This window comes from Lycium barbarum, chromosome 8 (genome assembly GCF_019175385.1).
Source record: "Lycium barbarum isolate Lr01 chromosome 8, ASM1917538v2, whole genome shotgun sequence".
NCBI classification, from domain to species: Eukaryota; Viridiplantae; Streptophyta; class Magnoliopsida; order Solanales; family Solanaceae; genus Lycium; species Lycium barbarum.
In genome coordinates this window covers 14,686,710-14,758,798 of record NC_083344.1, presented here as the reverse complement: position 1 = coordinate 14,758,798, position 72,089 = coordinate 14,686,710, and the positions used below count along the sequence as shown (strand labels likewise).

At 36.9% G+C, this 72,089-nt stretch overlaps 2 protein-coding genes and 1 non-coding gene across 6 annotated transcripts; 1 reads left to right on the top strand and 2 right to left on the bottom strand.

Annotated features, from left to right (window-relative positions):
- Nucleotides 1–12,998: 12,998 nt before the first annotated feature.
- Nucleotides 12,999–16,169, bottom strand: LOC132605969 (aquaporin PIP2-4-like). Its single transcript, XM_060319260.1, has 3 exons — nucleotides 15,733–16,169; nucleotides 14,222–14,517; nucleotides 12,999–13,478 (listed from the first exon to the last, which is right to left on the bottom strand). Exons 1-3 carry the CDS (start codon nucleotides 16,043–16,045, stop codon nucleotides 13,224–13,226), a joined length of 864 nt encoding a protein of 287 aa, XP_060175243.1. The 5' UTR covers nucleotides 16,046–16,169; the 3' UTR covers nucleotides 12,999–13,223.
- A 21,469-nt stretch (nucleotides 16,170–37,638) lies between these two features.
- LOC132605967 (protein fluG-like) lies at nucleotides 37,639–65,810 on the bottom strand. Of its 4 annotated transcripts, XM_060319258.1 has the most exons (19): nucleotides 63,143–63,188; nucleotides 62,918–63,046; nucleotides 61,931–62,197; nucleotides 60,409–60,472; nucleotides 60,186–60,302; nucleotides 60,006–60,111; nucleotides 59,643–59,799; nucleotides 59,372–59,467; nucleotides 59,190–59,238; nucleotides 57,431–57,789; nucleotides 55,405–55,577; nucleotides 54,526–54,646; nucleotides 54,405–54,457; nucleotides 54,161–54,290; nucleotides 52,184–52,329; nucleotides 50,559–50,747; nucleotides 48,079–48,305; nucleotides 45,742–45,887; nucleotides 37,672–38,141 (listed from the first exon to the last, which is right to left on the bottom strand). In XM_060319258.1, the coding sequence occupies exons 3-19, from the start codon at nucleotides 62,018–62,020 to the stop codon at nucleotides 38,079–38,081; spliced, it is 2,286 nt and encodes a 761-aa protein (XP_060175241.1). In that variant the 5' UTR covers nucleotides 62,021–62,197; nucleotides 62,918–63,046; nucleotides 63,143–63,188; the 3' UTR covers nucleotides 37,672–38,078. The 4 variants fall into 4 exon arrangements, with proteins under 4 accessions (XP_060175239.1, XP_060175241.1, XP_060175242.1 ...); XM_060319256.1 differs by lacking the exons at nucleotides 62,918–63,046; nucleotides 63,143–63,188 and adding an exon at nucleotides 65,590–65,810 and having other exon boundaries at nucleotides 37,639–38,141; XM_060319259.1 differs by lacking the exon at nucleotides 62,918–63,046 and having other exon boundaries at nucleotides 63,143–63,225.
- On the top strand, nucleotides 51,137–51,294 carry LOC132608588 (U1 spliceosomal RNA). Its single transcript, XR_009570470.1, has one exon. It is a non-coding gene; the product is annotated as a U1 spliceosomal RNA (small nuclear RNA).
- Nucleotides 65,811–72,089: the final 6,279 nt, after the last annotated feature.

Genomic DNA, 72,089 nt, shown 5'->3' with positions numbered 1-72,089 from the left:
AGAAAATTTATGTCCGATGACGCTTAACATTCTCTCGTAGTACGTGGGATCTTTTAGAGATTGTACGAAAAGCATCGTCATCTCACTCTCTGCCATTGGAGGCTGGACTTTTGCGGCTTCCGCTCTCCAACGCATAGCGTATTCTCGGAAGGTTTCTGTTGATTTTCTCTCCAGCTTCATAAAAAAAAAATCAGTCCGGGACAGTCTCGGTGTTGAACCGGAACCTGTCCATGAATTCCTGGGCCATCTCTCCCCAACTGTGCCATCTCTGCGGGTCTTGGTATATGTACCAATCAAGTGCCTCTCCCGTTAGACTTCTTATAAATAGTTTCATTCTGATAGCTTGGTCTTTACCCACTCCGACAAGCTTATCGCAATATGATCTCAAATGAGCCCGAGGGTTTCCCTTCCCATCAAACATGTCAAACTTCGGTACTTTATATCCGACAGGTAACTCGATGTCAGGATGAATGCACAGATCTTCATACTCAAGTCCTTCACATCCTTTGTTGGTTTGGATATTTCTGACTGCTTCCCTCAGACTGCGAAGCTCTTTTGCCACATCCTCGTCCGCTCTTGCCCTGGCTTCCCTTTCCAACTCCTCATAAGGGTCAACCTCTGGATGCTGCAAGTTCTGTACCTGGGTAGTGAAAGGCTGAGCTTCTGGCACATACTGCGTGTTATGGCTAGCAATGTGTGCTAGTGGTGTGTGTTGAGCTGCTTGGTAGTTTTGAGTATATGGGTTAGTTTGGGTAACTGCAGGTTGAGGAATGTAGGGAGTAGTGAAAGGTTGCGAATTGGTTTGTTGAAAGTTAGTTTGCTGGAGATTGGCTTGTTGCGGGTCGTTTGGCTGTGAGGTAGTTTGTTGTATGTTGGTTTGTTGCGGGGTGGTTTGCTGCTGGATGGTTTGTTGCGGGATGGTTGGTTGCGAGTAGATCTGGGGTGGAATGGCTTGTTGTGGGTTCGATTGTTGCGAGGTGGATTGTTGCTGGTTAGTTGGTTGGGGGTTGGTAGTATTTGGACGGACTGTGTAAAGTGGAGGGTTTGAGGGAGAGGGCTGAGGAGCGGGTATATCGACGGGTGAAAAGGATGGTGGAATTGTTGTGTTTGTTCTGTGTTCCGGGTGAGGAGCGTTCAGGGTGATGGACAGGTTGGTGAGATTTCGCAGTCGCTCAATTTCGGTTTGCATATTGGCCATTTGCTGCAACAATTGGGCAATGAGTTCATCATTTCCCCCTCCTGAAGCCTCAGGTTCGTCTCCTGGAAGGGCGACGAGTCCTAAGCCAGTTTGTTCGGATGCCCCTGAATCATTCATATCGCCGGATGCTCGTGCTTTTGATCTCATGAAGTATGGGTGGTCTGCCAGTTCGCAGTCAACACGAATCAACCTTGGGGAATAATAAAAGTAAAATAAAACCTTCAAAAAATGAAGAAAACTGCGTTAGTAGGGTGCGAATGATATGAACATTGAGCAAACAACGTTGAAAGAAACACGTATTGCATAGCAAACAAAACACATATTGCATAGTAAACAAATCACATAATACAGCGCGACCTATTATGCAAAGGACCTCTTTTGTGCCAGAGGTGGGCCTGACGCAGATTTGAAGGATAAAATATGCAATTATATGTTATCCCAATGTGCTATTAATTGAAGGCCCCAAGCATACAATGTTTAGAATTTAAAACCTCAATGTAAAAGAAATTATTACAATTACTTTCATAAACTAATTAAAATGAGGAAGGCACTTCGTTGCTCTTGAGCCTCTTGGTTGCCTGGATTGATTGATCGATCTTTCGGCGATTCTGGGCGAGGTATGACATAGCTAGAACTCCTCCCGTTTTGATGCCTTCTTTGATGCAAGTGTCCCCTTGCTCAGCTAGAAGTGTGTCCAATTCTTGCATGCTTTGCTCGTAACTAAGTGCCTGCTGCTTCCAATTCTCTGCCTCCCTTTCCTTTTCCTTAAGTCTCGCATGGTGCTCGGCTTCAGAGACAAGACTTTTCTTACGCAATTGCCGGAGTAAGATGCATGCTTCTGCTTCCCCATCCTTAATTCGTCCCCTCAGACTAACACCAGGTTTGATTGATCCTTCCAAGTTAGCGGTCAGCCACTCCAGATAGTTATCCTCGCATCCAGCTTGGTATCTATTCGGCTCAATTGAATCTGCTTTCATAGTTTCCCTCAATTTCCACATGCGGATAACCTCTTTTGCAAAAGGAATTTTTCCTTCCTTGTAGTCAGCTCGATAATGATTCATGTCTGCCACTAAAGGTATGTTTTGCTTTCTTCCAGATTGCCTTAAAGTTCTCAGTGGGGCGTAAGGTTGCAAGCCCCGAAGTCCCATCAAAACTAAGAATGGCACGATCTTCGTACGAAACACCAAACCCTCGGATGGAAACCAATCGAACATCCATTGAATTGAATCATCGTTCAAATGGCTGAGAAATCCTACCCACCCTTTTACACAATTTGGCTTTTCAAATGATCTACCCGTCAAGATAGCGCCTGGAACATGTCCCAGAATGTGATTTTCACCCGTCGGCTTTCGGAATGCTAGACCCCCGTCGACCTTTTGAAGATGTTCCATCAACCAAATCTGTAGAAGTAAGTTGCATCCCTCAAAATGCTTATACCTGTGCTTGCAACGTCCTAACGCTCGGTAGATATCTGCCACGATCATAGGGACCACAGTGTAGTGTTTCCCGTCGATGCCACCAAATAGAGCTTTAGTCACAGTAATGAGACGGGTGTGAATGTCTCTTGTGGTTCCTTTAAGGAATACCATAGTTCCTAAAAAACACACGGCGAAAGCGAAGCACCGTTTTTGTTTCCAAGAGTCATACGAGAAGAACTCGTCTTGATGATCGGTGAAACTTCGTTGATAACCAAACCTATGATACAAATACTCAAATGGTATCCTAGACCTTTGTAAACACTCTACACCTTTACCCTTTCTGAACCCGAAGCTGTCAACAAATTCTTTTGGTAAAGGTTCCTTTGGAATAATCATGCCACAGTTTTGCCATTTCTTCGGCTTATGTAGTAAAGCAACATTTTCTACATAGCCTCCTATTTTCTCTAACAACGGAGTCATCTCAATGTTGCCAAATCTAAACACGGCCCTTTTCTCATCCCAAAACACAGTTGCCACCTCGATGATGTCTCTACAGGGTTGGATATCCATCAAAGACGGTAAGTGCCCCAATGCTCCACATACAACCCGCTGTCCGTAATCCCCCAAATCAATCCACCATGTTTTTAGTTGGGGAGGGACGCTCAAAACCATGCTAAACCTCGGGTAGACATTATGCTGACTCATGGTTACCTGCATTCACAAATGGTTAGTTCTACCTAAATAGCACATGGTCCACATAACACACGTTCATCCTTCAAATCAATGCACATAGCGTGATAACCGTCGCTCGGGGTGGTAGACCAACTCGGACATTTGGCAGAGGTTGACTAATGGACTTAATACACCTTGGGTATTAAGCCTCATAGGTTCGTGCATGTCCTAAAAAGGGTTTTGGCTTAGCTCTATCTTAGGCTGACTAGGAGTTGTTGTCCTATGACACAAGGCTCCCCCAAGCGGACAACTTGGGAGTGGAAAGTCCGTGGCCGTCGAATGCACCGCCGATCGACTAAATCCACTAGACCAATCCAACTAGAGGGGTAATTTAGTAGTGTACGGGCGCGAACCGCGAAGCCGTTTTAAGTGTGTGAATATGTGTGAGTTTTCCAGGAGTGGAAGAAATATGAACGGAATGCCAGTTACAGAAAGCAGTAACATATTATTACATAGAAAATTTCACATAACAAAACAATCACTTAAAAGAACATAAGAGAAACAAATAAAGCAACAATAAAGGCAAAACAAAATGAAGAAAAACAACCAAACGTCCAACAAATTAATTAATAGCCTAAGTTTGTTATGGTTAGAACCTAAAGTCCCCAGCGGAGTCGCCAAGCTGTTATACCCCATTTTAACCGGGTTAAAGTAGAAGTACAACATATTGGAGATTCCTATTTTGCTTTGTTTTAAGGAGTCGCCACCTAATTTATTTTAAGGTGAATTAGGGCACCTAATTATTAACTAAGGTAAAGCTAACTAAACCTCCGTTAATAGTCTGCTTAACCAGTGTGATTCTAGGTAAGGGTTCGATATTATCCTAAAGGGAAGGGGTTAGGCATCCTTTGGAATCCGTTAACTTACGGTTATCCGTCCAAAACTTAGGTTAGTTAATTAAAGCTAAACAAGATGCTTCAGATTTTAAGAAAAGGGCCAAGTGTTACTAAGGTTTTAAGAAAATATAAGAATGTTACTTAAAATAAAATTTAGAAGAGTATGATAATTTGCATAAAAGAAGATTTTAAATGCTATTTAAAATAAGACTTATAAATATTGTTAGGATTTTACACGAAAAAATAAAATAAGGCTTGTAGATATAATAACTTGCATAAAGGAGATGTAAAAATGCTATTAAAATAAAAGCTTGTAAATGTTGCCAATGTTTCAAATAGAAGTATAGTAATGCTATTTAAAAATAAGATTTGCAAATATGATAATTTGCATATAAATAGAAGAACATGCGAGTTTATGCAATATTTTGACAAATATTTAAAACAACTCAAATGATGAGACATTAATTGATTTTGCCGTTTGGGAGTATATCAAAATAGCTAAGGTGAGTTTTCTTTATCCCTTTTATTATTATACTTTAAAATATGTGTGGGAATTATTTATAAAATGTATTTGAGCTTATGTTTGCGTGTTAGTGGTGTTATGAAATGTATATCATAGTAAGGATAAAATATGATTTCCTTTACTTGGAAATATAAAGCCATGCCACTTTGTAAATCAATTATTCTGAAATGAATATTTAGATAATTTAACATGAAAAAAAGATAGCAAAAATTTATGGCATTAATGTTAGTCTTCCTTAAGCTAACTACCCATTACTAAAGCTAACTCACTAAATTTTGCTAGAATTCATCTAAGCCAAGAAAATGAAACAAAGTAAAATGTTAGTCATACAAGGCAAATTAAATGCACAAGAGGAAAATAGAATAGAGGGATGAATATTGGAATGGGTCGGCCCATTTTCTAGGCCCAACTGCTGCGAACTATTCATGCTGTTGGGCTTTGGCCCAATAGATTTCCTTTATATATTGCTACGGATTAGACTGCTGTATGGGCTTCGGCCCAGAATCATTTTTATGTAGCTGATAGGGCTGACTCGAGAAGATTGCGTTGGGATTAGCCCAATAGCGAATGCAGGAGACAAACGAGTCCCTCGGACTCGTATGCGGTGATCATGCATAAGACGAAAGGAAAAGGATTAGTAACTGATCAACGAATGAGGTTAAACATGTAAAAATTAAACTCAAAACAGATCAATAGACGGTATATATACTGTATATATTTTGGTATATCTTATGTATATACATTCATAAGGATGCGTAGAAGGTCAATATTGAAATCCCAGGCATGACTAACAATTAGGCCTGCTGCCACAAAAGCAGTAATAACATACTTTCCACTGACATAGGACAAAACAATCAAGCAAAGGAACATAAAATCCAATATCAAAATTATAGGACAAACTAAATTAATAACAGGAGAATAAGCACGACATGATATGACTAAACTAGACAAGGGTAGGAGCATTATGATATAATCGAAAGATATACCATATATACGCTGGATATATAATTCATATATACCACGGGTATACAGAGCTCTGTACGCACCTGGTATATTTGATATACCTTTAGTATACGCAGTTTGCATCTCAGCAAAATAGGCATGTAAACTTACGAAGCATCTAGTTCTATCATTTAACACGTCATATATCATTATTAATTTACCTATTCATCATTGTACAAACTTACGTGAAACACATAAATACTAATAAAGACTGAAAATAACTGAACGGAATCTGGACATAAACAGACAGATTCTGTTTGCTGGAAACTAGAACATCAACATCTAGACATTCTGACCACTAAATGAGACAAATCAGAAAGCAATATGTAGGCAGAAAGCAGTACATGACCACTAAAATATTAAAAAGCAGTATATAGGCAGAATACAAATGAGCAGATTAGTAGACCTTGAGATCCCCTTTTGAACAAATGATACAGACATGCATTGCACACAATTGATGTAAGGTCCTTTCCAATAAAAGAACAGACAGATTTACATAAATGTTGCATGGTATATTTCGATCATACTTCAACCAAAATAAGACCCCCAACATGTGCAAGTTCCTCAGATTATCCAATGAAGTTCATGGATACCATGTTTCGCAATCGGAAGAAAACAAACTCTAAAAAAAACTCCATTTGCATTCTAAGACCCAGAATTCTGGACCAATTAGCAAGATTTATAGCACATACTGCACAGCCCAAAACAGAGTCACATAGAGGTCTTGGTAAAGTATTGTGTAATGACTGAATGCATGTGAAGAATTATTTCAGATGAAGTATTGTATAAATAGGCAAATAAGCATGAGCAGGCAAGCTAAGATGCAAGGAGGCAGGATCATACATGGAAGGACACAACTATATGCATATTCAGGATCAGACCATTGTCAACAAGGAGTAGAAATCAAGCAAGATTCAGAGAGCATTTAGAGATGTTTCCAGCCTCATTGTAACATAAAGAAAACAAGTCATGTAATTGAAATTACAGAACTTAGCAAAAGGACTGTCATGATTCAAGGACATATATTTTGGACACATCCAACAGCATTTGGAATTTTCAACAACTGCAAGCTCACACTTATAGACTCACTCTACACTCTATTCATGGCATAACATAAAGGACCGGCAATCATAGACACATGGTATAATCAACATGCTCAGTCTTCTCAGGTCTTACACATAAGCATAGTCAAGTTCAAAAGAAAATAAAAGGAAATATCTCCAGATCCCTTTCTCTTTTTTTTTTCTTTGCACAGAGAGAATGTACTAAAATCTAAACCCTTCCAACATGCAGACAACATAGAGATAATTATAGGCTAACCTAAAATGATTCAAGCATGGTTTTAGAACCCTTCCTATACATAACCAATAGAAGATTCTGAATCAGGGTCAAAAGACTATTATAAGATCATTTTCCTTATATCACAAATGAGGTAAAACAAAGAACAAACATTACATTTCACAGCTGCTGCAAGACAACAGACTCTTAATGCTAACACAGGATTCGAGTGAGACCTGCTTAGAGGTTTCTTAAAGAGGTGATGCTACATTAACAACCCTAAGTCAAGGTAAGTATACATGGATGGCAGAGAGGCAGGCCAGCAGTTTAGGAAATTTAAGCAAGATGGGGTGTGATAGAACTAAACTATCCACTACTCATTCCATATGAGTGCAAGCAAAATTAAATCAATCATTTCAGCATTTTAACCATGAGATGCCCAACCAGGTAGTTTACAAGCAACATAACAACAAAACTGCCTCGAAGGACCACATTAAGGCTAACTATCCAACTAATTCATATGCTGGACATAGATGAAACTTCATAATCCTAAACCAAGCAGAAACTATCATAATATCTATTAACACTAATAGCTACTAGACTAATCTAGCAGTTAACTAACAAGCATATAAAGCACATAGAACACATTTTGACACTGATGAGACAATAACACAGCACATTTTATTTAGCTAGCAAATCCTTTTGCCAAAAAAACAGATCTTAGGCTAGTCACATGATGGCTCAGTAGGCTAATGAAGTCAAGACATTGCATGGAGGGTACAAAACAGATGGGAAAGGTATCTAATATATATATGCAGTGAAGCAAAAGAAAGACATATATGTTAACCAATTGCACCCAGATCATGATGCAAGTGAGGTCATGCCATATGCAGATGAGTAGATGCTCATTGAGAGTAAGTTCTGATGAAGCAAGGTGCAGACAAAGGTATAAACAGGAAACATTTAAAGCTCAGATCCTTTAAACCAGAGACCCTATATATTTATACACTAATTGAAGTTGAGTTCATATCCTTATTGATCCTATTTAGACTTGTTGATATCATTTTAATCCTATTTTTTTTTATCATGCTGAAGAATATATGAACTAAAATAAGCTCAGGCCAACACCAAACCTTATCAAAATCAGCTTATAGCCTAGCATAGAGACATTAATGATATCCTATTAGTATAGTTCATACTGAACCATAACCAAACTACTAAACTGAAAAATGGTAGAATAAAATAAGATCAAGCAAAAAAACCTAATTAAACCAAAGATTTAGTCCACTCATATTCCGAAACTGGCATAAACTCATAATAGACAGCAATAAGATTAGGAGGAGCTAAATGCTGAAATAACGAGAGAAACAGGCAACATATGGAGCATGAGCTAAAATAGGCATAACGCTGATTTAAACTAATCATTTAACATGCTTAAATCAAGGACCTAAACTGATATTTAAATTTGCTCTTTAAACATGACTAAAATTAACAATTAGGACGACACAACCAAACAAGGCGAGCACTTAACAACATCTGCCTAATTTATGCTAACGATTGTCATAGCTAATCAACTTAACACATATAAACAAAATACAAATAAAAGGCCAAAATATGTTAAAGAGGGAAGCTGACTAACCTTCTTCGGGTGCAGCGAAGTGGGTACGGATCTTCGATCTACACTCGAACACTTCAAAACTCAATTCCTAGAAATAAAAAAGACTGATAAAACTCAAAATTTTTGCTTAGGGGATTTTTTGCGACAAAACGAAAAGCTTTCAATTTCTATGGAATTTTTTCAGGCAAAAGGACTCAAAATTTTTTAAGGGGATTTGGCGCGGCTCAGAACTTAGTTCTTGGGGAATTTCATGACTAAAAAAAAAACAGACCCCTCTAATGGATTCCGAAACTCCTGTTTATAGGGGAATTTCTAGGGTTTCTTGGGTTTCAAAATCTGAAACTTGGGTGGGATTTTGAATTATCTAAGTTTTCAAAAAATGAATAATAAAAAAAATGGATCCGTTGGAATCTCAACAGATCTTCAACGTGGAGGTGGCAGAGGCGTGGGGGACAGGAAGGAGTGGGGTGACAGAGGTATGGGCGTGAGGAGGGAGAAGAGAAGTGGGGGTAACGTGGGGGGAGAGAAGAGAGAGGGATAGGTGGGTGACGGCTGGAAGAGAAATGAAGAAGATGAAGGGAAAGGAAATGAAGGAGACCCTTAGGGTTTCCTTTGTTAAATGGAAAAACGGGTCGGGTCGGGTAATTTTGTGGGCTGGGTTATTTTAACATGTTGGGCTGATTGTTTAAAATGTTGGGCTGTGGTGAATTAAAATGTGGGCTGGGCATTAAAATAGGCTGATGAATAAAATGTAAGCTGAGTAGTGAATTAAATGTGGGTTGGTCTTGCGAATTAAGCCTTAGCCCAAATAATTTTAGGATTTAATTATGGACCGAATTAATATGGACTAAGTATGAAATATGTAATTATTAGTGCTCAGATGGTAAAATTATATGACATTGTAATAGCTGTGCAACGTTTAATTGTGCGAAATAAATGCGATGTGTATGCATAAGGGGGGTACAAATGTTGAAACGCAAATTATGATAATACTGGTAATAATAATAAATAAATAAATAAAATAATAATAATAACAATAAGAGTAATAATAATGGTAGTAGTGACGGTAGTAAAAGCTAATGACAGGATAATGAAATGCCGGTATTAGTAACAGCTAATAATTACAGTAAAAAAAAATGCCAATAATTATTTTTTAAAGTTGCCCCAATATTAGAAGCGAAAAATAGGTATTTCGGAGGAGAGGTGAGACAAAATTGGGTGTCAACACAAATTATATTTTAAATTCCTTAATTAAAATCACACCCTCATAATTGTTTAACAAAATAATGATACTTAATAGTTTTTCATCTATAGAAATAGAAGATTGGGTGTAACTCATATAACAAGTCGTAGTATTGGATATTTACTATTTGAGAACGTCGTGAGGGTGAATATCACTTAATTGTTTTAAAAAACAAACACATAGCGAAATTGTACATTTTCACTTGTCATTGGTCATGAGTCCTATGTATCAGAATTATCATATAATTTTATTTTTTGTTCATGAAGAAATTATGTTTTAATTGTAATATTGATAAATTTTATTGATTATTTGCTTATAGGGAGATAAAATGAATAGTATGATAGTAATAGTGTTTTAAGAAACTGTGTTTTTTTCCATGTTTGAAAGTTAAAATGTTAGAATTGTTTTGCATTTCATAATAGCTTTTATTTCATTGTATTGTTTATACTTGTAAAATTATGTTATATATAATTACAAGTTATAAGCGGTGTATAGTGGATTGCTTTGATCATTTTTTTGTGAGGATCAAGCGCGCGCGCGCGCGCACGCACACACACACACACACACACACACACACACACATATATATATATATATATATATATATATATATATATATATATATATATATATATATATATATATATATATATATATATATATATATATTTCATTTATTTACAGTTTTCTTTTATTTTTTTATGTAATTTTACCTATTTAAAAATATTTATTGTAATTATATTATTTTAAGAAATACTAAAAATTAAATACCCATGGGGCTTACGCCCCGTGCCTCGAGGCTTACGCCTCGTCGAGGCGTATGTAAAACGCCCCGCCTTTTAAAACACTGATTAAAACTAGCATAGCTGATACGATGTTTGGTAGCTTTTTGGTTGCTTTGTATAAAAATCAGTATACAATCTTACCTAAAATAATAAATCAGGAATAAGTTATGAGTTAACTTATATATTATTTTATGCATAATAAATGATTACATAACTAATTCTTGCATTACTAAAACCTATGTAACTCTAATTAATCAGCAAACCAAACCATCGATCCCTCAGGGAATCTATCTCTCTTTTGCTTATAACGTATCCAAAGAGCAAGAGCCAACGTTTAGCCCATGGTGCATTATCACCATCATCCATCTTCTTTCTTACTTCTTTAATAATTTTCCTACGCATCATCTAACCAAAGCTTAGACAAAAGCTAATAACTGGCCAACAAATGGAAAAAAGAAAACAAAGGCTATGGAGATATGGACAAGCCGACAGGGAATAAGCTACCACCCTTTATCAAAATTGACTATGGAATAGGAACATTATATCTTTAAAGAATTAAATAAAAAAGTTCATTTAAGCATTGTTTACCTAACATGTTTCTTGGCTGATTATTAAATTGGTAAAGGAGGATTACAAAATGTAAAACGTATCAATCATCATAGCATTTTCGAGAAGCATCACCAACAATAGCCAATTTAGCTGTCATAGTCCAATGAGTATTTTAACTCCAGTATTTGGTACTGCATTACTTCATGACAATTATTTAAGTGGTTTTGGATAAGGGTGGTGGAGGAAGGCCATAGGTTTAGGAACTTGTTATACATTTTTTTATCCTCATGACGATGACACCCACAGGAGATGGATGTAGACAAATGCATCCAAGAGATTCATAATTTCATATGTCATGTACTTAGGTGGTTAAAGGGATTCTATTTCTTGTAGACTACATGTAACATGTTAGAATGTCAAATCACAAAAAAAAAAAAAAAAATCACAAGAAAATTAACCCTTGTCTTGTCTATGGCAAGATCAAAGATTTGCTATGCGTTTGGACACTACTTGAATGAGTTTAACTTAAATATACAAATGTATAGAACTAAGGGATAATTGCCTTCCAGGGATTGGTCACTCTAAAAAATAATACCCCTTAAATGTATATATTTCGTATATTAAGTACTCCCTCCGTTTCAATTTATATGAACCCATTTGACTGGACACGACATTTAAGAAAGAGGGAAGACCTTTGAAACTTGTGGTTCAAAATAAGCCTTGAAAATTTGTGTGACTGTAAATCATTCATAAAGTGAATTTGTTTCCAAATTAGGAAAGAGGTCATGCATTTTGGCACGGACTAAAAAGGAAATAGGTTCAAACAAATTGAAACAGAGAGAGTATTATATATATATATATATATATATATATATATATGTGTGTGTGTGTGTGTGTGTTATATACATATTCTGTGTATATGTTTTGTATATTTTGACTAGCGTTCCTAATTAATTTCGGACCACGGGTCAAAAATGAAAAAAAAGCCTAGAATATATATTTTGCACTATAAGATTATTCAAAAAATATTCATAGCTAAACTTCTATAAAATGTGGGATTTGTAATTTAAAAGCAAGAAACATGTTACCTGCTGTAACAGATAAACGTAATTTGATGGTGTGAAATTCCTTATAATGACGGTATATATCACTTAAGCTCTTTTTGAATTGAAATTAAAAAAAAATAGTTAAAGTTGAATTTTTTTTTATAAAAAAATTGTATTTTGACATGAAGTTCACTTGGAAAAAATTGTAAAAATTAATGTTCATGAGAAGATTAGTATTTCAATATTCACAAATATTACTTGACCTGAACATTTGCAAACTTCACTATTTCAAGAGAAAACTAATCACTTGAAATAACTACGCGTCATCATTACTTATCTTTTGAATTTTCCTATTACTTATATTATTGCTTTGTCTCTAAGCCATTAGAGTTCAATCTTCATCAACCCTAATGATCATGTATGTTTATGCTTGGTGATATAAGAGAAAAGGTTCAGCTCAACTTAGGAGCGGTTTGGCCAGAAGAATTATTCACATTTTTCGGACTAACTTTTTATTTTATTTCAAAAGTAGTGTTTTGTTATAAAATTTTCAAATCCAACTCCAAATTCAATTTGGAATGGATTCAAAATTCGAAAAAGTGCTCCTTCCAACTCCATCTTACATAAATTTCAAATAAAATGCTTTCCTCTCTCCTTTGTAAAATGTATAACCAAACAAACTCTATCTATTTCCAACTTCATAAATTTTAAATAAAGCGAAAAATATTTGAAATCTATTGCTAAACGGCTACTTAAAAAGGAGAAAGTAATGGACAAAACATGAACTTTAATTGAGGAAGGAACAATAATTCAAAGATACAAGAAGAGGCTTGATGGAAAAACAAAAACAAATACAAGAAGAGGCTAGATGGAAAAACAAAAACAAAAATCAAATAGATTATAAATACACAAGAGAGGGAAATTCATAGGATCAAAACCAAACATTTTTTTTTTTTAATTATCTACAATTTTCTTTATTCATTGGAAAATTAATTTTAGGCGTTGCTCCTGAATGAACCTAGAGCTTTGATAGCACCTGCACGGAGTACAAACTGGTGGTAGAGGGCGGCGGCGAATGCTCCAATGAATGGGCCCACCCAGAAAATCCAGTGTTCATCCCATGCCTTGTCACCATTGTAAATAACAGCAGCACCAAAACTCCTAGCTGGATTAATGCCAGTTCCAGTAATTGGTATGGTGGCTAAGTGAACCATAAACACAGCAAATCCAATTGGAAGTGGTGCCAACACCTGTGAACATCAACATTACATAATTTATTACTGCTTGGATTTAACTTATATATATGGTCATTATTAAAAAAAAATTACATTATCAGTATTATTTATGACAAAATTACATGTATCGAATATTATGAATGTATGTAAGATATGTATCTTTCATATAAATATTTTTCTTAACTTGTTCGGTTTGGCGTAAACATGAAATGCTTTATCGTATATTAACTTTCTTTTTCTTTTTTAATATATTTTCAACAAGTTACCATTTACATGCCTCGTTTTTTTCAAATTGCTAATTTCAGGTCTTATGAAAAATGTATGTAATTATTTTATAGGTGACCTGACTTAATAGTGTACTTAAATTGAGAAATGGAAAAATTAATTAAGGTTGCCATACAGTAACTTTTTCTTTTTGGTAGAAGACTGTAGAGCTGATATTAACAATGACAGGTAAAGATAGGTGTATTTTAAAAGATGGTTTAGGTTACCTGCCTCTTTAATTACCTATATATAGCGGGGTTATAGCATTGCCTAATTAGCAACACAGACCTAACCCTATTCATTACTTTTTAAGTCAAATATTGATTTCCTTGGGATTTTTAAGTTATAAAACGTTATGCCATAAGTGTAATTTAATTAGTCATAACAAATTATTGCTCTAAATTACCACCTAAGTTTATTAACAATTAACTTAATTCGATAGTGATACATAACATGTACTGTTATTGCATAAAATTTGAACTCTGAATACTTACAGGGACATGAGAGTCTCTGGCACTCCTCTTGGGGTCAGTGGCAGAGAAGACAGTGTAGACCAAAACAAAGGTACCAATAATCTCCGCGCCCAATCCAACACCCTTGCTATGACCACCAGCCATAACATTAACACCACCATCATACCTATTGTAGTAAGCTGATTGGAAAGCCTTGACGAAACCCACACCACAAATTGCACCCAAACACTGGGCCACCATGTACAAAACTGCCCTGATTAGTGATACTTTCCTTGCCAAGAACAGCCCAAATGTCACTGCTGGGTTGATGTGTCCTCCTGTATTATGAACATATACATGTATTAATGCAAAGGTTGAGCCAAGATTTTAACTTATAGATTATGAATTTTACAACGATAACTTCAAGTAATATAACTAAGTTTTAAATTTAATATTACATATTTAATAAATTTCTTAACACAAATAAATTATTAAATTTAAAATTCAGTTATATTATCTGAACAAAAATTACTAGGTCATACCGAACTCGTACTAGACTGTATATTAAATAGTTATAATAGTGTAGAGTTGAATTTTCGATCACCAATAATGTACGATTATTTTACGGTATTAGGTTGATATGATATAACAACAGGTTGTTAATTGTTTGTCGTTATCCTAATTTGATAACTTAAAAAATAAATAATTATTGATAGAGTAAAAGTTCTTTACATCGTCATAATATATAAGTTAAACCCTGCCGGTCTTTGAAATGAAATGATTCGTACAATTCAACATAATAACACAATATTTCGAGTTAGAAATTTCACTATTATCTATTAACAAAAAGAAATATTTTCTGTGCGTGAGTACTCAATCTAAAATCGTGGATAAGATATATAAATTAAGAAATAAATCTTAATTTATATTTAACAAACAAAAGAAAATGAAAGAAAAAACAGAGACAACAAATAGTAAATATAGAAATTAATTGTAGTACACAAATATACCACAAAAAATAAGTTTAACTTTTATGCATTATACATCTTAATTTATATTTAACAAAACAAAAGAAAATGAAAGAAAAAACAGAGACAACAAATAGTAAATATAGAAATTAGTTGTAGTACACAAATATACCACAAAAAATAAGTTTTAACTTTTATGCATTTGATCTCTAAAAAAATTAGTGATGGGCAAATTTAGCCACCAAACAGTAAGAATCAGTCACTAATCTTATTTAGTAACGAATTAATACTAATCAGTGATAAATTAATAAACAATTCCTATTTAACGAGAGACTCGCAGCTAATTCTTGTTTCTTAGCGAGTGTAAAATTTAGTTATACTATTGTATTACTTATTATACGACAACAACACTAACAATATACCAAGTGTATTTTTATAAGTGGAGTATGGAAAGGGTAGAGTGTACGCAAATTTTATCCCTATCTCGAAGATGTTTTCGAAAGACACTCGGCCGAAATGAATCGTATTACCTATTATAACATGCTAAAATATATTGACAGTGTAAAGATTTTTGCGAAAACTCACCAGAGATACCGGCAGTGCAGTAAACAAGAATGAAAATCATGCCACCAAAAGCCCAAGCAATTCCAAGAATACCAACACCACCACATACATCACCTCCATCATCCAAATCTGATTGGTGTTTGTATCCAATCACTGTCAGTATAGTAACATAAAGGAATAACAAAGTGGCAATGAATTCAGCAATAATTGCCCTGTAAAATGACCATTGTGTTAGCTCTTCAAAGTCCACTAATGGTGCTGGTGGAGGGTCAGTATAGTCTTTTGCAGAAAATTCTGCTGGTCTCTCTGTTACTGCTTCAACTTCTTTAGTCATGTTTGTTTTTCTTTGTTAAAGAAAAGAGAAAGAAATTTGGATTGATGAGAAGTGAGTGTAAATGGATAGGTATTTATGGGAGAAAAAGAGGAGACTTTAATGATTGATGTTGTGAAGAGAAAGAGTTTAATTGTTTTGAGTTAATATTATTTTTGAGCCGTCCAATACTAATTATTATACTAATTATTGTGGAATTTGTGAACTTGCAATTGGTCCCATGGGCCACCACTGCAACACAACGGCTTTCTTATGTTGTCTTTACTACTTACTCCCTCCCTTATTTAGAGCCCGTTTGGATTGACTTATAAGTTGGCTTATAAGCTGTTTTTAGCTTTTTTGAGTGTTTGGCTGACCAGCTTAAAGTCATTTTGTGTTTAAAATAAGCTCAAAAAAATAATTGAGTCAATTTGACTTAACTTATCTAAAGCAGCTTATAAGCTGAAAACAACTTATAAGCCAAAAAAAATAAGTTGGGCTACCCCAACTTATTTTTTTTGACTTATAAGCTGTTTTCAGCTTAAAGCCATAAGCCCATCCAAACAGGCTCTTACTTGTATTGTATACTAAAAAATAATTGTCCATTTTTATTTATCTTGTATACTAAAAAATAGTAGGAAGTACCTATTTTATCCTTATTAATAATTATTGAGTTGGAAAGTTAATGAAATTCTTAGTGGCTACAACTTTTAAAGTATGTTTTATTGATCAATCATTAGATAACTTTGTAATGGGGTGATCTAATAAAATTATCATTAGAATATGTATAAATATGTAGTTAGATAAATTCAGAATCCATAAACTTTAAATCCTAGAGCCTGTTTGGATGAGCTTAAAATAACTTATGACTTATAAGCATAAGTTTGGAAATCCTAACTTATGACTTTTGGCTTATTTTTTATTATCTTAATTGGCTTAAAAAAACTGTTTGAAAGCACTTTTTTTTTTTAATCTTACCAACACTACAAAAGTGATCAAAAGTAATTTTGTATTAAAAGCACCTAAAATAAGCCAATCCAAACAGGCTCCTAGTCCGCCTTTGTTAGCTATCTACAAATCCAAACAGGCTCCTGCTCCGCCTTTGTTAGCTGTCTACATTAAACACCCCCTTGGAGTGTGACTTTTCCCAGAATCACATATGACCACAAAATACTTCGTGCACCATACTACCCTTAATCTTGAGTATTTTTAAAAAGATTTATTAAATCTTAAAAATATGGGTTGGGGAGTATTTTTAAAAAGATTTATTAAATCTTAAAAATGTAGGTTGGGCATGTCATGCAAGGGTATGGTGCTAGCTGGATTGCAAAATAAAACTAGGAAGCGAAAGCAATATAAAAGTTTGCAAATGATGATCTTTTGTTTGTCTTTGTTTTAAGTGTTTAATAGCAAATTTATGATTTGGAAATAAGACGCTTTATATTTTCCTAGAAAGAATAAGAAATTGTAAATTTTGAGACCACTTTAATCTCATAATCTGTGAGTGGAACTAATTGGTGACTCTTTTTTTTCTTAAACAAGAAGTTGGTACATAATTTTTCTTGTGTATTAATGTACAATTAATGGAAAGGTCAAAAGGTTATGGAATTGGCACCTAAAAGATTGGAAGAAAATATCAAAAAGAAAAAGGGAATGGTCTGGGAAAAAATGAACAAAAGTGGGTGCAGAAAATTTTAGAAAGCTCTCATGTTACTGTTATATATATGTGTCCCTAAATGCTTAGTCAAGCAACTTTAAGAAAATTTAACAAACTCGAAGAACATCATGCTAATTATTACTATTCCTCGTGTCAAAATACTAATAATACTATTCATTTTTAACTTTATTATAGCATAGTTTTTTTACAAAAAGTCCAACTAGGTGTATATCTTTCAATATATAACATCTTCAACAACGGATATTATCAAATTATATTATTTATTTGACTTTAAAATCTCACAAAAATAGGTAACATTGACAAATATTTTATAGTAGTGTCCGGCCTATTGATGCTGAAGAATCAACGGGTGAATTATGGTTAGGGTGAAATATCACTCGCACTTAGAGGGTTCTCCTCGAAATGCATTAAGACGCAACAACTATTATTCAGTAGTAGTAACTAGTAAGTGGTAATATTACTAGTGTTTCATATATCAACATTAAAAGAATGAAAATGGTTAATACATATCTTTCCGAACATAAGATTAGAACAGTTAATGGTCACCTAGTTCAATAACTGTTAAAACTAAAAAGTACTACTACTGCCCTTAGGCCAAAGACAATTTACTTTCCCGCATTTTACTTTATGAATTTTTCGCTTTAGAAAAAAAAAAAGCTGTAAAAAGACACTTATTATTGTCCGAAATTCAACATTTGAGTAAATTCAAGACAATTATGGCAAGAAAAGATTAGTGAACCAAATTGAGTGGCAAGTCATGTCATTAGGAGTTTTCTAGTCCAAACATATGTAAAGCGGGACTAAAACAAACTGTAATCAGCCGTCACAACTTTCAGAGCCATAAATTAAAGATTTAAATTAAAGTTCTATAGCCGTCACAATCGATTCATTAAAAAAACAAGTCATAATATGAAATAAATAGAAAATAACTTACTACTAACATACTAAATGATATGCTATCATTTTTTTTTTTTGCATTATTAGTGTATATAACATAAATCTTAAACTTAATCTTCTTAAATTCAACAATCATGAATAGAAGTAATAAACAAAAAAGATGGTAAAATAATACGCAAGAGAAATGTCTCTTTATTATATTGTAGCACATATCATTGAACCAAACTATTCAATTAGACTCTCATCGTCACTTTTATTTACTTATCTTGGAGTACAGACAAATTTTCTATTCTTCTTTTTTTTTTTTCTTTTTTTCTTTTTTCTTAATCTAATGTTCTTCTAATATGGTCTGTGCATTAATAAGGTTAATTACTGGTTGTCCTTCTATTAGGACTTTTGTGTTCCTGTAATATGCGAATCCTTTTAGGTAAGGAAAATGATAATAGTGTTGTTTAACAATTGTTAATCTTATCACTAAACATTTTCAACACTAAACAAACTATAAAATTAAATCGAGGGACAAAAAATGATATCACCGTTGTTTAAAATAACTTAAAGATCATATTCTTTTTAATATTTCGGGGCTCAATAATGTTGTCATATTTTTGCTGGCTAATTGATCCTTAAGACCTGCCAGATAAATTGATCTGGAAGACACACCTAACAAAATAACAAATGCACAAGGGCAAACACAAATTATACGTACATGTGCCTCTACTTGACCCTTATGACATTTTGCGAGGATTTTATTCTTCTTCTTATTCTTTTTAAGTGTTTCTTTCGTTTCGCTTTAGAAATTTAAGAAAAACAAGAAATTCTTTTTAAAATTTTATGATTCTGAAGTATTGGTATATATAATTAATGTATTAGAATGCCCTTTAATCTTGTAGTCCTAAATATTTATTATTTAGAATGTCGAATGTTGAAACTGAAATAGTTATTATTAAATATACAAAGTAGTGTGTTTTTTAAATTAATTATTTATGATTTTATTCGTCTTCTCCTTGTTCCAGCAATATCTTTACCAGACCACCAAAGGATGTGATGCGACGGATGGGGCTGCTCCTCCCTTAATTAAAAGTCTAGGGTTCGAGCCCTGGGTATGAAAAAATCCTTGAAAGAGAGCGCTTCGCCCCGAATGTGACCCTACACGGCGCGAATCCATATATAATCAGGCTCTAATGCGGGTACCTGACACCAGGTGTGAAACAATTTATTTTTTTAACCAGTGGTCCATATTTCAAAACAAATAAGTTTCGAAAGTGTTTTGTGCAAATTTTAAAAATAGCCGAGCTGAGATTAAGCATCATTCGAAACTCGCATATAATTAACGCTGTTTTGCACAAGATTGTGCATGCCACTACTTAGCCATATATATGCTACAAACAAACAAACAAACAAAACAGTACATATGTAAAATGGGAAATATATAAACTTACAAAATTATACGTGTTTACCCCGGATTCGGTAATCAATTGAATTTGTGTGTGAGTATAGGATATGTGCTTGAGTCCCAATGTTTATTACAAACCGTGGATGAGAATGCTTATTGATAAGCGTGCAAGGAGCGCAAGTGACAGATGATTCCGCGTATGGCCAATTTGATTGAAGAAATATGATATAGATGACAAACTTACAATGGAAAATATCAATATTGAGATTGCAAGAACTGTATATATATATGTATTGTGTTACAAGTGTTCTTTTGAATAAAAGATCAACCAACCCCCAAAGGGAGGAGGGAATGCCCTATTTATAGTGATGAACCCATGGGCCTTTCTCAATATGAATTAATAAAATAATAATAAAAGGACAGCCCCTGTATGGATGTGATGGGATCTGACTGACGGCGCCGTCTGACACACGCATAGTTGGTAGCCGACCATGATGTGACACCACTGCTGCGCCCCAGTAACGGTCATAACGGACCAACGGACTCACGGGTACCGGACCACCGGCGGTAACCCCCCGGAAAGAGATCTGAACCTTCGGTGGCTTAAAAACCGGGACCGATGATGCTTCCGCTCGGCTTTGATCCGAATGCTTATCCGGAAACCCGATGCTTATACACGAACTTTCCCTCCTTTTCCTCCTCCGAGCCACGGTTACCCCGGATTGGCCCTCATCCGGTTTTCACCGTATACAGATAGCCCCACGCTTCCCGGACCAACGATCTATCGGAGTGATGGGAAGTGAATGAATCGTACATCCGGCCACCCGGTCGGCCAATTCTTATCACTTTATTTTGGCGGGAACGGCTGCGTTTCGTCTTCCTTTTTGTCGCCTACGTGTCCAATTCTGGTTTGTTCGTTCCTGTCAACCGCCTTTTACACGTCATTTCGCATTAATGTCGCAACACGTGGCGATCCTCGATTGGCCGCCCTCGATAACCGTTCCTCCCTTACGCCTATATAAAGCCCCTCCTTTCCTCATTTTTCACTTTTCTGGTTTGCTCTCCCTTTTCTTCTTCCTTCTGTGCGTCAAAAACCATCCTTTCCGTTCACAAATTCGTTGCCAAACCTTCTCTTACCAATACAAAAAAAAAAAGAAAGGAAAGGGAATTAGCTTTGTCACTACTCTCGTCAATTGCTTCTTTGCTTCTTCAAATCGTCACTTCCTTCGTTTCCTTTACGCCATTCCCTACTTTTCTCCTTTTCTTTCAATCATGTCTGAAACCACTTCTACAGACATTCCTTCGATCTCGTCCCCGAGGGCCGAGGCCGTATCCCCGGTCAAACAAAAGGGTAATCCCGAAACTGTGGCCTCGGATATTATACCGGCAAAATTTAACTTCAACAAAGACCTGGAGTAGAAAAACCCTCCGTCGTTTCAGACCGGGGATACGACGTGAGGCGATATCCTTCCTCTATAACCGAGGACAGGCTCGACACAGTCCGGACAGACTGCGGGTGGGACACACGCCCGGTAAGGGTTTTCGCACCCGGGCCAGATGAATCCATAACCGACCACCGGGAGGGGTTTTTGTACGTGTACACTTACCCCTTCACCCTTAAGCTCGACCCCCCGATTGATCCGGTCATACTGGATATGTGCCGGACTTATGGCGTAACTTTGGCTCAGATCGGCCCAACTGTTTGGAGGGTCGTTGCCTGCCTCCGGTTGCTGGCCATCAGGGCTGAGAAGGAATTCTCATTGGGCCACCTAATACGTTTGTATTCCCCGAGGATATTCCGGGGTGGTGTCATAAGATTAGCCAAGCGCAGCCGGAACCCGTTCTTCTCGAAGATGGACGAAGACCGGGACAGAGGGTGGTTGGAACGCTACGTCAGGGTAAAATCCGAGGACATAATCCCGGCCTCCTATCAACCTTTTCCGGAGAAATGGAACGACAAACGTAAGTTCGATCCTTTGAGTAATCGTCATCATATGTTTAGTTGCTTACGGTATTGTTTTCTCACCACCCTTTCGCTACTTTACAGCAAATGGATTTGTTCCCCCGGTTATTCGAGATCTGACTGAGTGGGTCACGGCGCTCCTCAACCAGCTTCCCTATGAGGACCGGACTTGGGCCCACTTATCACGCGGTCGATGGATCGCTCAAAATCATGGTAATATTTGGCTTCCCTTTGATCTCGTTGCCTCTTTAGCCATTCGAGGCCGTCAATTTCCTTAACCTGCCTATGCTTTTGTCATTCAGGCTTGCCGAAGGGTTCGGAGGCCGGTGGCCGGCCTATGCTTTTGCCGTGGCAAATGCTGAATTTCTTCCCTTGTTTCTCTTTATCGTGCCATGCCTCGATGTGGGTACTGTGGCCCCTTAACACTGATCCGAGCTTCGAGGTCGGGTGAGTGTTACCAAGCCCTCACTCGGAAGATGCAACCTCGGGTGTCCGAGTTCTGGCCCTTGGCCTTTATTGCATAGCACGTTGTACTCGTTGCCTCATTAAAAACCTCGGCGGAAAACCCATTTTGGGACAAAACCGTACTTAAGGAAAAGAGTGCAACACGTGCTTTCAGTCCTAAGTTTCTATTTTTGTGTCGTGTTCGATTTCCTGCAAAAAGACAATACGGTTAACAGAAGGTATATGAGAGGATCATACCTTAGCAGTAATATCTTTTCAGATGGGCTATGTTCCAGTTGTTGCGTAGGCATTGTCCATCCATGGACTCCAGCTGGTACGATCCTTTGCCTGTTACACCGGTCACCTTGTACGGCCCTTCCCAGTTTGGTCCTAGCTTTCCCTCGTTTGGGTTTTTTGTATGCAAAGTGACTTTTCGAAGTACCAAGTCCCCAACCCGGAAATGCCGAAAGTTGGCTCTCCGATTGTAGTACCTTTCCATCCTCTGCTTTTGAGCCGCAATTCGGACCAATGTTCTTTCGCGCATCTCATCTGCCAGGTCGAGCCTTACGACCATGGCCTCCCCGTTTAACTCCTCGGTTGCATACCTGAAACGGAGAGTCGGCTCGCCAACCTCGACGGGGATAAGGGCTTCGGTCCCGTATACCAACGAGAAAGGGGTCTCGCCCGTGCTGGACTTGGCCGTGGTTCGGTAAGCCCATAATACCTCGGGCAACACTTCTCTCCAACGGTGCTTCGATGCTTCCAGCCGCTTCCTTAGACTTTGGATTATTGTCTTGTTAGTGGATTCCGCCTGTCCGTTTGCACACGGGTGATATGGGGTCGACACAATCTTCTTGATCTTCAACCCCTCGAGGAAACTGTTGACCTTACTACCCATGAACTGAGGACCGTTATCACAAGTTATTTCGGCTGGAATGCCGAAACGGCATACGATGTGGTCCCAAACGAAGTCGATAACCTCCTTTTCTCTGATTTTTTCAAAGGCCTGCGCTTCGACCCATTTAGAAAAGTAGTCAGTCATAAATAAAATAAAGCGTGCCTTACCTGGTGCCCGGGGTAACGGACCCACGATGTCCATTCCCCATTTCATGAACGGCCATGGTGAGACTACTGAATGCAACGACTCCCCGGGCCGGTGAACCATCGGGGCATGCCTCTGACACCCGTCACATTTTCGGACGAAGTTTCTCGTGTCTTCATCCATCTGATTCCAGTAATACCCGGCCCTGATCAGCTTCCGGACCAGAGCTTCCGCACCAGAGTGATTGCCACAGGTCCCTTCATGTACTTCCCTCATCACATACTCCGTTTCCCCAGGGCCCAAACATTTAGCCAAGGGTCCGTGGAAAGAGCATCGGTATAATTGGCCGTCCACTAAGCAAAATCGGGCTGCCTTTGTTCGTAACGAACGCGACTCCTTCGGGTCGCTTGGAAGCTTATCATCACGCAAGTAGTCAATGTATTTGTTGCGCCAATCCCAAGTCAGACCTGTCGAGTATATTTCAGCGTGTCCGCTTTCTATGGCCGTTCTTGTCAGTAGCACCGTTTCTCCGGAGTTGATTTCAACCCCTTCGACCGCAGATCCCAAATTGCCAATGCATCGGCCTCACAGTTCTGTTCTCTCGGTATATGCTACAAGGTCCATTTTTTAAATCGGTGAAGTATCACTCTGGTTTTCTCGAGATACCTCTGCATCCGTTCATCCTTGACTTCAAACGTGCCATTCACCTGGTTTGCGACCAAAAGCGTGTCGCACTTTGCCTCGATAGTTTCTGCCCCCATACTCCGGGCCAATTCTAATCCTGCAATCATAGCCTCATACTCGGCTTCATTGTTAGTTAGCTTGATAGTTTTGATGGAATGTCGAATGACATCACCGGCCGGGGCCCTAAGGACAATACCAAGCCCGGAACCTCTAAGGCTCGAAGCCCCGTCCGTATACAGAGACCAAATGCCCGTGGCCTTTCCCGAGGTCAGCAGGAACTCTTTTTCGACCTCTGGGACCATGGCTGGGGCGAAGTCTGCTATGAAATCGGCTAAGATTTGGGATTTGATGGCCGTTCGGGGTCTGTATTCGAGGTCGTAGCCGCTGACCTCTACAGCCCACTTCGTTAGCCTACCCGACAACTCGGGTTTATGCATGATGTTTTTCAAAGGATAAGTAGTTACTACACATATGGGATGGCTTTGAAAGTAAGGCTTAAGCTTTCTGGAGGCGCTAACTAGTGCCAACGCCAACTTTTCCAGATGGGGGTAACGGGTCTCCGCATCCCCCAATGTTCTACTCACGTAATAGATAGGGAATTGCGTACCTGATTCTTCTCGGACCAAAACGCCGCTTACCGCAACTTTGGAGACCGCTAGGTACAGAAATAGTGTCTCACCTGCCTTCGGCGTGTGCAGTAGAGGGGGGTTAGACAAGTACTTCTTCAGATCCTGCAGAGCTTCTTGGCACTCCGGTGTCCAGATAAAATCATTCTTCTTTCTGAGCAAGGAGAAGAACCGGTGACTCCTGTCCGAGGATCTCGATATGAAGCGACTTAGTGCTGCGATTCTCCCGGTGAGTTTCTGAACCCCCTTTATGCTGTTCACTACCTCGATATCTTCGATGGCTTTGATCTTGTCCGGGTTGATTTCGATCCCTCGGTTTGACACCATGAAACCTAGGAATCTGCCAGATCTTACACCGAATGCACACTTCTCCGGGTTAAGCTTCATGTTGTATTTGCGAAGCACATTGAAGGTTTCCTGCAAATGCTTTAAATGGTCCTCTGTTTCCAGGGACTTAACAACCATATCGTCAACGTAAACCTCCATTGTTTTCCCTATCTGTTCTTCGAACATTTCATTAACTAGGCGTTGGTAAGTTGCACCGGCATTTTTTAGTCCGAAAGGCATGACGTTATAACAGTAGGTCCCGTACCGGGTGATGAAGGATGTTTTCTCTTGATCCTCCGGGTACATCCGGATCTGGTTATACCCGGAGTAAGCGTCGAGAAAACTCAACATCTCATGCCCGGCCGTCGCATCGATCATTCTGTCGATATGAGGCAACGGAAACGAGTCCTTCGGGCATGCCTTGTTTAAATCTTTGAAGTCGACACACATTCGAAGTTTGTTACCTTTTTTGGGTACTACCACAACGTTGGCCAGCCTGTCCGGGTACTTTACCTCTCGGATGGATCCTATCTTCAAAAGTTTTGTTACCTCGTCCTTCACAAATGCGTGTTTAGCCTCCGCCATGGGTCTCCTTTTCTGTTTCACCGGAGTAAACTTCCCATCCAGGCTGAGCTTGTGAGTTGCTATTTCTGGTGATATACCTGTCATATCTATATGCGACCATGCAAAGCAATCGGCGTTAGCACGAAGAAATTTAATTAATCGACGCCTGAGCTCCAGGGTGAGCCCCGTGCCCAGGTATACCTTTCTGTCCGGGAGATATTTGAACAGGATGATCTGCTCCAATTCCTCCACAGTTGACTGAGTTGCATCCGAGTCATCTGGCATGACGAACGATCTGAGTACCTCGTAATCTTCCTCCTTATGTACCGGGTTCAACCCGGCGCACTTTGATTGCTATTTGGGAATCTCTCCTCCGGTTGCACTTTTCCATTCCGGCCCCTCGGGCCGAGGTGCCGCTTCTTCTACTGCAAACATTTCCCTTGCAGCGGGCTGCTCGCCCCGGACGGTTTTCACTCCTTCCGGCGTGGGGAATTTCAATAGCTGATGTAGTGTTGAGGGCACCGCCCTCATGCTATGTATCCAAGGTCTGCCCAATAATGCATTATATTTCATGTCCCCCTCGATCACATAGAACATCGTTTGCTGAATGGTGCCACCCACATTTACAGGCAATGAGATTTCCCCCTTTGTGGTTTCGCTCACCATATTGAACCCGCTTAGCACCCGGGCCACTGGTGCGATCTGGCCGAGCAGTCCTAGCTGTTCAACCACCCTCCATCGGATGATGTTGGCCGAGCTACCTGGGTCAATCAGAATACGTTTAACCTTAGTTTTAAAGACTAGTATAGAGATTACCAATGTGTCATTGTGGGGTTGAACGATGTCCTCTGCGTCTTCGTCATTAAAGAAGATGGATCCCTCGGCCGAATGGCCTCGGGTGCGCTTTTCAAGAACAATAGAGATCTTCGTCCGTTTCATTACCGGCCCTCGAGGGGCGTCTGTCCCGCCCACTATCATGTTGATCGTATGCTGGGGTTCGACAGGCTCGGACCTTTGAAAAGATTCCCTTTCCTTATAGTGATTTTTGGCCCGGTCGCTCAGCAGATCTCGGAGGTGACCATTTTTCAATAACCGGGCTACCTCGTCTCTCAATTGACGGCAATCTTCGGTTCGATGCCCGTGGGTCCCGTGATACTCGCACACTACACCCGGATCTCGCTGACCCGGATCCGACCTCAATGGTTTAGGCCACCTTACATCGGGGGCACGTCCAATAGCCGAGACAAGTCCTGAAGTACTAACGTTGAAGTTGTATTCTGAAATTTTTGGAGGAACTTTATTGCCGGCGGAACTTCCGGCATCGCTCCTAAACGAGAGTCCCCGACTGTTCGATGGCCGCTCCACTCGTTTGCTGCCCCGTCCTGAGAAATGGCTCGGGCTCTCTATTGCCTTTTCCGACCTGAAACTTTGCTTATCCGGATAGGGATATGGCCGAAACCTTTCTTTCGATGATTCAGACATGGCCTCGTATCCCTTCCTTGGCGGCTCGAAACCTCTACTTATTTTGGTCCTTACCGGAGAGAACTCGAATTGATCATCCTCCACCCGAATCTTTGACTCATACCGATTGTGGACGTCGGCCCATGTTACGGCCTCGTATTCGAGCAAGCTCTCTTTAAATTTTGCCGAGGCCACCGAACTTAGCATGTTGAGGCCCTTTGTGAAGGCCTGTGCGGCCCACTCTTCCGGCACCGGGGGTAGCTCCATTCGTTCCCTCTGGAACCGGGTGACGAATTCCCGTAATAACTCGCCGTCCCTTTGGGTTATCCGGAAAATGTCAGCCTTACGGGCCTGCACCTTTATTGCACCGGCGTGGGCTTTCACAAAGGCATCGACGAGCATCTCAAAAGAAGTGATCGAATGCTCGGGCAGATGGTCGTACCACGTCAACGCCCCCTTTGACAGAGTCTCCCCGAATTTTTTCAACAGTACTGATTATATCTCATCTTCTTCCATATCATTACCCTTGATAGCACAGGTGTACGAGGTCACGTGCTCATGCGGGTCCGTGGTGCCGTCGTATTTCTGAATGTCCGGCATCTTGAATCTCTTCGGGATCAACTTGGGTGCTGCACTCGGGGGAAAAGGCCTTTGAATATATTTTTTCGAGTTAGCCCCCTTCAGCAAAGGGGGAGCCCCCGGTATCTGATCTACCCGAGAATTGTAAGTCTCTACCCTTTTTTCGGTAGAGTCCACTCGTTTCGCCAAGTTTTCAAGCATCTTTAGTACCTCGGTGGAAGAACCGGCTCCGGAATCATTGCTCTCGACTGTCCGCGGCCTGCTTCTCTCGATTTCCACTGTTCCCTTGGCCTTTTCCGGCCCAGGCTCCCCCTGCCCGCTCTGCAACCGGGCAATCGCCATCCCTTGCTCGGCGATTGCCGCTCTTTGTTCCTACAACATTTCGAAAATCAAACGCAAATTAATGCCGTCATTTGGTGCCTCCGGCTCCTTCTGGCTTTGGGTCCGAGACAATGTGACGGAGTTGCGAGTTCTTACGGGATCAGTTGCCGGTAGGGCGGCGTTAATTTGATCCACCGTGTTTTGTCGGTTGAGGCCCTCCCTCGAGTCGACGCGGTTCGGGTCAGCGGGGTTCGGTAGTCCCCGTAATTCGCTTTCCTCGTTTTCTGCCACAATCTCGGTATTATTGACATGGTCGGACTGCTCAACATCAGCCATGAGTCAATTTTTGTCGAGACAAACGGGGCGGAAGTGTTACGGTTTGGAGGTGAGAACGACAAGAATCAGGACTAAGAACTATTATCCTTGCCCCACGGTGGGCGCCAAACTGTTTACCCCGGATTCGGTAATCAATTGAATTTGTGTGTGAGTATAGGATATGTCCTTGAGTCCTAATGTTTATTACAAACCGTGGATGAGAATGCTTATTGATAAGCGTGCAAGGAGCGCAAGTGACAGATGATTCCGCGTATGGCCAATTTGATTGAAGAAATATGATATAGATGACAAACTTACAATGGAAAATATCAATATTGAGATTGCAAGAACTGTATATATATATATGTATTGTGTTACAAGTGTTCTTTTGAATAAAAGATCAACCAACCCCCAAAGGGAGGAGGGAATGCCCTATTTATAGTGATGAACCCATGGGCCTTTCTCAATATGAATTAATAAAATAATAATAAAAGGACAGCCCCTGTATGGATGTGATGGGATCTGACTGACGGCGCCGTCTGACACACGCATAGTTGGTAGCCGACCTATATCTCAAGATAGAAATAAGGTCTGTGTACACTTTATCCTTCCCAAACTTTATTTTGTGAGATTTCACCACGTACACTCTTATATTTTTTTTTTTTATATATATATATATATGTTAACAGTCTTGATGAAAAGTTTGGCACTTCATTAGGTAATAAAGGTTATCATTGCTCGAAAGACTACCAAGTATATCACTCATGGATAAATAGAAGGACAACAACGAAAGATTTGAAGGATCCTGTTTGGCTTTTGACAAGCAAATACGACTAGTAGTGTCCGTTGATCACTGTTAGTTGAAAAGTTCTCCTTATCTTCTTGTGGCAGATAATGTTGACTCAAGTGAGGAAACAGACAGTGATAAGAGATTCACTGCATGTTAGGTACATATCGAAACATGTGCTGAACTATACTCCCATTGTCACAAATTAATGTTGACACATTTCTAATTTTGATAGTTAAGTAAGTTTTTCTTGCATATATATGTCTTATTGTTATAAATAAAGACTATAAAACAAATACACCTAAGAAAAGTATATAGAAAAAAATTAAATATATATTTCTTATACAAAGGAACTCCTATTTATAAGAGAAAACATAAATTTTGGGGGCCAAGTATTTTAAGAAGGAAACTTGGTGGCCACTTTTCTTGGTGGCCAAGATTCGTGTTGGCCAAGTTCCTTGTGGGACATCCACTTACAAATTAATATTTACAACACTCTCTCTTAGTTGTCCATTAATAGATGAAGTGTCTCATTAAAATTTTTCTAGAAAAAACCCAGTGGAAAAAATTCCAGTGAAGAAAAAAGAGTACACGTATCTAGTAATACGCATTACTAGCTGTCTCATTAAAAACCTTACCAGGACAACCCAAATGGGATAAAACCTTGGTTATGGGAAAAAGAGTACGGTGCGTATTTACTCCCCCTGATTAAGGCATCACATAATTCTTGAAGATGATGTACTCCGATCTTGTATATCACTTATCATATCTTGAGGTTGGCAGAGCATGTGTGATCAGATCTTTCAAATGATCATTCGGCGAACTGATTGATGATCTGCATCTTCTTTCTTAGATAGAGTTGTATCATCACCATATAATATTGCTGGAATCACGTCAAGTACATTCCTGGCTTGATTTAGCTCTTATCTTTGTATAATTTGACTGTCTTGTAGAACAACAGGGTATGACAGTAACCTTTCATAGGAATAAATAATATCTCTGGATCGAACTCTTACATCGATCAAATGAATGCCTGTATACCAAAAAAAAACTTGATAATTTTTGTTAGGATGAACACATTCATGTCAAGGCTTTCATTTGCAATATGCAATTGATCCTATTTCACATCTCTATATAAGAGAGAGATTGTATCATGCTTATAGATATAGCGAGATAGATAAACACATCAATTGCACACATATATGGCTTCAGGACCAATTTAACTTCTCATTTCAACTTCTTTTAGCAGATAATCTACTTCTTTTGGAAACTCTTTAAGAGCTCCAATAATATTTAAGTCATCAACAACTTGCACAACTCCAATAATATTTAAGTCATCAACAACTTGCACAACAATATGAAAAATTCCGATTATCATCTAGAGACAGGGGTAAACATGGTCATATTTGTACCCTTCATTAATGAATATTCATTAAGGCGATTTCAGTACATCAGCCTTGATTCATTTAATCCATTTAAGGATTATAAACAAGTTTTCCAAGAATTTGTATATGCTTCAGGCATTTTGAATCCTTAAGGAATTTTCATATAAATTTTGTCAAATAAGCCATATAGGCTGTGACAACTTCCATCAGTATAAATTGTGACATCTTCTGATGTATGGACTATATGTCCAATCGCTTACCATGATGCATCATTTCACTTGGTAATTATTTCTACATCAACATGCTTTAAGAGACGTAGAATTCTGATCCTCACAACCTTATGCTATATTGCGCGCTATATAGTATCAAAGATATCGTCAAAGATATAACATTTGTATCGGTTCGCAATTTGACACAACCTACTGAGATCTTATCACTTCATTATTTTCAGGTACCTGAACCTCCCATAAGGTTTCATGAAGTATTATGTCGTAGGATTTTCAAGGCACATTGCCTCCTTACTATGATCATTTTGATCATTTGCTCCTCCCCTTTTTCAAGGATTATTATATTTGGAACCGATTGGTCTACCATGCTCTATGCATGTTGTAAATTTTGTCCTTCAGGGACATTAGGAGCATTTTGCAGATGGAATATGAAATAGTTGGGTCAGCAAATGCTTCCAGCATTTGACTTGAATCATCTGAGGATCATACTGATGATAATTCACCACATATTTCTTAACTGCTTATTCTCTCCCCCTTAAGTTAGAAAAACTAAAATGTATCCTCATTTTTTTTGGGAAATCCATTTGTGTGCATCGTGGTATATCCATTAATCATATATTGCACATCAAAATCTATAAGATGGAAATATTTAGTTCCTGACCCTGAACCAATTATGAGGGGAGAATTTATCATAATTTATTGGTCTGTCGCATACAAGTGTCGTTGTATGCAATATATCATATCTCAGACCAACACCTGAAGCTTTGTTCTCATAAGCAATGGTTTAGCTATATTATGGAGGTATCCAATACCAACCCAGCTTCGATAAAAACCAGCATTATCAAGATGAATTGTCTTGATTACATATTCTGAAAATTGTGCTTCCAACTCAATTTTGAGGAAGCAACTTCGTAAATGTCAAACTTCCAGTTTACAATAAACGTATATGTGACTGTCTCATAGATGCATCTATTTAAAACATCACATCGCAACTGAACGGGCCCACATTCACCTTTTGTATTTTCTAGAATTTAGGGGATTTAGTCCTAACATTAGTTGGTGTAATCAACTTATCATGAGAACAAGCAACATAAAAGAAATTTTTGAAGAATCTTCTAGGTCTTCAATATATTTCAAATATTAAATTGGCACATCAGATTTAAATCAGGACCGTCGAAATGGTCATGTCACCTGATAAAATTCTATGTACTAGTAAACTTCAAGTTTACCATGGTAGTGTTATTATTTTAATAAACTTCTGGTTTACTATTGCATGAGATTTTATATTAATAAACTTCTGGTTTATCGTGGTATGTAATCTCATCATGCTCGGGTAACATTTCATATACATATTCCTTACCCGTGGTAACTTGAAGATATTCAATCTTCCAATCATTTGTAGTCTCAATATGATAACCATTTTTCTTGCTAGTAAACTTCAGGTTTAATATAATTTGTGTTCCGATCGTAAAGATAACGATCTAGGACAAATGGTGCTATCATATATAACCTCTTCGAGAGACTTCAATAAATTTACCATAATCAAATATTATTTAGACACCGCTAGTGTCAGGATACTTGTAGATAAATAATTAGCCCTTCTGGAGCCCTTAATTATTAGTTTCTACTACCAAATATTTTTTAGATACTTCTAGTATCACGAAAGAAAATTTGATTAGACACTACTGATCTTATGAAAGAAAACAATAATCAGATGAAAATTTAAAGACAATTTAAATTATAAATTAGAAAAAGTAAACGTTAAGCTCTAAACTTCAGTATTTCAAATATCTCCTTCGAGGAGATTAGACATTAACATCTAAATATTTTGTATCAAAGCGGCAACCAAATAGTAACCACATCTTTCAGGAAGGGATACATTGATGTTTATTTCCTTCAAGGAAATTAATAACAACTAACCATAATGTATCAATGTGGTTATAATAAAAAGCATTTTACTCTGTTTCCTTTTGCTTTAAAATGATACTTTAATAAACTTATTCAAGATGTTTCTACATACGACAAGCACGTGTTGCAATGCCTTAATTTCATACCACAAAAATAACATGTATAACCCTTGTTGTTTTATCTCTCGAGGAGTGGTATTTCTTTAGTCACTTCAGGGAATAAAACCTGATTAGTCAAATGTACTTGAAATACGATGTTCATCATCAATAGTTCATTATTCTGCTCAAGCACAAGAAGACACTGCTTCAGAATTTCTTAGATATTTTACTAATTCTTTCTACTTCAGGAGTAAAGTTTAAAGTTTTTACTACTTCGGGAGTAAAATTTAAAGGTTTACTACTTCGGGAGTAAATTTCAAAGTCTTACTACTTCAGGAGTAAATTTTAAATTCTACTATTTCAGGAGTAGGGTTTGGTGTCTTACTATTTCCGGAGTTGATTTCAGCATATTTACTACTGCATTAGTAAATTTTAGGATTCTACTACTTCGGGAGTAGATTTCAGAGTCCTACCATTTTGGGAGTAGAATTTAGAGTCTTACTACTTTGGAGTAGAGCTCAAAGTTCTACTACTTTGGGAGCAGAATTCTATTACTTCGAGAGTACAGTTCAAAGACTACTGCTTCAGGAGTAGAGTTCTGAGTTTACTACTTCGGGAGTAAAGTATAAAATATTTAGAATATTCCTTCTCAATTATTCTATCTCTTCTGGAGATGAGTCGTGATAATTTCACATCCAAATGTATGTCCATATTTATAAGCTTAATTACTACATACTGTCACATTCACTTCAGGGAATGGATCTGTATATGTAACATTTACGAACATTCTCATTTTCATGAACGAAACATATCGAACGTGTCTTAAGCATATCAAATAATGATAGCTTAGAACCTCTTGTAAGATATTGTTACTTCAGAAACAAATTGAGGCATATATGATGTAGATAATGTTTTTCTTTCACGACCCAAATACAGGCCGTGCGGGCACCTACCGTATTGCTACCTAGTAGGGGAACCCTTACCAACCAACCCATTATCCAAACACGTTGTTATTACCAATAATATAATTAATGATCACAATTAAAATAAATCTTCATAAGGACTCAGTTATCATTACAAGAAAACTGAAAAATTCCTGGGATCTAGTCTAGACAGGTACAAAAGCTCCTATCACACAGGGAATAACCAAAATAAATGACACAGCCTTTGCCTGGAATGAGATGAGCAAGGCTGTAGGGAGATGTCCGGTAATCCACTAAGAGAAACTTCAAGTAATAACCTGCAACACGTCTACACCCCAAAAAAATGTAGCAAGAGTAGTATCAGTACACCACACGTATTGGTAAGCATCATAGGTCGACTAAGATTAGTTCACGCAACACAATATAAAATCAATAAGATAAATAGATAAGTCAACGTACGCCCCTAAGACTCCCAATATAGACAATTACACCGATACGAATTCACCTCCCTAACTCCTAGTTATTCTGGTTCCCTTATTGCCACAGTACTGCCAACTACCCGACTGGTCAAGTGTAGTCCTACTTTGTATTTCCTTTTAAGTCCAAATAATTAATTCTTATCTCATCAATTCACTAACGTTTACTCTATGATTACTAGCCTTAGAATTTTCTATCCTGTTCACTCTCTAGGGTATGATGCATCCACAGAACGTACTCAACACACCTTCACCAAATACTATGACTCTCTAAATCCATCAGATTTAACTCAGAAATTCTGGAACTTAATAATTCATTCTTACGCCAACACCTTCGTGCATGATCAGAACTCCTCAAACAGTTCAACACAATTATAGGAGATGCATAATGCAAATGTAGTAGAATGACAACATGTAAATATGAGAATATGAAGGTATGAAATGCAATGCGGTGCAATGACCAAATACACAACTGTACATACATGCTAATTGGTGTCTTTTCCCAATAGTCATGACCTGCAGGGGTCCATGTACGACTCGTTCCGGACAAACCTCGGACCACGAGCTCACAACTAGGCCACATCCTTACCCCCGGTCAAATGTGTTTCGTAAATGTGTATATATATATATATATATATCTTCACATCACGGCCAATGATTAGTTTTCAAGTAGTACCTCATATTCAGCCCAACTCGGCTATAAAACCGGATAGCACAACTGATACTTACTCAGACTTTCTGCTCCATGCATTATTCCATAATCACACACAAATATATGCAACGATGCTAATGAATGAATCAATGTCATGAAATAGACCCTTGACGGGCGTAACACTATTATGCCTTCGCCTCAACTCACTCAATGCAACTCTTTTATTTGACAGGAACGAACAACCATATGAATATTACAAATAACTCAACAATTTATTTCGGAAATTAGATATACCTTGGAATAATTATGCTAACCTACGGGGTAACCCTCTTTAACAGCGACAAGCGATCACTTCCTATCAGTAGCACACAGACTTCAACAAACCTTAGGGCTTAGTATCCATTTATACACTCGTTGTTATTCTGGTTACTAAATATACATAAAATTCCGTTAAATTATGAACATATTCATCCGAACGCCGTGTCCAAAGACCTAATCATACTTTCTCCCGTCAATTCTATACGTATATACGACTCACTAATCAAAGTCTAACTCAAGTAAACCATAACCTACCTCGATGACGAGCAGTTGGTTGAACTTCCATGAAGTATCCACCTTCCTAGCCTGTAGCCGAATTCCGCGAGGAAGATGTGAAGAATGTTGGAGGAGCCTCTTTTTCTTGGTGTCAAGGGTTTTTCTTCGTATAAAACCTAATAGCAGCCTTGAAGGGTCTTTTATTAACAAGGAGGGTGAAATATAAAACTAAGTATGGAAAAATGTCCGCTGCGGTGAACATCAGTCTCGCTACAGTGACACCACTGCGATGGTGCCCTGTCCGCTGCGGTGAACCAAATCTTGCCCTGGCCCACAATTTTTAACTCTTTCCGAAATTGATTTTTTCCCACTATTATTCATTTTAGATACCCCATAGGGATTACCATATAAGATCTTAGGCCTAGATTGGGTACGGGTTTTGCGAAGTATTAAATAACGACCGGGCGGGGCGTTACATTCTCTAACATATTTTCAATTGTAATCACAGCAAGCCTATAATAATATTATCACTTCCGGTGACTATAGACATAAGTAAATATTCTTACCACTTCTGATAATTAATGTATTTAATTACAATGAAATATGTACAAAACATAATCACTCCAGGTGGTCGTTTTGACAATATTGCTCTTCTGGAGCACATTCAATTGCAACTGAGTTCTTGTAAGCGTAAAGTAGAGCTTTTGGAAGCAAGCTTGAGAGGTAGACTTTTCATTTTTTGTTCTTTGTTTCTAATAATAATACTTGCTTACCTAATGCCTCAAGCTCAATTCTTTGCCACCGATTTTTTTTTTTTTTTTTAATTTCTTTGCAGAAGTCGAACCTTCTCATTAAAGCCACTTCATACATAATAGACAAAGTAGTAATCATTAAACAAATTCCACAAAATTGAATTTTGACACAATAAGAAAATATCGTGTAAGATACTTATCTTGCACTTCTGCCAAACTCCAAATGATATAAATTTTTCCATGTCTCTTGATCTTTTCAAAATATTTGTCCAAAATGGCAGAGTCTCGTGCTGATAACGTGTTATAAAATAAAAACTATAAAGTAAATACACCAGAGAGAAGTATATATACAGGAACTGAATGTATATTTCTTATACAAAGGAACTCCTATTTATAGGAGAAAACATAAACTTGGGGCCAACTATTTTAAGAAGGAAACTTGGTGGCCATTTTTCTCGGTGGCCTAGATTCGTGTTGGCCAAGTTCCTTGTGGGACATCCGCTAACAAATTAATATTTACAACACATACAAATATTTTAAATTGTCAATTGTAATGCCTTATATATTTTTTTACATAATTTTCAAATATAAATTTTATTTCAAAAGAATTAAAGATTCCACATTCTAAATTTGGGCGAAATTTAAAAATTAATTCTCAAACTCTGTACTGTGCCACATAAATTGCGACCGAAGACGTCTTTATATTGTCCATTGAAGTTTGAAGCCCTCGATCTTCTTTGTTTTTCACTTCATCTCCCAAAGGTCCACCGTAGTTTTTGCACTTGCCGCCACGTAATCACTTTTACAGTCAATTTCTAGAGTTGAATGATATTATAGGTTTGCATTGGAGATTTATCCAAATTCATATGATTTATTAAGTTTAATTTATTCGATAAAGATATGTACGAAGTTACTAGACTGAAAGAAAAGAAAATAAGCATAACATTATATCCTTCAAAACTATATCCCCCTGCCGAATGACCTAAAATATAGTCTATTAGACTAGGCGACTAGCTAAGAAAAAGTATAATAAATTATGTTCGCCCGTGAACTTTCAATTGTATTTATTAAATAATTTTTTAATACATATGCCAATGTACAACAATAGCATACTCAATGCGATAGAGTGCGCACACCTTACCTCTACTTTTAGATAGTAAAGATTTAGATAGTAAAGATGTTATTATACCAATGTAGAGACATTAGTTTTACATTAGCAAAAAAACTAAAAGGGGAAAAAAGGTAAAAGGTAAAAACACATTAAAGTCAATAAGGGGTGAAGAGCAGGGTGAACATAGGGGTGGATATGGTGCTTCAAAATATTGGTTTCATCAGAACGCAATATTTTTTATGCTAAGTATATATTTATGCGAAAGCTAGTAAGAGAATAATATATATTAGATCTAAAAAATATTAAAAATACCATGAATTGTGCTATGACATCAAAGATCGAACCTATCAAATTAAAATTCTAGATCTACCTCTGTAATTAAGATTAAGATATTCTTTTTAAACAACCGAACAGGATTTTAGGTTTCGGAAATTTGGCTGTAAATCAAAGACAACTTATAGATATTTGACGGACAACTTGTTAAGACCCCAGAAAGGCAAAATGGGGGTTATTGGCATGTGGGAGGAAAGAAAACAAATGATGTCCATCAAATCACCAATAACCCTGTTCAAAAAGCACAACGTCATGCATAATACAAAGTCATACAAATTTGAGGAACTATTTCTTTTTTCAATAACCAAGAAATCTCCCAAGGAAAATAACGCATGATTCGAAACTCAATGACCAGCCCCTCTACTCTTTTCCACTTAAATATCATGCATTTGTCTGCAAGAGGGTTCAATTCCATTGATGCACTTTAACCAACATTGAGCTTAAAGTACTAAGATGTTTAATTAAACAAGTGCAAAACTGAAGCAACAGGAGAAGTGCATACAGCAAAATAAGCTCATCATATCTCTGATAATTAACAATATAAACTATCCTACCCTCACAGGTACAAATGATCAACCTAATATTTGTGTATAAGGTCCTTGTATGGTTCATCATCTTCAGAATAGTGATTGATCTCAGCCTGCAAAACATGAAATCATGCTCAGCATTTCCACAAAAGAATCAAGACTTAACTACATAGAAAGCTCAAAATAGTGACCCTTATGTCAAAAGTTTATTTGTTTCAGTAAGCCAAATGATAATCCAAATACTTAAACATGAAGAAAAAAGAAAAGCTATAGCCTGTTGTCGCTGTTGTTCAAAGAGCCTTTAGTGTAAGAGAACCCAAATTTTATCGAGCATTGGAATGAAATGGGTCGAGGAGGAGGAAACTGGTTAGTGAGCACTCATGCTAACCCAAGCTTAACACTAGCTTGTGTGGGGTCCAGCCCCATAAATTGAGGAAGAAAAATCTTCCCTTTTCATATGTGCAAATCTGCACTTCTTCAAAATGGCAGTAAACGTTGAAGAATTGGCACTGACCAATTAATGCCAAGAGAAAATTGGCACACTCCATCCCTATAAATAGGGAGCCCTTGATCAGTTTACAGACACACCAAAAAAAACACACCAATCTCAAACAAATACATCTAAGTACTTAGAGAGCGGAGTGAGGTATACCATAGACTGTGTAAGAAATAAAGAAAACAGTCTGTGAAGAAAAATAGAGTGTGAAGGATATTGTAGTGAGATGGGAAAAACCAAAAAGAGTGTTATTTCTTTTGAGTGTGTAGTGGTCTTTGGAGTATTTATACTCGTGACTACACAGTGTAAAATTCCTTACTATAGTGATATCAGCTGCTCCTCTTGGCCGTGGTTTTTCCCTTATTCAGAAGGGTTTCCACGTAAAATCCTGGTGTCATTATTGCTTCATTTTATTCTTGTTGATTTAACCATAACTTAGTGTTCCGCGTTTATCGCTAATACCGTGAATATTATTTTTGCAGGTCTATTTTATTCCTAACAAGTGGTATCAGAGCCAAGGTTTTGTCTGAGTATGCTCTGTGGTTGCAGCACAGTCTGAACTTCCACATCAGAAAAAAATTACTTTGGTCTCCTAATAAATAGTATTTGTATTTGTGATAAACGATGGAAGCCAACACTAGTAGAATGGTTACTTTGAGTGGTGTAAATTATGCCATTTGGAAGGGCAAAATGGAAGATTTGCTTTATGTCAAGAATTTTCATCAACCTGTCTTTGCCACTAAAAAGCCTGATAATAGATCAGATGAAGAGTGGAATTTGTTGCATCGGCAGGTTTGCGGCTTTATTAGACAGTGGGTTGACGATAATGTGTTGAACCATATTTCTGGGGAGACACATGCTCGGACCCTATGGTAGCATCTTGAAAGTTTGAATGCTCGGAAAACTGGTAACAACAATATGTTTTTGATAAAGCAAATGCTGGGTTTAAAATACCACGATGGTTCTGTAATGACAGATCATCTGAATATTTTTCAGGGGATCATGAACCAGTTATCCGCTATGGGCATTAACTTTGATGAAGAAATTCAAGGCTTGTTTTTACTTGGTTCCCTACCAGATTCTTAGGAAATTATTAGAACTTCATTATGAAATTCTGCTCCGGATAGTGTGATCTCTATGGATCTTGCTAAGAGCAGTCTTTTAAATGAAGAGATGGGAAGAAAATCTCAAGGTTCCTCCTCATCAGATGTCTTGGTGACTGACACTAGGGGGAGAGGCAAGAATCGTGGTTCTCAAAATAGAGAACATCATAGAAGCAAATCTAGAAGCAGACTTAAAGATATTGAGTGCTATCATTGCAGGAAAAAAGGGCACACAAAGAAGTTCTGCCGAATTTTGAAAAAGGAGAATAGAGATAAGGAGGAAAAGAAAGAAGAGGGCAATCGTGTGGCCACCGTCACTACAGAAGATCTTGTTACTGTCCTTGATGCGGATCTGATAAATATTGCTTGTGATGAGTCAAGCTGGGTTGTGGACAGTGGTGCCGCATCTCATGTGACATCAAGGATGGAATATTTCTCATCCTATACTCCGGGTGACTTTGGAACTTTGAGTATGGGTAATGAGACTGTATCTAGGGTGGCTGGTGTTGGAACGATTTGTCTGGAAACTAGTATTGGAACTAAACTAGTTTTAAACAATGTAAAGCATGCACTCGATGTTCGTTTGCACTTGATCTCTATTGGTGTTTTGGATGATGAGGGATATGTCAGTACCAATGGTGCTGGAAAGTGGAAGCTTACTAAAGGTTCCATGATTGTGGCTCGTGGCGAAAAGCATCGTGGTCTATACTGGACTACGGCCTCTACATGTGTTGATATGGTGAATGCAGTTGAGAGCAATAGCTCTACAACATTATGGCATAAGAGGCTTAGCCACATTAGCGAGAAAGGACTAAATGTTCTGGCCAAAAAGAAATTATTGTCAAATTTCGAAAGTGCTAAATTAGAAAAGTGTGAGCACTGCTTGGCTGGAAAACAAAATAGAGTTTCTTTCAAATCTCATTCTCCTTCAAGAAAGACAAAGTTGTTTGAATTGGTGCATTCAGATTTATGTGGTCCAATGAAAACAAGGACCTTGGGTGGTGCACTTTATTTTATTAATTTTATTGATGATTGCTCAAGGAAACTTTGGGTCTACGTCCTAAAGACCAAGTGTTGGGCGTCTTTAAGCAGTTTCAGGCTTTAGTTGAAAGAGAAACAGGAAAGAAGCTAAAGTGTATTCGTACTGATAACGGTGGTGAATACTGTGGACCGTTTGACGAATACTGCAAGCAACAGGGTATCAGACACCAAAAGACTCCTCCTAAGACTCCTCAGCTTAATGGTTTAGCAGAGAGGATGAACAGGACCTTGATGGAAAGAGTCAGATGTTTGCTTTCTGAAGCAAAGTTGCCGAATTCCTCTTGGGGTGAGGCTTTGTTGACCGCCGCACATGTTATTAGTCTATCCCCTGCGATTGCTTTGCAAAGTGATGTTCCAAACAGAGTTTGGTATGGCAAGGATGTTTCTTATGACCACTTGAAAGTGTTTGGTTGCAAAGCTTTTGAACATGTGCCTAAAGATGAGAGGTCAAAATTAACTGCCAAGACAAGGCAGTGCATCTTCATTGGTTATGGCCTTGATGAGTTTGGTTACAGGCTATATGATCCAATTGAGAAGAAGGTCGTGAGAAGCCGTGATGGTATCTTCGTGGAGGATCAAACCATTGAAGATATTAACAAAGCGGAGAAGATAAAATCTTCAAGTTCTGAAGGTTTAGTTAATCTTGATCAAGTCCCTCATACAAATGTTGATGAAGTTGGTAGGCTCGATGACGATGGTGATGCCCGGAATCATGTTCCAGATCAGCATGTTGATGATGATAACGATGCTGCTATTGATGAGATAGATGCTCCTACTCATGAAGTCGTGGATGAGTCAGATATTGCACTTAGAAGGTCTACTAGACAGCATGTTCCTTCTTCCCGTTATTCACCTAATGAGTATGCATTACTCATTGATGGGGGAGAACCTGAATGTTATGAGGAGGCCATGGAAGATGAGCACAAGGATCAATGGATTGAAGCCATGCAAGATGAGATGAAATCTCTGCATGAGAATCATACTTTTGAGTTGGTGAAATTGCCTAAGGGCATGAGAGCTTTGAAGAACAAATGGGTGTTCAAAGTTAAAGCCGAAGAACTCAGCTTGAAGCCCACATACAAAGCTAGATTAGTTGTTAAGGGATTTGGTCAAAGGAAAGGTATTGACTTTGACGAAATATTTTCTCCTGTCGTGAAAATGTCATCCATTCGGACAGTTCTTGGTTTGACTGCTAGTCTTGATTTGGAGATTGAGCAAATGGATGTGAAGACTGCTTTTCTTCACGGTGACTTAGAAGAGGAGATCTATATGGAACAACCTGAGGGCTTCAAGGCAAAAGGTAAAGAAAATCTTTTATGCAAACTTAAGAAGATTCTATATGGATTGAAGCAAGCTCCCACACAGTGGTACAAGAAGTGTGAATCTGTTATGGGGGAGCAAGGCTATAAGAAGACTTCTTCAGATCACTGTGTGTTTGCACAAAAATTTTCTGATGATGACTTTATCATCCTCCTGCTATATGTGGATGATATGTTGATTGTAGGCAGGAATGCTTCCAAGATTGATGAGTTGAAGAAACAGTTGAGTAAGTCTTTTGCAATGAAAGACTTGGGTCATGCTAAGCAGATTTTGGGCATGAGAATTACTCGTTCAAGAGATGAAAAGAAGCTTTATTTGTCGCAGAAAAAGTACATAGAACGTGCACTGGAGCGCTTCAATATGAAGAGTGCTCAGTGGGTTAGCACACCTCTTCCTGGTCATCTGAAACTGAGCAAAGAGATGTGTCCTACAACAATGGAGGAAAAAGAGAGAATGGCCAAGATTCCTTATTCCTCTGCTGTCGGAAGTTTGATGTATGCAATGGTATGCACTCGACCAGATATTGCTCATGCAGTCGGTATTGTTAGCAGATTTCTCGAAAATCCAGGGAAAGAGCATTGGGAAGATGTGAAGTGGATACTCAGGTATCTAAGAGGAAGCTCAGATGAATGCTTGTGTTTTGGAGGATCAAATCCAATTTTGAAGGGCTATACAGATTCTGATATGGCAGGTGACCTTGATAACAGAAAATCCACTACTGGATATCTGTTTACTTTTTCAGGGGGAGCTATATCATGACAGTCGAAGTTGCAGAAGTGTGTCGCACTGTCTACAACTAAAGCGGAGTATATTGCGGCTACTGAAGCTGGCAAAGAGATGATATGGCTCAAGAGATTCCTTTAAGAACTTGGATTGCAGCAAATGGAGTATGTTGTCTATTGTGACAGTCAGAGTGCAATAGACTTGAGCAAGAACTCCATGTACCATGCGAGAACAAAGCACATCGACGTCGGATATCATTGGATTCGTGATCAGGTAGAGAACGAATTGTTCCAGGTCAAGAAGATTCACACGAGTGAAAATCCTGCAGATATGCTTACCAAGGTGGTACCAAGAGACAAGTTTGAATTGTACAAAGAACTCGTCGGCATACACTCAAACTAGAAGCCCGGTGTACCCTCCTTCAGATGAATGGGACTGGAGGGGGAGATTTGTGGGGTCCAGACCCATAAATTGAGGAAGAAAAATTTTCCCTTTTCATATCTGCAAATCTGCGCTTCTTCAAAATGGCAGTAAACGTTGAAGAATTGGCACTGGCCAATTAATGCCAAGAGAAAATTGGCACACTCCATCCCTATAAATAGGGAGCCCTTGAACAGTTTACAGACACACCAAAAAAAAAAAAAAACACACCAATCTCAAACAAATACATCTGAGTACTTAGAGAGCGGAGTGAGGTATACCATAGACTGTGTAAGAAAACAGTATGTGAAGAAAAATAGGGTGGGAGGGATATTGTAGTGAGGTGGGAAAAATAAAAAAGAGTGTTATTTCTTTTGAGTGTGTAGTGATCTTTGGAGTATTTATACTCGTGACTACACAGTGTAAAATTCCTTACTATAGTGATATCAGCTGCTCCTCTTGGCCGTGGTTTTTCCCTTATTCAGAAGGGATTCCACGTAAAATCTTGGTGTCATTATTGCTTCATTTTATTCTTGTTGATTTAACCATAACTTAGTGTTCCGCGTTTATCGCTAATACCGTGAATATTATTTTTGCGGGTCTATTTTATTCCTAACAGCTTGGGATCGAGGCGTAGTAGCTATTGTCAAAAGTTTGTAGTTACTCATGCAATGACAATTCATAGTAACAATATATGATATTATCCACTTTGCTAGCCATTACTATTCGTAAAACATCAGCGATAAGTTTGCAAAGGAACAAAGTTATGAGCTACTTATATCAGTTCTGTATCAAAACTATGCAAAAAGGAGAATAAGCATTACATAATCTAAAAATCTTGAATATTCAGGCACGATTCAGCTGCATAATCTACTCCCATGCATTTCCTATTCCTGATATAATTCTTTTGAACCGTAGAAAACCCGACTGGTTAACAGGGAATCATATCCTATTGACTGCATATAAGGAAAATAGGGGTGCTAGGATAATTGTGCTAGGATAATTCTAAGGGGTCGTTTGGTTCAAAAACAAATTACGCTGGGATAAGTTATGCTGGGATTAATTACGTTGGAATAAGTTATGCTGGGATTAGTTATTCTGAAGTTATTTTTTATTGACTATTTGGTATGTTGGACTAAAAGTAGTATACATTGGATAATTTCTAAAAAGAAGAGGTTTCTTCCTTATCCCGGGATAACTTATCCGGGATAACTTATTCCACCTTATGGCAGGTATAAGTTATCCCAGCACTATTTTTACTCCTGGGATAACTTATCCCATGATTACTAGCCAAACAAGGGATAAGGAATTGCTAAATTCTTATCCCAGGACAATTTATGTTTATCCTTCGTACCAAACGACCTCTAAGAGTTTAACTTGTATACACTACCGTCAAGAATTTTTCGCACTATCCGCTATAATTGCATGTGACTGTCTGCCAGTGTTGTCAAAGACGCGCTAAAGCCCTGAAGCTAGGCTCAAACCATGTTGAGCGCTGCGCCTCTCTTTATGTGCGCTTCAGTGTCATCATCAAGGCTCTAAGACATACTTTTCCCTGCCAATGAGCCTCTCTTGAAGGGGTGACACTAGATAATTCATATTTCACTTTATCGTAATATTTTTACAATTCCTTTGTCCATATGATTGTTATTCATGCTTATTATTATTAGTCTTGGACTAAACATATATAGATTTGTATTTTGCACCATTGCGCCTTTTTTCATTAAAGCCCACACTTTATTTACACTTTGCGCTTAAAGCCCCAGCTGACCTTAGAGCTTTTTTGCGCTTTTCGCTTTTGATGACACTGCTGTCTCCGAAAGGAGAAATTCGTAACCTAGAAAATAAGACAAGTAACCTACTACAACATGTTAAAACGGACTAATAATTTAAAATTGCTTTTATACTGACACTGCATGGAAGAATTTTACAAAGAACATTAATGAGCCAATTCATTCTTATTTCAGTATACCTGATAAACATTTTCTAGAGTGACCAGTTCTTCAGAAGAAAGAGATATTCTATCAAATACATACACCTTCATATACAATCAGACCTCTCTATAACGACACTCGCATATAACAGCACCTCTCTATAACAACCAAGTATTCTTCGGAACCGATTTTTTATGTTATATTTTACTTCTCTATAACAACATTGCAACAACCAACTTTATAACGGTACGCTCTTTGTAAAATTACCCCCCACATAACAGCTATCTTCTTTTTTTAGTAATATAATAATTAACCATCTTTATACAAATAGAATACCTATGATTACTAATAATAAGTGTAGAGATTTTGATCAAATATTTGATCATCTAATACACTATTTATGACAAAAAATATCATATGAATATATGTATTTTCATCATTAAACGATCTTCCTTCGTTATATAAAGAGTGATTTAGCTTAGAATTTGAAAATTAAAAATGAAAATTAGATTTTATGCATCTTTTTTGCCTATAATAACCAAGTATTATTTAAATGTCAATGCTGTTATAGGTGTATAACAACTATTCTCTATAACAGCTGAAAAATTTCGGACCCGACAATGCTGTTATAGAGAGGTTTGACTGTATACTGAAGAAAGCATAATTTGAAATGTACCTTGCGAATTGCTTTTATGCAAACCACAAGGTTTTCACCCATCATCTTGTCAAACAACATATCTTCCTCTAAAGCGTTTAAAGACTCAGTAAGACAATCTGGTAATCTTCGATAATCCTCCTGATTGACACCAGGAGTCTGTCTATCTGTTTCACAAAAAACGCAAGTAGAATGTCAGAAACATAATATGAATATCTCCCTTATGGACAAACAAATCTCGTTATCAGCTTTTATGTAATTCTCTTTGATAAGTGATAAAGCATTAGCAAGAACATCACTGAGAACCAAAATAGATTTTTCACAAACAGCATGCACTTTTGACTACGTATTATAGAGCTTAACTTCTATATACTATGTAAAAGAATTGTCAGATCGCGTAAAAGATAACAACAAGTAACCGTCTATAACAGGTGTTTAGACTCTGTTTGGAACATTGTTACCCATTGTATTGTATTGTATTGTTACCACAAAAACAATGTTTGTTTTGATTGTTATTTAAAATGTATTGTATCGTATTGTTAAATTCCGTCGTTACGTAACAATGAAAAGCCCCATTTTATGTAACAACCGATTTGGTGTTATCCCATTGTTACCTAATTTCTTTTTCCAATTATGTCCTTACTTAATATTTCATAATCCTATTTTACCCTTTACCTTATATTATTTAACTCCACCCAAAAATCCTATACCCTACGTCTTCTACATAACTCTGTCTCCTTCTAGGTTTGGCTCCCTACTTCTTTTTCTTTTTCTTTTTCTACGTCTTCTAGGTTTTTCTTTTTCTTTTACGTCTTCTTCCTTCTGTTTATCTGCTCCGTCTTCTTCCTTCTTTTATCTCCTTCTACGTCTTTCTTTTTTTTGTCCTGCTCCCTACTTCTTTTTCCTTCTTTTAATTTTATATGTTTGCTTTTTGCTCAGGACTCTTCCATAGTTTCAAAGTTACAGGTAAGCTAATTCCATTCTGCTTGAACTTTGGAAAATGGAATTGGAGGTTCTGTTCGTTCAACAATTATAATGGTGAGTTCGTGTCTTCTTCAATTTTAAGTGTTTGTTAATGGTCTGATATTATGCTATTGCACAATTTACATGCACTTAACTTATAGTTTAGGGTATTTTAGTAAACTTACCAATTAAAATACAGTACGATACATTCAATCCAAACAAAAAATATGTTATTACACAGCAGCAAACGATACAGTCTATCCAAACATTGTATCTACAAAACAGCACAGTACAATACAATACAGTACATTATGAAACAATGGGTAACAACGTTCCAAACAAAGTGTTAGTAACATGAAAATTAAAAAGCATGTTGCCTTGGTTAAAAATGAACAGAAAGTGAAAACTATTTATGCTCCTACTGTCTCTTAGTGTATATAAGTTAAATTCAACATTATATTATAAAGTCAATCAAGGAAGTTTTAATCCATGTTATTCTGAGAGTGCAAGAATACTTGCAGACAAAATAGTATAACCTTCATCCTACTTCTGGTACAAGTTTATTATATCTCCTTTTTCCGGAAATTGCACATGCTTTAGTTTCTTGTTTCTATTTCCATTTTTATTTGTTCTGCCTAAGAGTAAGTGAATATAAGGCCAACTCTCAAATATATTGATGAAGCAGAGTGATGTGTGGTTAGGCACATATCATGGGTTCGAATCCTGCCGTAGGCAAAAGCATGATATTTTAGTGGAGAAGGGTAAAGAGGTGGGCCCATCATCCACTGAATTTCGAGTCTTGGGATTAATATTGATTTTGGTGATATCAAAAGGAGAAGATAACCTTGTCCTAGTCCTACACTAGTGATAAAAGTAGCAGATACCAACACAAATGATATGCATTCCATCCTTAACCATAAAATTCAGGGTGAAAAAGACTTAGGGTGTGTTCGGTATGAAGGAAAATGTTTTCTTGGAAAATACTTTCCATGAAAATAAGTGGGTTTCTTACTTATTTTCTTGTGTTCGGTACATAGATAAAAAAATATTATCCTAAAAGCATTTGTATATAATCTAGACAAATATTATGGGAGGTGAGGTCGGTTGTGGGGTGGTGGGAATGGGGGATACGGGGGGTGGGGGTGAAGATGAGGTGTATTGGAGGTTGGGGAGGACACAATATGTGAAATGCCACTTGTGGAACTTGTATTTCCTACTTCCACTTAGAGAAGTCATTTTCTTCATTTTCAAGTAACTTGTTTTCCTAATGTTTTCCAAAAACTTTGACCAACCAAACATGGGAAAGTTGGAAAACATTACCGAACACACCCTTAAAGGCAATTTATCAGGGAAGGTACAGAAGAGGGAAAAGTGCTAAATAATTTTCTAACTTACCTACTGGTGCAGGAAGGCTCAAATCTTTCCGCAAGCCATCAATTCCAGCAGTAAGTATAGAAGCAAGTCCCAAGTATGGGTTCGTACATGCATCAAATGCAGGACATACGAAATGGCTTACAACATCAGCTCCAGGGAGTCTACAAGTACTAATTTTTGCATAATTGTTTTCTTTCTGCCAGCTGACGACTCGTCCATTCCAATCAGTAGAAAATAGGCGCTCATAACTGCAAAATAAATTTACAATGGCAACTAAAATAAGGCACACTTGAAAAACAATGATCAGGTCAGGTAGGTCAGGGTTGATGGGAAGTGCAATTTTGCACTAACATACTCAAATGATATATAGTTTTTTAGAAGAGGAGACCGAACCTAAAGAGAACGATTTTCATCTCTCATGCAATAGGACATAATGCAGAAACTTTAAGACAAATATGTTGTGTAATTCTTCAAAAGACCAGACAGGTTTGAGCAAAACAAGAGACTTCAAGGTCAAACAACAACGAGAAGAGGAAATATGAGAAATAAAGGCAAAAGATATCAGGTGTTTTGACAGATTTCAAAAGAGGAACTTTCTTCACTTGATTTAGTTATTAATAAGTCCACTTAGGTCAAAATAAACTTATTTACTACAAACTAAAGAGTGCAATAGTTTCCATTTTCCTTAGCGCTTAGATATAGTGTCTTCCTTTCATTCAACACTTGGCAATTCAGTATGTTAATTGGAAACCTCTTGCATAACGCTTTCATAAAAATGTAAAATGGAACTAGATCTTTCCTGCTATCATCTAGTTTAAGCTCTAAGCATTTTACCTACTTTGAAAAACAGAACACATTGTAAAATGACTTTAGAAAACATCTTACTACATAAAACATGTAGTTATAATATTTAAAAATATTATGAAAAAATAATTTTCCTATTGTTTTTGTGATTTTAGGTAAAAATTACATTTATTTGGAACCAAACATGATAACACGAGAAATATAAAAGCTAAGTGGTCATTCTTAGAATATAATAGTTGAATGACACATTTTTACATCTTTGTAAATGAGAAAAATACTCCCTCAAATATAACTTCATGAAATATATTTCACTTGGTCTTTCATCCGATGGTTAAGTATTCATTGATGGGACCTTAATTTAGAGAGAGTTGTATCTATCCATTTTTTTTTTTTAGAAAAATATGAACAAAAAGAACAGGAAAAATCATTCATGTATTAAACATTGAGTCATTTCAATTATTGAGTTAATATAACTGAGAACCATTAACAAAAACAAAACCCTTATAGCAGAAAGAACGAAAAAACCTGTTAAACTTAATATCATTTGAGGTCGGAAAATTACAAGTTCTCCATTATGCTAACAATAGTTTAAAAGGGAAAATGGAAGCTCTATATCTTCCAGTAGCTATAAGTTTCCTCCTTTTTTTTGTTTCCAATTAGAGCCACCAGTGCTAGTTTGAGCATTCGAGGGAAATCATAAACCAATCACCAATACATACATACATACATATATATATATATATATATATATATATATATATATATATATATATGTATATATATGCTAACAATAGTTTAAAAGGGAAAAAGGAAGCTCTATATCTTCCAGTAGCTATAAGTTTCCTCCTTTTTTTTTTTTTGTTTCCAAGTAGAGCCACCAGTGCTAGTTTGGGCATTCGAGGGAAATCATAAACCAATCACCAATACATACATACATATATATATATCATACATACATACATACATATATATATATATATATATCTATACATACATACATACATACATACATATATATATATATATACATACATACATACATACATATACATACATACATACATATATATATATACATACATACAACAACAACAACAACAACCCAGTGAAATCCCACAACGTGGGGTCTGGGGAGGGTAGAGTGTACGCAGACCTTACTCCTACCAAGGTAGGACGACTGTTTTCGAAAGACCCTCGGCTCTATACATACATACATACATATATATATATATATATACTAACAATAGTTTAAAAGGGAAAAAGGAAGCTCTATATCTTCCAGTAGCTATAAGTTTCCTCCTTTTTTTTGTTTCCAATTAGAGCCACCAATGCTAGTTTGGGCATTCGAGGGAAATCATAAACCAATCACCAATACATACATACATACGTATACATACATACATATATACATACATACATACATATATATATATATATATATATATATATATATATATATATATATATATATATATATATATATATATATACACATACATACATACACACACACACACACACACACACACACACACACACATATATATATATATATATACATACATACATACATATAGAGGAAGTAGGACATTAATAATTAAGGTTTAACACGACTAAATTATACTGATAATGAAAAAGTATTATTTACATGTCAGTTCATACAAGTTAAATCTTAATGAGTATAGAAAACCTCTAACCTTGTAGGATGTGGTGCAGTAAATGCAAGTACGGCAGGAAGATGATCTAACACCCCACTCATGAATGCTTCCCCAATCTTGGACATACCATATTCACTTGATCCATCAGATGCCTTAAAAACATTTATTCCATTCTTGGACAAACTAATATGCACATTTGATCCACAGCCATATTCATCTAATGAATACCTATACAAAAGGGGACATAATGTTAGCAAACTCAAAAGAAATGGGCTCATGAAGTAGAATTTTTTTAAACATAGTCCTTCAAGAAATCTCCCAAGAATTTATCTTCAGAGAAGTAAATTCAGAAAAATATTGCAGAAAGGAACATCACTGCTCTTTTAGCTAAACTATCTCCCCCCGAGTTTCACTGAATATGGCAGTATATGACTGGAAATGGAGTTAAAGAAAGACTTTTAGATGTCTTAGAACTTGTGGTCTTAAACAGGCCATGACATTTCTATGAGTTTAAGAGCATGTCATTAAGTGTAAAATGAAAAGTTTAAAGTTGAAGAATTTTCAAATGTAGAAAGCTACCGTTCTTCTTGGAACATACTAAAATGAAAAGTGTGAACATATAAAATGGAACAGAGGGAGTATATCAATAAGGTCCATGGCCTAGGTTGGTGACCTCCATTGCACTTTGGAGGGGTGCCCGCCTAAGGTCGGCCCAAGTGGTCGAGCCTACGTCATAATTTGTGGCAGCAGGGGCCTGCGTTCGCGCGGCCCCTACCCAATTCAAGCCCCCCCCAAAAAAAAGCACATGATCTTTTTTTTGAACTTGGTAACTGAACATGCTCTTTTTTTCCTGATGTACATATAACTCTCACCACCAATTTCTCTCATTATCAAGTTAAACGGGTTGTGAAGGGAGGAAGAACGACGGAGATGGTAGAATTTAATTGGAATTAATTAGGGTGTGTATAAAAGGCATATAATAGGATGGAAAATTACCATGGATGATTGAAAAATTGACTCGACTATCTAGGTGCGACTAAAAGTTGAACCGCTGGAAACTCTTTTACAAGTAACAATTGTTTCCATAATAGAGTTTCTTATGAGTTACCACAAATCATGGGTGAATAGGTTTCGAAAGGCAAATTAGAAAACATCACCAAAAAACGTGATTATACTAATCCAACAAGCATCAACCAATTGGCTATGGTAAGTGCAATAAAGACTTTCTTATCTTTCTTCTTTAAATTATGAGTAGACATTTGGAGAGAATGGACCGGACAAAATGGTGGATGACGTAAAGGAAGAGAAGCCACACCTAATGAACTATATTACACTGGCTCGCCACATCTTGGTCTTGTCAATACAGTAAAGATTGACCAACCATACTCTGAGCTTTAACCATGTCAATATGCAGATGTTAAGGAAGAAAGTAAGAAATAGTGAAACTGTATGACAAGCAAATTATGCTTTTCAGTCATGATTATAAGTTGAAAGTTCATACATGATACTTTGCAATAAACGGGCAAAAAAAAAAAAAAAAAAAAAAAACAGAACTAGGAAAACATGGTTTGGTAGCACTTCAAAAGAAGAAAAAGCATAACTGCACTAACTAGCACGTAGAAAAAAAATGCACCTAAAATACTGTGGAAAAATATGATACTTACTTTGGCAAAAAAGTTGGATGATATCCATATTTCCTTCCTACTGTTTTGATGACTTCACGTGTATAAATTAATCTATCAGCTGCTCCAAAACAATCTGTGTATTCCAGTCCAATCTCAAATTGACCTTTCCCAGCTTCTTTATGTAGCTGCATATTTGAAAGAGACAGCATCAAGGGGAGTAATCTAATCTTCATTGAATTGAAAAATACTACTTCCTCTGTTCCATGGCACTCTTCCTTTTTTACTCTGTTCCAAGAAGAATGACAATTTTTCTATATTTAGAAACTCTTTAATGCTAAACTTTTCAGTTTATCCGTGATGACACGCTCTTATAGCCATAGAAATATCATGCCATGTTTAAGACCACAATTTCTATGTGCATTTTCTAATATGCACCAAAAGTTCGTGTTTCTTTGAAAGATTACGTGTCCAATCAAATACCACCATATAAAATGAAAAGGATGGAGTATACGATAAAATATGTTGGATCTATCTTACTTATTTTAGGTAAAAAGAAGATATTATTGCAGGATAGTTAAATGCCATGTTACCATTATATGTGTAAAAGTATGAAAAAAAACATGTCAGAGGTTCTTTCCTTTTATACTTCTTTTTTGTCTTTTTCAATTTCCCCTGAGATTGGGATTTAAGCCAGAGGTGCTTGATGTTGTTCATGAAGCAATTATCCATGTAAATCATGTCATCGAATAAACATGTTATCTTTTTCTTAAAGACTACTTTATCTCTGAATGCAAAACAGAGAGATCCTGATACTTCACTTTCTGTTTCTTCAATCGCACAATGATCCGACTAGAAATAGTTCTTCAGTATATGAAGGATAAGGACAAAGAGATTGACTTTTGAAAGTTAAAATCTGTTTTAAAGGTAATCGAGGGAAACAACTCCAATGACACTATGACAATGCACTAAAAAAGTAAGATAAGCATATCCTCGTAATTAACTAATGTAAAATAAACATATCAAGAAACAATATAATAAGTAACTATCACCGTGTGGAGTAGTGGTGCTAGATTACATATTTCTGATGCTATTTAATTCATAAACAGTATGAGGAAAAAAAATATTGTGCCTAATTCACCTCAAAAGTTAGCTTATGAGATGACAAACGACCCAAGAACATATAACGAGGCAAGAACCCATTCCCTCAATCAATATGGGACACTCTAACACCCCGCATGACTGGATTTGACATCTGAAGTCTGGACAACATAACATGGGGCTCAATATTGGGTAAACCAAGAGTAGCTAGGGATGGGTCTAACTTTGATACAATGTGAAGGAAAAGGACCTTGAGTCTAACTCAACCTCAAAAGCTAATTCACGAGATGAGGATTGCAAAGACCATATAAGGAGATAACAACCCAATCCCTCATTGGAACCATATAAGGAGACAACAAAAATAAACTCAATTAGCTAAGGGATTAGGAACAGAAAACACCTTTTTTTTTTTTTTTAACTTATTATGGGAACAGAAAGCATAGAAGTAACTTTTTACTTATTATTTTTAGCATTACATCATCATAAGTGTCATGCAAAGAAAAAATTACTTTAAGAAAGAATAGTCATTAAAACACTAGTACACCATGTTGCCTGCAATCCTTGAGTTGAGCTCTACTCTTAGATATGATGTCAAATATTCATGGACTACAACTGGTTCCTGCTTTCTACCTATAGTTAGCATGTATTATTCCTTTTCAGTGAGAGGAGTAGTAGGAGCTAACTTTAGGGGCCGAATCGAAGCGACGAAATTGGTTAAAGTAGTTCTAATTATCTGTTGAAGAGAGAATGGAAGAGACTCTCAATGTGAAAAGAACAAAATACATTGAGTCGAAGCTCCAATTCAAGCGGAATAAATGGATATACATGCTAAAATCTCCTAATTAGCTACAGTACCATTTGCAACAATATGAGAAACATCAAATTTGCAAGCAAACATTCAAGCAAATAAGGACTTACATAATCTACTGTAATATTCAAGGACTGAAGATAATTGAGCATCTCCTCAAGCATTGGGGATGCAATATCAAATGCTGATGTATGGCACTTCCTGTACTTGTCCGATGATTCAAACTCTTCTTTGCCGTCCCTGTGATTTTTAGTTATACATACTTAGTGTAACATGTTATAGAAGAGAGCTCCAAAAGCATATATGATGGATAACTAGAACAAAAATATTATGGGAAGACGTTCTCTCACATACTTTATTACACTCTCCAGAAAGTAAAATTCAACTTCAAAGCCTGCTGTCATAACCTAAAAATGTAGATACACATTAGATCAATAAAAATTCAACTCTTTGCCACACAAGATATTAAACATACCAAGCCGAATTCATCTTTTAAAATTTTAATGATTCTGCGTAAAGCTTCTCTTGGACAATATTCCCATGCTTCACCAGATTTAGTACACATGTCAGCCAAAACCATTTCTTGTTGTTTAGCCCTGGACAAAAAGGTGCACATTAAATCATGATTGCAAATGTTTCTTCCGTGGAAACAATATGATTAGACCAAGTTACTGAAAAAGTTGTAACTCCGTCGAATGGTTGCCATGCAAAGGTCCATGTATCCTTCTTAAGAGTTGAGACATGCAGAGGCGGATGCAATACGGGTTCAATTGAATACGGAGCATATATATATATATGTGTGTGTGTGTGTGTGTGTGTGTGTGTGTGTCAAATCACTAAATTTCAACAAATATTAAACTTCTGAACCCACAATTTCAAAATTACAAATTGAACAACTGAAATAAAATCCTACTTCCGTCTCTGGGGACAATCAGAAACACAAAAGCATTAGACATCAAATTGTGCACAATCTTAGACAAATTACCTAGACAGTATTAGTTTTATGTTCCATCAGTTCTCTACATGTTCTCAAAGTATCTCACATGATATCAGAAGACTGATCTATAGCAGATATCCTCTCCTCCGTGATTTGCAGGTGCACCTAACGAAGTTCTTCCTTTTAGGTCTGGTTAACTAGACATTGGACAAAATTCAAAAAGCTTTGCATTGTTTCTATAAACAAAGTTGAAAAACTCCATATTCACAAACATCGAATGAATAAGAGTGATCTTTCCTAATCTTATAATACATGGCTTGTCAGGAAAAATCAATATAGACAACCTACAGTCTAGAAGCTAAAATTAAAACAAAAATTCAGGAGGATGAAGATAATCGACAGGTGTCCGAGCAGTACCATGGAATTCTGCATTTGGTTGATAAATCAGGAACAATTGTTATCAAACCCGAACAGGTGAGATTAGTGTCCTCTACTGGTGAATCAGATACTGAACTTATCCCCATACATGCACGAGGTAAGCCTATACCATGCTTTTTCACAAAGCTATAGAAACGCTGTCGTGGGACGCCCTGCAAGTGATGCAGAAGAAATAATCAAGCTCAATACATTTTTTTTCGCCAGAGCAAGGAAGCACCAAGCATTAGCCCACATCAAGTAGTGAAGGTGATCAAAATGACGGAAAATTATACTGATGAACAATCTTGTTGTAATTAGACTGAAAAATACATCAGATACAATTGAAGATGTTTGGTATTGGAAACAATGTCCAATAGGATTTTCAACATTGAAATTATCATAGCCAACCGTATATTCAGAATAACAACCAAGTCCTTAATGCATAGGTAAAGCACCACAAGAAAAAAAATGCACCAACATTAATCCATTGGAATATTCTTTGCATGACTTTTAAAACAATAATTCAAAATTAACAATGAGAAGTAGGTATGAATAAGGGCTGATCCTATTCATGGAGATTCCGCAACTATCCCAAAAACGTTAAGTTCAACACAATTGGGATTTTTTTTTGGGAAATTGGTACCTACAGAGCATTTTAATCGCTGGACTCATTAATTGCTTTGATCTACATCCTTTTGTTAATGAAAGCAGAATAACACTAGCAAGCTTATTGAAATCACAATAACAATGTTTCACAAAATCAAGTTCTCAAATTAGATATTTGTCTACAGATTTTTATGGTGAAGCAAGCTTTCACCTGTTTCTTCATGCTTCATTCAAGGTTCGCTAACCAGTATGTCTGAGAGCTTTGATCCAATAAAGAACAAGGAGGCTGATCAGATTGATCTCAATTCCAGTAGATATTAACCTTCACAATGATCTTAGCAAAAATCTAGCCTTTCCCATCTTTGAATCGAAAAATGAACTATAAACCAATGAAACAACGGCCGATAGGACTCCCTCATTTTTTCTCGTGATGAAGGAAAATCTATACAAAGACTGACTATCAAAGCCATATGAGGCTTGATAGGTTGGTGGAATAATTGTAGTCCAAGTCCAATCATTTGTGTTAAGGCTAAAAGTATGATCACTACTTGGTTTGAAGGGCCTAATCTCCATATATGCTCTGGATTGAACAGGAAGAGGCACAGTATGCTGCTTGTCCAAAGACAGGCTAGCAATAGTGAAAAGTTCAGTAGGTAAATAACGACCTTTTCTCCTTGTATCCAAAAGTGCTCTTGAAAAAACACTTTCTAGTTTATTATTCAGATTACACAAATTTTGAATTTAATAGAATTGTTTAACCCTGTCTTATAATCAGGTGACATATATTTATCTGTTATAAGACGGTGATCGCATTCTTTACCACTAAATTCCTGACATTCTGCTTAAGCCCAATAAATTATCCCATGGTCAAGCTTGTCAACACAAATAACAATAACATGCTGCTAAACCAGCTGCTTTAAAAGAGATATCTAGGTTAATGTATACTAAAAGAAATTGAGCAATTCATCATATGAGGTCCAAACTCCTTTCCTTTCTCAATATGGAATACACATAGCAGGAAGGCCAAGTTTCGTACCCTATAAATCGCAGAAATGTGCTCCACTATCCAACTGCCTATCATCTTTGTGACCAGTCTTAACCTCACCGATTAGATAATATTGGGTAGGTGTCCCTCCAATCTCATTTCTCAAAACATGGGGACACGGGACATTTGACGTGATTATGTTGCACGGATATTGTACCCTCAAGCACGCACCATTTAGTTTAGGCTAATAACACATTAAAGTTGCCTTTTGGTGTTGATAGAAACTTAAAACACTTCAGTGTATACTATTGGAACTTTGTGCTTTCTCAAAGAGGACCAAAGATTTGGGCTGTCGCGGGCATTGTAAAGCATATCGTTAAATAATTCGTTATCATAAGGCAAAAGCAGTAATTTAAAAGCAAAGGTAAAGCTTACACGGCATCTATGTTGGCCAGAAGCATCTATCCATATAATGCGAACAAGGGTAATATCCTTTGATGAACCATTTAACTCTTCATTCTGGAAGTAAGATGATATATAAGGTTCTACATCAGAATCTGTTGAAGAATCCTTTAATGAGATATGTAAATCTTCCTTCATGAAGGGAGACGGTATATGAGGTTCTATATCACAATCTTTTGGAGGAACATCAAGTTTGTGTAATTTGTACAACTTCTTTGCATTTTCTGCAAAAATATCTTTAACGGCTGCAGTAGCTTTTGTAATTGAAAGATCACTCTCAACCATCGCATCGCGTAGAACAGAGAATACCACTTCACGTGCTCTCTTTGCACCTGCATCAGTGCCATGTTTAGATTAATTTTTTGAAAGGTACTAGAACCAAGTTTAGAAAATACTAATAACAAGTTGGGAAGAAAATACAGAAGGAATAACTCATTTAGCTGGATATTATTATTTGGAAAATTTCCTTACAGCATCTGAATGATAATTTACTTGATCAAAGTGTCAACAATACAACATGCCTCAAGGAATATTTGCAGCCCATTTTCAGACCAGCAAGTAAGATTAGCCATTCCTATTAATTACTCAAAAAAGAAGTTTAATAAACTAAGAATACAAATTCAATTTTCCAATGCGTAAAACAATCCAGTTAGGTAGCATGGAATGAACTGGACAGAACACTGCTCATAAAATGGTTCATGGCAAGACAGGAGCAGAATATGAATGCATTTACAGTAGAGTTGTTGTATGTTGTTCATGTCTCTATACACGTGCAACATAATTTAAGGAGCATATTTGTGTCTAATTCTGAGGTATAGTCTGCAAACACATATATAAACTTTTCTAACATTATCTATCACCAATTGTTTATATACATCAGTTTGAGATAATGTAACAACCCAGAACATTAGTTCTATTGTCCGCTTTGAGCCTAGGGCCTAGGCCCGCACAACTTTCAAACGCGTCACTGGGGTCTAAAACTTGTTTTCTTATATACCCAACATATCTCCCGTATTTTGTTGATGTGGGATTTTCCTAGGGTGTTACATACACCCCCCACCCCTCATTAGGGATTCAACGTCCTTGCTGGGGATTGCCCCATTATCACCACAAAGATGTAGAATTCGCCTAAATGCAGTTGAACGTTGAGGTCTGCCATGAGTGGCTCTACTACCATTTGTAACAGCGAAGCCCTGTCCGCTTTGGGCCTAGGCCCGCACAACTTTAAAACGCGTCACTAGGGTCTAAGACTTGTTTCCTTATATACCAGCATCTCTCCCGTATTTTGCCAATGTGGGATTTCCCTAGGATGCCACAGATAGATGGTGTTTGGTATCCTCTTTCTTCCTTTCACTTCCTATTTTATTTTGTTTGGTAATCTGAGTATGCAACCAAAATTTAAAATATGCTAAAATGCATTACACATTCAGGATAAGCAAAGACATATGTCGACAATCAAACACCAAAAAAAGATATGGACAGTCAAATGTGTGTCAAACATCCTCTATTGTCCAAACTAATGAAATTGTGTTAGACAAAGTGTGGGAAAAAGACATATGACATCCTGTGATGACTATTTCTACTTCTTAGCTGGTCAGATTTAACAGGATTTTTAGATTAGCTGAAGCAAAACCCCTTATATAAATATATATGTACATATTGAAAACCAACAGTTCAAATGCTTGTCATGTCATACTTCAAGGATGCACGATAAGCATAGCTTTAGTCAAACCTAGATAAAAGGCTTCAGCAAACGCGACGGCATCAGTGCTGAACATAACCTGTTGATATCCAAACATTAGAGAGGAAAATATTTGCTCTTTAAATGGTGTCTGAAAGAGTAGTCAACCTAAGAATAAATGGAAATATGTAGCCTAAACTGGAAAACAATGTATCTTTAAGTACATGAACAACCTTATTCATCGGAGCAAGCTTCAGAAGTTCTTTCACTGAGGATATCATCCCATGGAAGCTAAGTTTAGGAATTGCAAATCCAAAATCGAGATATACCTTTATTAGAAGACAATCGTCGTGTTAGGCAGACACAGGGCCCGATACTAAATCATTAACAATAGATGTGAAAAAGTCCTGAGTTGGCAGGTAATTCCTAATGCACAAGCAAAATCCATGTCTTAACATCAGAGCGACATGTCAATAGTTTCAAATAGACGATTAATGATCTTACTTGAGGGTATGCAGAAGCCAGATGTGATGCTTCCTTTGAGAATGGGTAGGACGCATGCAAAAGCACTAATCGGCTATTAGTGAATCTCTTATCCTCAAGAAGATTGTGAAGATAAAGGGGATTAGCTAGCATCATATCAAAATCTTTGTCCCCAAAACTGAAATGAAGAAACAGAACAATTTTTCCTATAAGGACAGGGAAAATACTATTAAAAAAATTGGACGTCTCTCATTGGGTTTCTAATGTTGAATGAGAAAATTAACATGCAACAGAGGGGAGAAAAACTATAGACTTGATTCAATACTGGAGAAGCTAGAAAGTAATGAGGTCAAACTATCTAGATCAAAACATTATTTTCATTACCCCATATGTATCTGCATGGGCAAGTCATAACTCTGAGCCACCTCCAAAGCATGCATAAAGATATAATCAATGAAGTTCTTGTTCGAGATTCGCACGGGATTCCCAGCTGGAAAGAGAGGAACTATCAGAATTAGCTTCTCAATCGTGGTGCATTACAAACCCACATCATACAAGACTCACCGCATAAAACATCACTCAGGCCTTCTTCAGCCTCCTTTTTAGTGACTTCTGTATTAATTGCAAGGCCGCTACGACATGCAACCATACTTTTAAAGGCAATAACCTTATCAGCTGCTGTGCGAAACAAATAGGAAAAACTTTTGGAACCATAAGCTTTTACACATCAAAAGAAACATGGTTTGTACTACTGTGGAATATATTGACTGAAAATCCAAAGGATATGACTTCAACTCCTTAGTGAAAATCTCCATGAATGAATCCAGTGTCCATGTTGCTCCATCTGAACCCTAGAATAGAATAGGATAGGAGAAAGAGATTAACAGATCTAATAGGGGTATAAGGAGATGATGAAGACAGAATATTCTTGAGATGAGAAGTGTGACAAGAAATGAGCTTCCACTCCCTGGTGCTAGTGATGACAATAGTTACAACAACTAACCACAACTATTCAAGAACTTCAAGCCCCTCCACTTTACCATAGTCATTAAAAGTAAAATTGCTGTCAATAATGTAAAATAATTGGAGAACAAACAGTGCAGTAGAAACAGTTTTACATAATGATGATATAATATACTAGCTCTTTATATATGTCAGCCTACAAATGCAGGTTCTTTTTTCCTGATGGATCAGAAGTTCAAGTTGAGCAATGAAATTAATTTAAGAAGAATTTCAAGTTTTCACTTATATTTGTCACATTAGGTCATTAACTTGTCCATTCACTTCTCTTATTAGTCTCCCATTTTCTTCTCTTCCCTATGTCCTACCAATTTCTTTGGTACTCATAGGGGAATTGTTGACCACCTCATAAGGTGACGATTGCCCAAGATCATAGAAAGAGACCTACTCATCCCTAAATAATCATCGTGGAAAGTCAATGCCCCCTCCTACGCCCGGGCCTGCTAACTGGAGCGTGGATAATATACTATGGAGGCCCAACATCGGGCAAAATGGCACCGGTACCATGATAAGAAACGGATATTGAGTCTAACTCAACCCCTTTAGGTAGCTCATGAGGTGAGAATTGCCCGGTACTATATAAAGAGATCCTCCCATCCCTAAATATTGTGAGACCTCAACACCAGCCGCCTCCCCCACATGCTCAGGACTATAAATTGGAGCGTGGGTAATATAACATGGGGACTCAACATTAGGTAAACCAAGAACTGGGAAGGGTTTGACTCTGATATTATGATAAGAAATGGTCGTTGGACCTAACCCAACCCCAAAAGCCAGCTCATGATGTGAGAACTGCCCAAACCATGTAAAGAAACCTTCTGATCTCTGAAAATGAATAAATGCAATAGGATTTAACTTTTATAATTTGAAGTAAGAACTTTTACATTATCAGTATAACTTTACCATATCAGCTGACAACAACAACAAATTACTAGTCTAAATATATACTACCTCCGTCCCAGAATACTTGTCCTTTTTATCCTCTTGAGAGTCAATTTGACTAATCTTCGGAGTTAAACTGGATTATATTTTAAAATTAAAATTTATATATTCTAGAAATATATAAAAATACTTTAGGTTGCAATTCTTCTCATATCATTATGGTAACATCTTAACATGTTGATCAAAGTTCATGTAGTTTGGATAGTGAAAAGTGACAAGTATTTTGGGACAAAGGAAGTACTTGTTACCGAAAATTATTTGCCATTAGGCTTCAAGTGACACGACAACCGTCGATGTACAAAAGTTAAACTCAATAAAATAGTACTAAGAAATGATTTGTATATTACCTTGTCAAGAATCTTTTCAGCTACACATTCGACTCGTAGTATTCTACCAACCTTTGGTACAACTTTTTTGTGCCATTCAATGTCAACCATTTTATCCAGCTGATCAATTCCATCATCAATTAGTATGGCACAAATTTTTGCAGCCTTGAAGCAAGTAAGAGCACTCTGCTGCAAGCCTAAGCTCCGGCGAGTTTCTTGAACAGTATGCAAACCTAAGCTTAAGGCTAAACTTGGGCCATATAGTTCTGTGAGTTCCCTCAGCCCTCTCTGCAAAAAATAAAAAATAAAAAAATGATGATGTAAGAAGAATTGCAAAAGAACAAAAATATAAGGGTGTGTTTGGTGAGGAAAACATAGATGTTTTCCAATTTTTCAGGTTCGGTTGGTCAAAATTTTTGGAAAACATTTTCTCTTGGAAAATGACTTCTCCCACAAGTGGCATTCCACCGTGATTGTCTCCTCCCTACCACCCAGCCCCACCCCAATTGCCCACTCTCACTCCCACCCCCACCCACCACCCACTCCCACTCCCACCCCACCCTCCATCCCCACTACCCACCCCCATTCTACCCACCCCAACCCCACACCACCACCCCTCACCTTAGGGGCGGAGCTACATAGGGCCGAGGGTTCATCCGAACCCCTTCGGCGCAAAAAGAAAACACCATTATACATGATTAAAATTATTTTTTATGTATATATAATAGATGTTGAACCCTTTGGCTTCTTCGTATCTTTATTTTTTTCTATTTTAAATTCTTTAGTGAAAATTCTGGCTCCGCCACTTCTCACCTTATAGTATTTGTCCTTTTTAATATACAAATGATTTTAAGATAACATTTTTCGCTTACATACTGGACGCAAGAAACCTACTTATTTCCTGGGAAACATTTTCCTTCGCACCGCACACACCGTAAATGTCCAACAATTAGATACATGAATGATAAGTTAACATGAAGCAACATAAGTAAAAGGGAAAACAATTACTGGCAATGTGATATGGCGAAGCTTTCATATAAGATTGATGCAATGGAGACACGTTGATTGAGCCTAATGAATTGGAACAAAATTTCTGCTCCCCATAGGTTGCACTAAAGTTTTTCGACATATTTTGGCCTTTTGGATAAATCAAACTTGAAGTTAAAACTTGTACTAAATGAGAATATATGAAAGCAAAATAGTTGTTCATGAAAAAAATGAGGGACCAGCTACCTCCAATTCCAATTAACATCTCCCGAAAAGCACAAAGAGAAGAAAGATATGGTTTATTTTAGACGTGGTATAACTTATTTTTTAGTACAATGCGTCCAAGTTTAAACTAATTGAGTTGACCCATTTGTTGACTTAGACTTAACAAGTTGAACTCGAAATAATTGGGTCAAAATAGTGCAACCCGACGAGTTAAAATGTAACTCAAATTCAAACTTACAAAATAGTGCAACCCCATGAGAATTATGAGCCTGTTTGGATGGATTTATGTCTATAAGTTGTTTGCAGCTTATAAGCTAAAAAAAATAAGTTGGGTAGTCTAACTTATTTTTTTTGGCTTATAAGCTGTTTTCAGCTTATAAGCTGCTTTAGATAAGCTAAGTCAAATGGGTCCAATTATTTTTTTGAACTTATTTTAAGCACAAAATAACTTTAAGCTGGCCAGCCAAACACTCAAAAAAGCTAAAAACAGTTTATAAGCAACTTATAAGTAACTTATAAGCCAATCCAAACGGGCTCTATGTAAATTCGAAAGAGCTTGTGCCAATAATTTAAGAAATATATATATATATATATATATATATATATTAACTTTCACTTTTTTTCTAAAAGGAGGAAGGTTGGAGGTTAGGTTATAATCTATTACTTACCCAACTCATTTTGACCTTAGACATACCGGCCTGGTTGAATTATAATTCAGTTATTGATTTGATCCATATTGATCCCGCAACTCTGCACATTCGCCACCTCTTTATTTGTTGTCCTTAAAAGCATTGTGTTATTAGAGAGGAACGTCATTGTTTAACACTTTTGTCATACTAGGCAGTAAATTGGGTTGACTTGGTGTTCGGCCTCAATTCTGTGCTATTTCCGCCTAAGAAACAGCATTACATTCTGTCCTAACTTAGATATCCGATGGGAAAAACATATTCATATTCCGTGTTTATACCAATCCAATTGATATATTATATGTATCTTTACGTAGTTAACACTTAATTAAAGTTGCTTAGTATACATTTTCACCTAGGTAACTAATTATAATTTGGTGTGATACTTTCTCAGAGTACACTGGTCATAACAATTAATGAGATTACCCAAACCCAATGATGTAGAACCAGATGTAACATTTGTGCCAAAGTCATCAAATTATTTTTTGTAACAAAAAAAGGCTCAATTTTATTTAAGTATCATGAAAGTCATAATTTTTTTTTTTAACTAAAAAGTTAATCAATACTGCCTAAGAGTATCATAGAAAGTCAGCAAGAGAATGATAGAGGAACCAGACATAATATATTGCATGACCTATGTTTTAATATCTTATAACAAAGATGTTCGCGCAAATCATTCAAATGTACTCTCAAACAAGTTCAAAATATTAAAAATGCACATTTTTTATTGCTTCATGCGGTAGTGCAATGTGTGAAGCCCACCAGGTAGCATTGTCCTTCCATTTAAAAAAAATTTAAGTTAATATCACGTAAACTGACTATATTTTGTACACAATGCCAGTAGTGGCAAAGACACCCTTATTAAGACGGGTTATCTCATAATACCGCTTCAAAAAGAATCATTTTACTTATATAAATACGCTATGTTGATACAACTAGAAAATAGTACAAAATAATTTAATTCGTGACAACGAGTGAAGCCTTAAAAAGAGTACAATCCCGGACTTAAACCAGTACTTAAAAATCATCTTAACAACAAATCGACGCTGCTTGGGCGAAATCATTCGTAGATGCTTCAAATTAGGTGACGGAAGTAGTAGTTTAATTTATCCGGTTATAAAATCATATCTCCGCTTACATACACTGAATTACTTTATTCACTTAGAGATACGTTTAAATTCTTATTATATTCACCACTGATCTATGTTCAGCGACCAAACACTACATGTAAATTACATACATACATATTGCAGGGGCGGATCCACTGTATAACATGTGGGTTCACGGAAATTAGCGTCTGTCTAAATCATGTGTATGTATTAAGAAATCTACTAAATAGCTATAAATATTTGACTGTGAATCCAATTATATTATATTTTAACTCGAGTTCATAATAGAAACTCATAAATTTTAAGTCTTGGATCCGTCTAAAGCTCAGTGTGCAATTTGCATGACATTTATTTTTCAACTTCAAACTAGTAAGCGAAGTTCCATAAATCCGTAGCCAGAAAAAAAATATTATTTTTTGTAAAAATGAAGAATTATATTTGATTTTCTCTCCTATTTATTACGACGACGAAGAATCAAAGTATCACTATATTTATTCCTTTTTCTACGGGCCAATCTCTGTCTTGCCTAGCAAACCTTTGCACACCTCCGTTACCTTTTGGGAGGCCTATGTCGGATAGAAACTGTACCTTTGTATCTATAGAATGCAAGGATCTCAAAAAAAAAAAAAAAAATGTGCCATCAAGTTAATAAGTGCATGGAATATGAACAGACCTTGAAGTTGAGGGTGTAGGCTGCATTAATTAAAGCATCACCATTAGCATCTGAGAAGCATTTGAGAAAAGGGTAATCGGACTCAATGGCCACGATGTTGTGCGAGTGAGCATCCACAATTTCCACATTATCCACTGCTTTTTTGAGTTCTAAAAGTACTTTGCCCGACGTTTTCATCTTCATGATTTCTTAATAATATAATCTCGGTTCCAATGTTAAAGTTTGTTTAGTTCTTTTTCACTGCAGTTTGCAAAAAATGCAAGTGAATTTGTGTGTGAAATAAATTAATTAATTACATTGTTTCTCTATGTTTGGATAAGCTTGAAAATCGTGATCTAATGTTACACTTGTTGATAAATGATTTGAGTATGAAAAAATTGGTTGTTAGTTGAAATTGTCTCAATGTAAAATGTTTTTATGGTGATGACTCTTCAAGTGTGAGATGATAAAAGGCAGATTTAGGATTTATAGTAAATACAATTATATTTTCAAGTGAGTATGATATATTAGCAGTACATTCTTATATATATATTAATTTTCTGATATAATTATTTGAGTAAAAAATGTATGAAAATCTCATCTATACTGAACAACTGCCATAAAGGAGAGGGCGATTGTAATAAACTACCTCGATAGTGAAAAAGTTAAATTATCAATGTATATAACTTAAATAATTAAGATTATTTTAAACAAATCATTTATATTCTAACTAATATGCTAACGATTTTTAAATTAAAAACTTCTAACAGACTTTTTTCTAACAAACTTCCATACTACTATTATGTAATTTCACACTTGACAACATATTAATTTTATGACAATTATGTTGATGCTCAAAGTTTTACATGGGGAATATTGCCGGACACATCAATTCAAATACAAACACGAATAAAATCTCAATATGTTTAAAAGTATATGTAGATCACTTTTGATTCCACTTTTCTTTTTAAAACATTGCAATAATGTTGGGAGAATCATCACCAACTTAATCCCTTAAGACAATAAAGAATCAACTATGTTCAAGTAATTCTAGAGAGTTGAAAGAAGAATTCTAGAATAAAAGTTCTAGAGTGAAGTATAGACAAATTCTAGGAATAAGTAAAAGTGTAGCTCTAGAAATAAGAAGTGCTCAATTAAACAGTGAGGGCTCAAGCAAGCAACAATAGATTAATCAAGTGGAGATAAGATATAGCAACAAAGAGAGTTGCTAGAGTGTGAGTGCAAGAAAAATCGAGTGTGAAAATTGTAAGACCGAAGCTGGTCCTTACTTTACAGTAATAAAATTAAAGTTTTGTGCACCCAATTGTGCCCAACAATTCTCAGCAAGTGGTATTAGAGCTTGGCGATCAAGTAGTCCAACAAGTTACTGGCAGAGGCAAAAGGCAAGAGGCACTATGCAATGGAGGATTTTGCAAACACCCTCAACAATGTTGAGAAGCTCAACGCAAGCAACTGTGGACCGTGGAGCACAAGGATGCAATATTATTTTCTCGATCAGGATTTATGATATATTATTGGTGGCTCAGACAATACACCACCAACTGATACTGAAGCACCAAAAGGTGGAAGGTTAAGGCTGAAAAGACCACACTCTCACTGTAACAATTGAGATGAGTTCCTACAGCGGATTAAGAAAGTCAAGATCACACCTAAAGAAACTTGGGACAACTAAAGACAATTTTCATGAAGAAGAATGATGCGAGATTACTAAGGCTCGAAAATGAGCTCTTGTCGATCTCACAGCGGAAAATAACAATCAGTCAATACTTCTCAAAGGTTAAATCTGTGTGTGAGAAATATTAAAATTAGATCTAGAGAATCCAATCACCAAGACAAGGATGCAGAGAATTATTGTTCATGATCTGAGGTTGGAGTATAAAGGCATAGTCACAGTCACATACAGGTGGGCCACAAAATCAACTTTATCTGAGTTGGAAAATCTGTTGGCAAATGAAGAAGACTTGGAGAAGCCATTATCAAGACTTTGCCAGAGATTGTTGGTACAACAAAACTGAAGGTAACGTAGCTACTTCTACCCAAAGCAAGCCAGATGAAGAAGAATATTGGGATTTTGAGACCTCCTATGCATTTGAAGAAAGCAATGGATCGATAGTTCTATCCATCTCTCACTCTGTTGAACTAGAAAAGGAACTTGCACCTGAAATTATAAGTAAGAAGCTAGTCAATTATGGACATGATTGTATTGTTGATTCAGGATGCTCCAATCACATGACTGTCGATGAGAAAATCTTATCAAAATGCGCTAATATAAGGGCGATCAAATAGTTTTCACTGTAAATAATTCAAGAAAACCAATAACTCACATTGGCAAGACTGTGGTCGTGCCTCATCATAACTTGAGACAAGTGCAACTTCAGAATATCTACCATGTTTCAGGTATGAAGAAGAACTTATTGTCTGTCTCATAATTAACAACCTCAGACAACTATGTCGTGTTTGGGCCGGATGACGCAAAACTATATCGAAACTTAAATTCAAGCTCGTTGGTCATGAAGAAAGGAAAATTAGAATAAATATGTCATGTGAGCTTGGATAACTTATGTGAAGAATACTTGGAGTAATCAAATAGTTGACCTATGACATGCACGTCTTGGGCACATGAGCTACATCAAACTAAAAATCATGACGAGATGGTCAAAAATACAAAAACCTTCTATTGCACCTCGTGTTTTTCATGCATCATTGTATCATAAGATGGCTAATATGCTAAGAAGGTTATGTCATGAGGTATTAAATAATATGATAGTCATATATTAAGTTTTAAAGTCAAACGAGTTATAATACGGAAGTCAACAAAGGTGGTCGCAAGTTATGGTTGTAAATTTGTAACGACCCACTAGGTCGTTATGGAGGGAGGGGGGGCTTTGACCATTTTACCCTTGTTAGTACCCTGCTATTGGTCAAAATAGACCCCTGCAACAGCTGGGGTACCGCTGTAGTGAGTCCGTCGTAGTGGTAAAGGGTTGCTGCCGTGGGGGCGGGAAAAGTTAATGCGGTCCGCCACAGCGGGACATTTTCCGCTCTAGTGGGACCGCCGTAGCGAGAAGGTCGACCGTTGCAGCGGTTGATGGGAGGCAGAATCAGCGTTTAATAGTCTTTATTCTGAACTCATTCCCATATAACTCCAAAACAGTTCCCAAGAACTCTAGTGGCGATTTTCTAAGGCTAGGGCTAAAATACTCTTGAAAGGTAAGTCTCAACCCTTTACTTTGTTCATTCCATCATCATAGTAAGTTCCATGATTAGTTTAAGGCTCTCTAATGGTGAATGAAAGGACTATAACCCTAGAACTTACGAAACCCTTGAATAATGAATGGGTTAGTGATTTTATTGTTGTTTATTCATTTAAGGTTATAGATTATCATTTCCTAAGGTGGAAAAGGATGAGAATGATGTATTGAGACTTAGGGTTTCATAAATTTGGTAACTTTAGCATAAAAACTGCTTGTAAAAGGGTTGAATTGATTAGAAACCCATGAATTAGAATAGTATGAGCATTGGGAGAGAGGTAATGGTGAGTTCATTATAAGTGAATGTTCATTATTGTTTGAGTAGATGATTCAAATACTCATGTAGCACTATATTTCTAGACTTTGAATGCTCTGAGGTGTTGCGGAAAGGAAAAGATCACGTGGAATAGCTTGCATTGTTCCAGTTCTGCATTGAGGTAAGTTATCGTCTACTTGAGTTAGACTTTGATTAGTTGATTGTATATGTTATGAAATTTATAGAAGAAGCATAATGTCACAACCCAAATCACGGATCGTGCGGGCACCCACACTAACCTGCCCCTGGTGGGCGAACCCTTCCCCTAACTACCTCAATTGATACAAGACGCGGAATAACAATATGTAAACACAATCTAACAGTTTAAATATTAAAACCAATGCGGAAGAAATACTTTTATTATAAGAAATTCCCAAGACCTGGTCTAGACTTAAACTGGATACGACTTCTGTTTAAGGATAAGGAACAACAGAAATCTAAGAAGGGAATCTGGGTTGCAAGATCTCAAATAGCTCACCCAGACGCCTCTGACGAATGCCTTGAAACGGTCTCGAGACTCCGAACATCACCTGAAAAAAACTCTACACTCCACAAGGGGTGTAGCAAGAGTAGTATGAGCACAACACAAGGCTCGTAGGCATCATAGGCCGACAATGGTTAGTTCACGCATATAAATAAGAAGCAACTAAAAAATAAGCAGATAAATAATCTAACACATCACAACTCTAGCAAATATGGAAGTCTTGCAATAACGATAGTTACAAGGGATTTCAATAACTCAGGTTATAAGCCTAGGTGGAAATCTCTAAACCTCGAGTCCATCAAGCCTCCAAAATAAATACCCAACAAATAACAACAAATCAATAATTCACCAATCAAGAATCAATAAGAGAATGTGCCAGGCAATGGCATGAATATCAATTCAAATGGAGTGCAATGCAATGCAATACCGTGCTATGCAATGCAGTAGTCACCTCTCACGCTCCACTCTCGTACACACATGCTATGGCAATGCCTCATAGTCATGACCCATGGGGGACCCGCGAAGTCCATGTAGCACTCGTGCTCTCCGGCAGAAACCTCGGAGGCTATCAATCACTCTCAATCTCCGGTAAAGACCTCGGAGTCTCTCAATCACTCTCAATCTCTGGCAAAGACCTCTGAGTTTCTCAATCACTCTCAATCTCCGGCAAAGACCTCGGAGTCTTTCAATCACTCACCTCACCATCAGGACAACATAAGAGTAATATGGAAGCATGTCATGCATGATATCAGTCTCAACTATAACACCAATATGCAATCAACAAGTACAAGTCATATTATTGTCCATGGTTCGATCATCAATATTTACCCTTCCCTTTCATGAGATGAGTGAGCTAGTATGTGACAGAGATATAACTAGGTGATAATCACATCAAATAACACATGGAATATGGGATGCATGCCTCGCATGAAATCAACCTCAATAATCACCGCAATCATAGGTTCCACAGATTCATATTATGAAATGCAATTCAATATTCAATTTCTCAGTAATAACCTTCCTTTTCTATATGACAAGTGAGATAACAAGAGAGAGAGAGAGAGATAATTATATCAAGTACATGAAATCACAACCATGGTGACAAGCCCACATAACAATATCGCAATAATGGCGACAAGCCCACATAACAGTATCACAATAATGGCGACAAACCCACATAACAGTATCACAATAATGGAGACAAGCCCACATAACAACTGACAATACCAACCTTCACCTCCACACCATGCCTGAAGGCCTATCATGCTTTCCCTGTCAATCACTACTATCCACATACGTTTCGCTAACCGGAGTCTAGTCATAAAGTAAGCCGTAACCTACCTCGAAGCCGAACAGGAGTCTTGAATAATCAAACTTGAGCTTTCCCCCTTTTGTAACGCTTCCGAATCATCGAAATCTAACAATTAAATATTCTACATTAGAATACAATTCCATCCACCATTCTCTCAAATCATAAATTCTCATTTCTTAGAGCTAGGACTCGAAACCTTCAAGTATTCCAGAATCTTAACTTAGGACTAACATCTCACTTTCCACATCTCAAATACCATAAATTTGAAAGTGTACATGTAATCCAATACTTTAATATTTAATTACAATTACAGTACATTAAAGAGAAAATAAAGCTACAACCTAATGAATCTATTCTATATAATATGTAACAGTTAGTAGAATCTTTCTACTCTATCATTTATCAAGTAATGTACAAGATTATTAAGAACAATTATTAATAATAAGTTGAGTCAACATCCTAAAAAAGAAAAAGAAAAAAAAAAACGAAAACAGTAACGATAGAATTCTAGCAAAACCTTAACCTATAACTTTCCTTTATCCTCATCATTACTACCTAATGACCTAACAAATTTATTACTCCCTCCGTAAAATCCAACCAGTAAAACCAAAATTGTACACAGCAACATTCATTCTATCACTTTCTCAATTATTAGAAAATCCTTATTCTTTCTAATCATTACTAATCATCATTATACAATGATTCCTTTGCCCTCTTTTAGTAAACAAATATAACTTAAATCAAGAACTATCATACCTGATGCTTACGCTGATGTACCCATAAAAATTGATAAAAAAAATAAATATTTTCTTCGCTCTTTTCCGTCCGTTGTTATGTCAAGAGGTTTTCTACTAACTGCTTCTTTCTTTCAAAAATTAAGAAAATCAATTACCCTGATATTTTATCCCCACAACCACTACAAAGTGATTTCAGTCAGAATAGGCAATGGGCTTGGCCCACTTCTTTACTGCCATAGCCTCCCTAATTCACTTATTCAATTAACCATTTTGTTTTATTTAAAAATTATTCACTCCGTCAAATACCATATTTACCAACTTATACCTTATATGTGTGCAAATAATATTTCTATGAATAAACTATTCACACACATTAAATACATATATTCTAAAATTTACT

Excerpts from the sequence above, each read along its gene's own strand:
- LOC132605969 (XM_060319260.1), bottom strand. The coding sequence starts at position 16,045 with ATGACTAAAGAAGTTGAAGCAGTAACAGAGAGACCAGCAGAATTTTCT. Across the intron at positions 14,518-15,732 it reads CTGCACTGCCGGTATCTCTG|GAGGACACATCAACCCAGCA; the intron begins GTGAGTTTTCGC and ends TTCATAATACAG. Across the intron at positions 13,479-14,221 it reads CCAGAGACTCTCATGTCCCT|GTGTTGGCACCACTTCCAAT; the intron begins GTAAGTATTCAG and ends TGATGTTCACAG.
- LOC132605967 (XM_060319256.1), bottom strand. The coding sequence starts at position 65,772 with ATGAAGATGAAAACGTCGGGCAAAGTACTTTTAGAACTCAAAAAAGCA. Across the intron at positions 60,303-60,408 it reads TTTCACTAAGGAGTTGAAGT|CAGCAGCTGATAAGGTTATT; the intron begins CATATCCTTTGG and ends ATTTGTTTCGCA. Across the intron at positions 54,647-55,404 it reads ACCAAATGCAGAATTCCATG|GGCTAAACAACAAGAAATGG; the intron begins GTACTGCTCGGA and ends CTTTTTGTCCAG.